The sequence below is a fragment of the Mercenaria mercenaria genome, unplaced genomic scaffold (genome assembly GCF_021730395.1).
Source record: "Mercenaria mercenaria strain notata unplaced genomic scaffold, MADL_Memer_1 contig_1933, whole genome shotgun sequence".
Taxonomy (NCBI): Eukaryota; Metazoa; Mollusca; class Bivalvia; order Venerida; family Veneridae; genus Mercenaria; species Mercenaria mercenaria.
In genome coordinates, this window is record NW_026459953.1 from 1 (window position 1) to 70371 (window position 70371).

At 35.2% G+C, this 70371-nt stretch overlaps 3 protein-coding genes across 3 annotated transcripts; all 3 read right to left on the minus strand.

The window, feature by feature from the left end:
- Nucleotides 1-214: 214 nt before the first annotated feature.
- On the minus strand, nucleotides 215-3860 carry LOC128552005 (calpain-5-like; the record flags this gene model as incomplete). Its single annotated transcript, XM_053532993.1, has 3 exons — nucleotides 3604-3860; nucleotides 602-748; nucleotides 215-355 (listed from the first exon to the last, which is right to left on the minus strand). Coding segments are annotated over exons 1-3 (483 nt in total), but the record flags the coding sequence as incomplete, so codon positions are not given.
- Nucleotides 3861-14897: 11037 nt separating this feature from the next.
- LOC128552003 (sodium- and chloride-dependent GABA transporter ine-like) lies at nucleotides 14898-36558 on the minus strand. Its single transcript, XM_053532990.1, has 9 exons — nucleotides 36553-36558; nucleotides 36193-36296; nucleotides 34095-34219; nucleotides 33539-33651; nucleotides 29510-29650; nucleotides 21940-22039; nucleotides 20054-20154; nucleotides 16039-16209; nucleotides 14898-15354 (listed from the first exon to the last, which is right to left on the minus strand). Exons 1-9 carry the CDS (start codon nucleotides 36556-36558, stop codon nucleotides 15142-15144), a joined length of 1074 nt encoding a protein of 357 aa, XP_053388965.1. The 3' UTR covers nucleotides 14898-15141.
- A 25299-nt stretch (nucleotides 36559-61857) lies between these two features.
- Nucleotides 61858-62111, minus strand: LOC128552004 (sodium- and chloride-dependent GABA transporter ine-like; the record flags this gene model as incomplete). The annotated part of the gene is given in 1 exon segment (XM_053532991.1): nucleotides 61858-62111. A coding segment is annotated over 1 exon segment (254 nt), but the record flags the coding sequence as incomplete, so codon positions are not given.
- Nucleotides 62112-70371: the final 8260 nt, after the last annotated feature.

Below are 70371 nucleotides of genomic sequence, written 5' to 3' on the forward strand. Positions count from 1 at the left end.
TTATTATTTCAAAATTGATATTTTTTCACTGCATTTACAGTATTTTATTATACATTTTGACAAAATTTGCTACATTATATGTCATATAAAACTTGACACATTTATTAAAAAGAAAATACACGTAATGATTTTGACAACAACAACAGGGGCTCTGGCTACACTTTACCTACATCACTCACCAGAAACTTTAAATTTCGAAGTTGTAGAAAGATACCTTTTTCATGTACTTTGGTCTCTGTGACACTGCAGCACATGAGGAGAGGAACCAGCAATCTCCCAGAATTCCCTGCTTTATATCATCTCTTGTCATCCCATCAATCATTAACTGAGGAGTTTGCCATTCTTCCATCAAATCCTGAAATTGACATAGTTTTGCCTCTGCATAGTGTTATGTTTCTATCACCGACACAAAAAATTGTAATTTTCTATTCTTTGCAGAGGCTCAATCAAAACATTTTAAAATATTTACAAGAATAGAATGTATACAACATAAAAAGTAATCTATATGCAATAGAAAAAACTACAAAGTCAGGGATTTATGTTATTTTCAATGTTTTTCTTTATAACTAAAAATCTTGTTTTCACAGTTAAATTCCTTTACCTTTGGCCTTTTCCAAATTATACTCTTCCCAGTGGAATGTTTATCTTCACTGTAGAACAATGCTTGACTATCAGCTGGAAAGTCAGGGTCACAAAATAGTTCATCCTGTCCTAGATTTTCAACTATTTCTTCTATCCTGGCTTGAGTCTATAAAATATACATATCTGATTGAACTTCAATTTTTTTATTATTGAAACAAACAAACAAAACAAAACAAACACAAATGTTGACACCTTATGAGAAAATGTCATATCTGTTCTTTATTCAATTTACATATAGCTTGTAAAGCAGTATTCAGTCACCTCATAAATAACTTATTGGTCACACAAAAGCTTTGAATCTCATGTTTTCTGTTGACAACATACATCTACTTTGCCTGATAATATATATGTAACCCCTAAAAAATTTAATAATATACATAGATACAATATAATATTCCATTAAAGGCGAATCAATTACAGTATGCAGGAAAACTGGGGCAGACTAGCTCAAAATTATGGGAAAATTCGACACAGGCTGCTTCACAATCCCTTTTAAAGTTATTAAGTATGCCACATGCTAGCCTTACTCATTTGGCCTATTGGGATGACTTATTTTATGATCTGATATTTTATAGTTGTCATCCCTCTAAGCCTTACTCGTACCTGTATTATACTATAGATTAGGAAAACGAAGACAGTAAAAAATCTAGAAAAGTCATACAATACTGGTCAGACTTACTCCAATAAAATAAACATTTATATTCATGCAGAAACTTCAAATGGGTTGAATATAACTCATAATTCTAAATAAGAGACTTAAATCTTCAGAAATATGATGCCAACAGCTACCCAGACATCAGTTTCAATACCCAGCATCCAGTCTAGGCCAATACTGTTGGAAACAGTACTGAACACTAGTCGGGATATCAGCCACGACGGGGAATCGAACCCGGACCACTGGCATTGTAGTGCAACCTGCTAACTACTGCGCCACTGACTCCCTTACAAGATGTCTTTGTAATCAAATAGGCCCAATACAGTCATTCAATCAGTTCCAGCATTCAATCAGTTCTGACACACTTTCTGAAATTCAGCTTGTTAAAGTGTGAGTATGTTCAGAAACTCTATTTTTCCTGTTGGGTCATGTAAAGTAAACATTTCCTCGCCAAATGAATGTAAGTTTACAAAACTTTTGTGAAATCTGGGCCAACAAGCACTTGCAGTTTCAAAATGAGGTTATGGATGCTGCGTTTTTTCGATGGCGGTTCTGAGGAGCTTGAAAGTTGGAGAGCGATTTCTTTTATTCTAGGAATATAAATACCAACAGTTTGGTATTGTTTTGTGTATTTATGTTCATTTTATTGATAACATTCGTCAATATGACTTGGCAGTTTCATTTAAGTGAGTAAAACAACATCTTTTAAAGGCCGCTCCCTGATCAATTCCGGTACACGTGCTATATAAGTTGGGGGCCGTATAGACGTTATCTTTACTTGTCACAAACGCTGTATTTGCTATTTTGTAGCATATGCTCTGCTGTTCAGTGGATATCTTTGGTCATTAAACTCGGTCCACATGTAAAGTATATATTATAATAATATTCTGATGAAAGTTATGTTGTGCTGTATTATATTGTCTTTTAAGAACATGTTGTCGATGAAGAGATTAAAACAGAATAGAATTTATTTTAATCATAGGTCATATAGACTCTATATGATTATCTCAATCACATTTTTAAGGTATGTTTACATAGCAACCACTTAAGGACCAGGTCCTGTCATTTACCAGCAAGGTTGTGTGTATATATCTTCAGCCTCTATGTTATTAGTGTAGCCTGGTTTTAATGACATCAGTTAACATGTGACACACAGTATAAATGCTCATTGCTTATTTCACACAGACCCTTTACTACATGAAATTATATTATGAATTGAGTGGCTGGTGGATTACACAGCTGGACTATCAAAAATGACAGTTAAAAATTATTTTGAGATGACCCCCAGATAACACAACTTTAGATCTTTAAACAGGCTGGTAACATTGTCCGATCGGGCTTATGTCATGAAAAGTAATATTTCTTGAAAACTAATGAAGTTATTTTTTTCAAACTTGGTCCATTTATTAAGCATAACAAATTATACAAATTAGAATAAGAATAACATGGTTACCTTCAGTTTTGGTAGAATTATTTCCCCTTTTCAAATTTTTATGACGCATAATCTTTGAAGTAAAAAAAATATGTTCTAATGCTAAGTTTAAAACAAAAATAAGGTTCAATGGCTTTCTAATGCTCTAAATTATTGTGCTAGTACATGAATGTTCACATTTTACTCTGCTTTCACTTACAACATCATAGAGAAATGTTAGTTTAAAAAAAATGCTTATACATCTGCACTAGAAACGAAGTATTAACCCTAAATATATAGAATAAAGGTATTGGCGCACAAGTTTGGAGCGACAGAAAGCCATTGAACCTTCTCTGTTTTAAACATTGCATTAAAACATAACTATTTTGGACTTCAAAAATTATGCATCATAAAAATCTGAAAAAGGGAAGTAATTCTAACAAAACTGAAGGCAACAAAGTTACTTCTATCTTGATAAGCATCATATGTTATGCTTAATAAATGGACCAAGTTTGAGAGAAATATCTTTATTATTTTTCAAGAAATATCACTTTTTTATGTCGTAAGCCCGATCGGGCAATGTTACCAGCCTGTTAAATAGATACGAGATCGGAACTGATTAACAGGTAACGGAACTAGTTGAATTGGATGTGTTATTTACGTATGGAATTATCATACTTTTGAATGATCATTTTTATTCAAGTTGGGCTTAAATTGTAGCTGAAATAACCACCTTTCATCCCATTTAAGAAAAAGAAGTGTTTCAATAGCAGGTGTAGAATTTGAAGCAAAAATCCATAACGTGTGTCGGAACTGATTGAATGACTGTAGGTGTAGCCTAATTCCGAGCTCTATGTTTAGAAATTAGATTTTAAAGGACACAGCTCAAAATTACCATAATTCCTAAGCTACCATCCTCATAATCAGCCTCTTTTATGTTAGCGTTTTTCTCTTCATCTGTCATTTTACGACTATGTGAAGAATCCATTGTAGAGATGCTCGAGCCTCCATTTATCAATGTTTCTGGTTTCACATTGAAATTAGATCGTTGGCCGCTTTTAGGCCTTGATGCACTGTGACTCGACCCCATCCTTTGGCGTTAAATCTTTGGAATATAAAATATGTTCTTTTTATTGTTTTTTTTTCAAAGATTTAATTTGAAGTTAGGAGAAATACTTGCAAAACTTGGAAATTTTACTTTTACAGGTGCCATGTTGTTTACAAATAAACTCCACGGCTACAGCTTTGCAATACAGCCGTTTTCATTGGATAATTTTTTCAGTATTTTGTAATGGAGTGTTTCATTCGCCAATTTGCGTTTGGCGGTGTCAGCATAATATTAAATCGGCATAAATAATTTATTGGTTGATTATCACTAAATCAAGTTGTTGTTTCGGTTGAATACCACTAAATCATTCTGTTATATCAGATTTTCAATGACATTACATAAACCAATGTCGATTATATGTTAAACACTGATCAAAGCCAATCTATGGTCATTGTACGGTCTTTGTTTGTCTATCAAAAGAAAAACTGTGCGAGGTGTATTTTTTTAAATGTTCAGTAGTTACTTAAGAAATAATGTATCTCAATTAGTGATTTGTCGTTGTTTCTAACACAACCCGATTCATTTTTCTATCAAACAAAGCAGGCTGAAAATTGTGTTTTATTGTTGTCAGACGCGTACTATTATAGCACTTGGGCTGCGCCCTCATGATAAAATTTCTTCGCATCTGAACTCCAAACAATGATTTAATTCAGCTACAAATCAGAAAATTAGATATATTATTTCTTAAAAAGAATCATTGTTTGGAGTTCAGATGCAAAGGAATTATGTAATAATATAGGCATCTGAACAACAAACAATAATTTTATTCAAGAGCAAATCACAGTTTAAACTGAGATATATTATTTCCACTCAGGATTCTAATATGTCATTAAGGATTATTATCTAAATTTTTAAAGATATTTTTTGTGCCGTTTTCTTTTCCAGCATGTCACTGTGATGTTTGATGCTATGACGTAATAATTGTGACAAACAAACTGTGTGTTCGTTGCATAATAACACACAGTTTCAATCTTCCCTTTGTAATTGTGAAAAACATCATGCCATGTTAGAATTTTCATTAAATTTACTTCAGTAGTTGCAATCATTGTTAAAGGTGGTTAATCAGATTTAACCCTTATCATGCTGGACAGACAGGACTGCCTTTGCGACCAGTCTGATCATAATCTGCACTGTTTGCCATTCAGTCAGTATCTTTTTGGTGTGCACCCCTTTTAACAGTTAATGGTACTGTCCAAATTGAAAGATGGACAAGTTCATTCCAGAAATTTAGTAAGGGTTATTCATTGGTATTGTTCAAAACTTTAAATATATGACTATTTCGCATATTTATATGGAGAGTGCTTGATATTTGTTAGACTTTCACTGGAGGTATTTCTAAAATTTGAATTTTCTATCCTGGTTGCCCAACCAAGATGTACCCAAGTATAAAATTGATAAATATACTTAGCCTATGGAATGCCATGAACATTACATTACCTAAATGATCTACTGTCAAATATTTGTCAAAAACTTGCAAAAACAGTTACATCTTTTTTCAAAATTCCTTTGAAATACAAGTTTGTAAATTTATGATTATCTCAAATTGCCTATCATGGTTGCACAACCAAGACAGATTTCCAATAAAAATATTGCCTTTTTGTTCAGATTGTTGAAACTTTATCCCATTATGTATATCCAATTCAAATGTTAAGCTACAAATCATATTGAAGTCAGAAGAAACAGTCATTTTTTTTAATACTTTAATGGTTAAAGGGGGTAATTACAAAATTTTATAAAATCGATAAAATATTATACATTTCCACTATGAAATGGGTCTTTTTGTTATGTAAATAAATCTCTAATAGACTATAGGAGAAGCAAAAATTGTCATAAAATGTTGCTTAAATGTGATTGACCACCTTTAATAAAAAAACTTAGTTAAAAAAAGATCTTATGAAAACTAGTCAAAGAGTTGTCATACATGTGCACTGCACTCCTTTTAATTGGTACCCTTCTTGATTTCAAATTTAACTGAAATGTCTCTTAATAAGTACCTTAAAAGTTTGGAGTTATGCTCAGGACAAAGAAAAACTAAGAACAGAAAGTGAGATAATTTGAAAAATATCTATAACATTGTTACAATTCTTGTGCACTGCATTTCCTCCCAATTTGCTATCTATCATTCAGGTTTTATTGAAATGTCTTCAGTGCTTTTCAGGGTTATAATTCAGACAAGGAAAAGTATGGACAAAGAGGGGGATAATTTGAAAACTATTCAACATAGATTTATAGTTGTGCACTGCTCTCCCATTCATTGATATTTATCATTATGTTTCAAAATTCATTTGAATCTCTTCAGTTCTTATGGAGTTATGCTTTGGTCATGCTTGGAAAGTCGATAGCCTAGTGGTAGTGTGTCCGCTTTGAGTGTGGGAGGTCATGGGTTTGATCCCCGGCTGCGTCATACCAAAAATGTGAAAAATGGTACCAGTAGTTCCCTCGTTTGGTGCTCAGCATTAAAAGGAAAACTGGCTTCTCTTCTCTCATACCCTCGTGGCGATGGATTCCATCAGGAATGAGGCGTCGAGAGAGATTAATATAAGTTGTAGAACTTGCTTCACACTCGACCTAATAAATTTGTATAAACTATAAGGTAAGTCTGATGGCAAGATGTGACAGACTGACAAAGCAACTACTATATGCTCATACTAAGGCAACAAAGAATTCATGAACAAAAAGCATAAACAGATGCAGTCGCTGCAACCTTGATCTCATGCACTCAAACTCAAAATAGATAGGGTTCATCTGCCGGTCACAACAGACCTGACTGCCAAGCTTACAGTTCGTGCACCAAAGCATTCTCCAGTTATCACTCGAAAACTGATTGTCTGCTCAAGATCATCTGCCAGTCAAGACAAATCTGCCTATCAAGTTTGAGGTTTCTGTCCAGCGTTATTCAGTTTTTGACTGGAAACCAACTTTCAACTCGAGGTCACCGTCACCTTGAACTCTGAGATCAAAAGGGGTCATCTGAAAGTCAAAACCAACCTACCTACCAAGTCTGAGGTTTCTGAACCGAAGTGTTTTCCTGTCATCAATTCTCAAAGGCTACAGACAGATGGATGATGTCATTACTATATGCCATAAACTCTAACATCTTTTGACTTCTGAGTGTGATCACGACCTTTGACCTAAGCATGTGACACATCATCTTGTTATGGGGAACACTTATGCAAAATAAAATTCTGAAAGTAACTGGCTGGCCACAAAATAGGCCATTTTAACCTCTGTCCTCCATGTGTGTCCATGAACTTTTGACTTTTAGGTTTGGGTATTAAAAGTGTTATATCATCTCATAATAGGGAACACTTGTGCCAAGTAACAACAAAACCCCTTGATGGATGCCAGAGTCATGGACTAGACAAGAACAAGATGGACTGACAGAATGACAGACTGATGGAATGGCGGACTTACAAATGAACAAGGCTAAAAATATATACTCCCAGAAACCGGTTTTCAACCAGCAGTGGACTAATAAACAACGTACAATAAAGCACAATCTATTATTTTTATTACAAAAAAGATTTAAGTGAGAACATGATATGCAAACTTTGATTAAAGGCAGAAATATTTTACACAACACAAAATGTAAATTTCTCATGAGTTACTCTTAACCAAAATAAAACAAGAGCTGTCTGATGACAGCGCGCTCGACTATTCTAAGCATTGATTGAAGAATGGGGTCAAAATATTTCCACGGATATTCAGACAAAAGAAATAAATAGATTAGACAAACAATGTTTCTGTATTTCTTTGATTTCGATAAGTCTTGCACTAAATGGCAATGTATGAGCCAATTTCAAAGTCCAAAAAGGGCCATAATTAAGTCAAAATAGTTATGTACTCTTGCCTACAGATGGAAATCATAATGATAAACAAGTGTTCAAAGTTTAAAAGCCATATGTCAAATAGTTTTGACAAAACATGGGCTTGTATAAAAAAAAAACGAACCAATTTCAAAGTCCAAAAAGGGCCATAATTCAGCCAAAATAGATGACAGTTATGTTCTCTTTCCTACAGATGGAGACTATTATACTAAACAAGTGATAAAAGTTTCAAAGCCATATGTCAAACACTTTACAAAAAATATGAACTGGTACGAAAAACTTAACCAAGATTTCTAAGTCAAAAGGGGCCATAATTCAGCCAAAATCCTTGATGGAGTTATGTACTCTTGCCTATAACTGGACATGGTGATGGTAAACAGGTGTTGAAAGTTTCAAAGCTTTATCTCAAAAGACTTTGTCAAAATATGAACTGGTACGGAATATTAACCCAGATTTCTAAGTCAAAAAGGGCCATAATTCAGCCAAAATCCTTGATGGAGTTATGTGCTCTTGCCTATAACTGGACATGGTGATGGTAAACAAGTGTTGAAAGTTTCAAAGCTTTATCTCAAAAGACTTTTTCTAAATATGAACTGGTACGAAAAACTTAACCAAGATTTCTAAGTCAAAAGGGGCCATAATTCAGCCAAAATCCCTGATGGAGTTATGTACTCTTGCCTATAACTGGCCATGGTGATGGTAAACAAGTGTTGAAAGTTTCAAAGCTTTATCTTAAAAGACTTTGTCAAAATATGAACTGGTACGAAAAACTTAACCATGATTTCTAAGTCAAAAGGGGCCATAATTCAGCCAAAATCCTTGATGGAGTTATGTGCTCTTGCCTATAACTGGCCATGATGATGGTAAACAAGTGTTGAAAGTTTCAAAGCTTTATCTCAAAAGACTTTGTCAAAATGTAGACTGGTACGAAAAACTTAACCAAGGTGTGACACCGACGCCGTGGTGAGTAGGATAGCTCTACTTATTCTTCGAATAGTCGAGCTAAAAATGAACTTCAAATTAACTATTAAAGAGATAAAACAGAAAATCACAGTTAAACATGGCACTGAATTCTTAACATAATCTCAAGAAAAACTATAGCTATCATTAAAAATGATTCAAACCCCAACTGAAAAGATAAAAGTTCAATATAGCTGACATATTTTAAATTTTAAGGTTGTCATATCTATATTTTATTTTTCATGATAGAGTAACAGTTCTTGCCATTTATCAGTGTACCAAATTAGATTTTCTTCTGTGGAATAAGTGTCTTAAATATTCAAAAATGTAAAAATTTAAGTATCATAATTAGAGACAAAATTATGGTAATGGATTTTAAATTATTGTCTTCAATATTATAATTTCAAATATAAAAACAGAGATAATTTTATAATAATTCAAGAAAGAGTTATGGTTCTTGAGCTCTTATTAATATACAGCATTGTATCATTTCCACCAATGGAATAAACATCATTCATTTTCATGTTTCAGAATATCAAGATTTCAAATTCTTATACAGGTAACAAGTGATACTACAAAATGATAACTCGATATTGTTTAAGTAAACATTTTGATGTGTATTATATAAAGTAGAGCTTAATTCCTTTTTATTTAATATATGAGCCGTGCCATGAGAAAACCAACATAGTGGGTGTGCGACCAGCATGGATGCAGACCAGCCTGCGCATCCGCGCAGTCTGGTCAGGATCCATGCTGTTTGCTAACAGTTTCTCCAATTCCAATAGGCTTTAAAAGCGAACAGCATGGAGCCTGACCAGACTGCGCAGATGCGCAGGCTGGTCTGGATCCATGCTGGTCGCAAAGCCACTATGTTGGTTTTCTCATGGCGCGGCTCATATCATTTCAAAAGGGTGGCACATACTTTGAAAAATTTCTACATATTTTACTAACTAGAACTGCTAAAATTGACAAACTTTTCCTAAAACATACAGAATTGCTTTAAAATTTCTTTCTACCGTAATTACTAACTTGTGCAAGCATTTTCTAAATTTTAAAAATAAACATTGACATAAACTACTAATTCACATGAAAAAAAAAAGTGAAAACAGCTAAATCTAAATTTACGTAATTTGTGAGGGAGTCTTAATTTGTGCAAACTTAGTGTTGAAATACAAGTGGTCATATTGTTCCTTTGGCACTTTTCCATATTTATCACTATAGCACCTTGCGTTACTATCTATGGTGAAAGGGCACAAAAAATTTACAGTAAAAAAATTGTCATATCTCAAAATCATATCAATTATACTGAGACTAGTGGACTAACCTTATAAAGGTATGTAAATTACGACATCTTAGTCATGGTTACTAACAGGCCTAACTTGGCAGGTGAAAATGATATAAAATAACACAGTACCGGGTATATAATCATTTATGGTAAAATATCAAGCGGGTTTTGATAAAAAGGAATGAATCAAATGGTTTGTGGTAAAAAGGAATAACTCAAAACGTTTTTGGTAAAATCATTCAAAACTGGATTATGTCAACATATCCCAAAAACAGTATGCTACTGTGTTTGTATACTTACAGAAATTCTCGTCATTTTGACCAGTAATGCTAAAAGTACATCATTAAAAAGATATTACATGTTTATAAACAACATTATTATAAGATTAGCATACCAGATAAAACGCTACCAAAAAAAACAACTAAATTCAATGAAATATATGTAACAGAAACGCTAATTTGTACACCAGGCAACAGTACTTTCATACCAGGTAACCATCTTTTTCCACAAACTCAAAACTAAATACTTAGGCTACTACTTAAATTCATAGAAAATAAATGTTTTTCAAAGTCAGGTGTGTATGAATCACTACCGTACTGAGATATGCAGAAATGATCTCTTTGACAAAGTCATGTGTGGGCCAACCACTATTTAAATATACAGAAAATGTCTCTTAAAGTCATCTGTGTGCAAAATCATTTTTGAGATGCTTAGAAAATCTCTATACAAAGTCAGATGTGAGTGAAAAACAAATGTGATACATAGAAAAACAAACAAAGTCAACTGTGAATGAATCATTAATGAGATGTTGGAAACATCTTTGTAAAAATGTCAACTGTGTGAGAAACATAAATGAGATGCATATAAAATCTCTTCTAAAAAGTCAGCTGTGTGAGAAGTACTGAGACATGTAGAAAATGTCTCTTAACAAAGTCAAATATGTTTGAATTACTATTGGGATGTGTAAAAAATGGTCAGCTGTGGATGAATCACTAACGAGATGTGTAAAAATATCTCTTTAACATCGTCAGCTGTGGATAAATCACTATTTAGATGCATAGAATATTTTGCTTAAAGTCAGCAGCAACTGATTATACAAAATGTATATTGAACTGCACAGAATATAACGTTTTAAACAAAATCATCTGAGTTAATCACTACCAAGACATACAAAAAATATTCCTTGAACCAAATCATCTGGGAGTGAATCACTACCTAGATATACAAAAAATATCTCTAAAACAAGATCTGCTGGGCATGAATCTCTATCAAGATATACAAAAAGCATCTCTTTAACAAAATCAGCTGCGAGTGAATCACTACTTACGGTAGATATACAAAAAATATCTCTCTAACAAAATCCGCTGCGGGTGAATCACTACTTAGATATACAAAAAATATCTCTTTAACAAAATCAGCTGGGCATAATCTCTATCAAGATATACAAAAAACATCTTTAACAAAATCAGCTGCTGGTGAATCTCTGCCGAGGTGTATAAAAAAAATTGTAACAAAGTTACATGCCCTGCAGTAACACAAAAAATGTACAGTTCATCAACAGTCTGCAAGTACCAGTACATAAAACTTGCCATATCAGAAAAGACCCTATTACATTAACATTACTAGTTCTATCACTGAAGGTTATTAGCCGGAGATGTCTTTATGGTACAGCAAAGATATATGCTTTGCATATTGTCATGTAGAGGTAAACAAGAGGGCCATAATGGCCCTATAACGCTCACTTGTTATCATTGCACTTCAGGACAGGAAGGTCAAAAAATCATAATCAAGATCAATCAAAAGAATCATGAGTAAATATAGCTGAAATTTTCTTAAAGGTACAGATATGTCAAAATACACCTAAAAATTGGAGGAACCATCCATGTTGTATCACAGAAAAGTGGTCTCGGTTTTTCCCTACGGCCAATAATAAAGAAGTTACTAAATAAGCTATTTATAGTAACATAAAATAAAGTAACCCCTGGGCTGGGTCAATTCGACCCTTGGGGGTCAAGATTTGAAAAAAAATTTGTAGAGGTCCACTAGGCAATGTTACATTTCAAATATATAAGCTCTTCTGGTTTATTTTTAGAAAATTTTGAAGATTTTTCTATGTACAATCAAGTAACCCCATGGGGTGGGGGTCATGACTTGAACAAACTTTGTAGAAGTCTACTAGGCAATGCTACATCGCAAATATCTAAGACCTAGGCCTTCTGGTTTATTTTTAGAAATTTTTGTTAAGATTTTCCTATGTAAAATCAAGTGACCCCTGGGGCGAGGTCAATTTTAACCCCGGGGGACATGATTTGAATAAATTTTGTAGAGGTCCACTAGGCAATGCTACAAGTGAAATATCTAAGCTCTAGGCCTTCTGGTTTATTTTTAGAAATTTTTTGAAGATTTTCCTATGTAAAATCAAGTGACCCCTGGGGAGGGGTCATTTTTGACCCCGGGGGTCATGATTTGAACAAATGTTGTAGAGGTGTACTAGGCAATGCTACAGGTGAAATATCTAAGCTCTAGGCCCTCTGGTTTATTTTTAGAAAATTTTTGAAAATTTTCCTATGTAAAATCAAGTGACCCCTGGGGCGGGGACAATTTTGACCCGGGGTCATGATTTGAACAACTTTAGTAGAGGTCCACTAGGCAATGCTACATGTCAAATATCTAAGCTCTAGGGCTTCTGGTTTTTGAGAAGAAGATTTTTTAAGATTTTCCTATGTAAAATCAAGTGACCCCTGGGGGTCAATTTTGACCCCGGGGTTATGATTTGAACAAATTTTGTAGAGGTCCACTAGGCAATGCTACATGTGACATATCTAAGCTCTAGGCCTTCTGGTTTATTTTTAGATTTTCCTATGTAAAATCAAGTGACCCCTGGGGAGGGGTCATGATTTGAACAAATGTTGTAGAGGTCTACTAGGCAATGCTACAGGTGAAATATCTAAGCTCTAGGCCCTCTGGTTTATTTTTAGAAAATTTTTGAAAATTTTCCTATGTAAAATCAAGTGACCCCTGGGGCGGGGACAATTTTGACCCCGGGGTCATGATTTGAACAACTTTAGTAAAGGTCCACTAGGCAATGCTACATGTCAAATATCTAAGCTCTAGGGCTTCTGGTTTTTGAGAAGAAGATTTTTTAAGATTTTCCTATGTAAAATCAAGTGACCCCTGGGGGTCAATTTTGACCCCGGGGGTCATGATTTGAACAAATTTTGTAGAGGTCCACTAGGCAATGCTACATGTGACATATCTAAGCTCTAGGCCTTCTGGTTTATTTTTAGATTTTCCTATGTAAAATCAAGTGACCTCTGGGGCGGGGTCAATTTTGACCCCCGGGTCATGATTTGAACAAACTTGGTAGAGGTCCACTAGGCAATGCTTCACACTAAATATCTAAGCTCTAGGTCTTCTGGTTTTTGAGAAGAAGATTTTTTGAAGATTTTCCTATGTAAAATCAAGTGACCCCTGGGGAGGGGTCAATTTTGACCCCGGGGGTCATGATTTTAACAAATTTTGTAGAGGTCCACTAGGCAATGCTACATGTGACATATCTAAGCTCTAGGCCTTCTGGTTTATTTTTAGATTTTCCTATGTAAAATCAAGTGACCCCTGGGGCGGGGTCAATTTTGACCCCGGGGTCATGATTTGAAAAAAATTGGTAGAGGTCCACAAGGCAATGCTTCACACCAAATATCTAAGCTCTAGGGCTTCTGGTTTTTGACGAGAAGATTTTTAAAGTTTTTCCTTTCGGCAACCAGAGTTCTGCATGGAATTCAATTCTTTGAATAATTTTGAAAGGGGACCACCCAAGGATCATTCCTGTGAAGTTTGGTGAAATTCTGCCCAGTGGTTTTCAAGAAGAAGATTTTTTTACAAATTGTTGATGCACGACGGACAACGCACATCAAGCGGTCACAATAGCTCACCTTGTCACTTCGTGACAGGTGAGCTAAAAACTGAAACTGCTGTATTTATTAAAATCTAGCCAGTTGTTTAGAAGATATTAAGTGAACATGAAATAAGTGAGATTTTTGACTTTGGACCTAGTGACCTGAGCTTGGCATGTCATCTTAAATATGTAAAAAGCGGATACTAAATTTATGAAAATCCTTCTAGCTGTTTTGAAGATATGGGATAGACACAAAACAAGTTATTTGGCCTCTAAGTGTGACAATGACACAGTGGTCTGGATCTTGGACTTGGCACATCGTTCTGATGAGGTAAACAATTAATGCTTGTTATATGAAAAATCCCTACAGCAGTTCAGAAGATATGGTGTCCTTTTGAATTGATGAGTACCATCAACATAGCTGTCTCTATTAGGAAATAAGGCATGAGAAAAATACATTGTTCATGTTGTCAACGTTCATCTGAATATGAAACTTATAAATGAAATGATAAAAGAAACAATCGGCAGTGAATATATAAAAACAAATCCTACATAATGGCACAAAATGTTGAAAAATGTTGAACAGTCATGCATGCAAACCACAAATATGAAATACAAACAAAAGTAAAAATTGTTTTAAAGTGTGCATGTAAGGAATGGATAACAAAAACAAAAACATCATACATAAATACAGAGAAACATAGATTTCTACTTTAAAAAAAGATTTTGTTCTCAATCAAAAAGCACAATTAAATCACTATATACAGGGAGCTTCCTACCCAATGTAATGCAAGCGCATTTTTGTATGGATGGCATAAAGAATGAGTAAGTGCTAAACTCAAAAAAAGATAAAATATATTAAAACTAGAGTGTTGTTGCACAATAAGGAATGTTCTGGACATCTTTGAAAGAAAAAAGATTGCATCATGTAATAGCTGTTATTATCAATTTCCAGGGTTTTTGTTTGAACAGTAAAGTTAAGGTGTGTTAACAAGATCATATGCTGTTTAAACATTTCATATATGCCTAATCCACAGCAAAACAAATATACTTAGGCCCTAAAAGGCATAGTTAAAATAAGTGAGAGTGGACATGAATGCTTATCAATATTATGTTCATTTAATTAATTTCTCTTTACACGTTTTATGCTACAACAGCTTTAACATCTGCAGAATCCCTTGGGTTTCTGCAGACATTATAACACAAAAAAAACCCACATGACATTGTGCTGTTTCTAAAATGTATCAAACAAATAAAAATCATCGTGATGTACTTTGTAAAACTCTGTGCTTCTATTTGATTTTCCCTGACATTTTTTATCATATTCAACTCTGGAAACAAAATACACAGCACAAAATTCACACCTGTTTATAACTTAGTGGTTGCACCTCGTCACAGAGACTGGGGTACAAGTTGTCTCGATTTGACTTTCCTTTAAAGATGATCTGCCCATTCTCCAAGTAACAATCATCTACAGGAAATTTTGTACCGCTGTTAATGTCTTTAAAACCAATATCTCCGTTCATTTCTTCTTTTTCCATGCCTTGTGGTTTTAATGAATTCTTGAATTTCTGAAAAGAAGGAAAATGTGATACATTGTAATAAAATAGTAAAACAGTTCCTATATTTTGTAAAATAATTACATCACTTTCTGCAAACCATTTAATATAACATAAAGTCATGTTTTAAGAAAAACCTTTTCCCTATCCAGAAAGGTACAAACTAAAGTCTGGTCATAAAATTATTGTATGATTTTACTAATATAGTATGTTTGTCATGGTTGATAATTGTAGTGGAACTTCTTTTGACACCATTACTTTAATTCCATTAACATTTGAATTGCTAATGTATTCCAGTAATGATAACCTATAAATATTGTTATTTTGACAAAATTTAATGCCACAAGGCCCAAATATTAACAAGTGTTACAATAGAATAAAATACAGAGAATACAAACAAGCTGTTTTAACAGAAGCAACAAATGAACAAGGGAACTCTGTGGCTGAGTGGTTAAGGTTGCTGACTTCAAATCACTCACTCCTCACCGATGTGGGTTCAAACCCAGCACAAGATGTGAAAACGCCATGCAGCTGATTTACGGCAAGGGTGATGGTTCTACCTAGGTGCCCGCCCATGATGAAATAATGCACAAAGGGGCACCTGGGGTCTTCCTCCACCATGAAAAGCAATTAAGTCACCATATGACCTATATATGTATCAGTGTGTATTAAACCCAACAAAACAAATGAACGCACCTGCCAGAGTGTCTTCCCTTGAGCTGTAACAACTGAATGAACCATTCCTGCAGGAATACAAATTATCGACATAGCTGCTATAAGCCAGCCAAGAGCAATCGCCCAACCCGGGTACTCGTAGTCTGCCACACTGAACGGTTTGTACTGCACTAAGCTGAATACCCATATTCCCTGAAAAGAACGAAAATGATATTCAGAAAACAGTAAGATACTCCCTGCAAGGAATAGAAATGCTACTCTGAATACATGTAACATATCCCTGCAAGCTAGGACAGATATAATTAACATATTCCCTGCAAGGAATAGAAATGCTATTCTGAATACTAAAAATTATTTTGCCTAAAAATAATTACATTTATTTTCTAACGAAATTCATGGCTATTTTGTTGCTAGGTGTGTAAACTAGAAACTATCATTGTTGTCAAGTAATCCAGTTTTGTGATTTATTGGTTACCTGTCTAAACATAATAGAGTAATGATGAACGCCTTAGCGTCTGGGAACCACTCAAGCGTTATATTAACTTCGTATCGCGTGCAATATTCACAGCTGAATTTAAGGTGTACTGGCTAGCGTTTCAGATCGATGCTAAACTGCCCACCCGCCACACCCCAATAATAATAAAAAATCTGTTTTTATGCTAAAATTAATTATATTATTGCATTTTAAATTCTGCTATGGCAATCTGACTGTTCTGTGAAGTACTTATGTTACAGATGACATGCTGCCATTTGGATGCTAACATCGGAAGTGAACAGAATGCAGGCACTTTACATAGATACGGAACTGAACAGATTCCTGGGTTACAAATAAATCGTGAAACAGACAAATCCAATTTGGTATTAACATTTTTCCAGATGGCTGATGATGAGAAACCTAGATGATAATTGATCAAGTTATGGATTGAGGACAAAAAGACTTTTTTAAATTATACAGATAGTGATTTTTTAAAATACACTTAAGATTTAAGTTAATCTTTTTTATCTTTATACTTATGTCACTCCTAATATATTAAGGGCCGAGAAAAATTCTGTCGACCGCGGGGGCGATCGGGCGTGCTTTCGAACGTTGTCATAGTACGGATGTTACTGTGTAAAAGGTATTGCTCTAGTGCTTTGGCAATATCTGACTAGCCTTGCTTAAATGTGTCATAGCCTTGCTTGTGTCATAGCCTTGCTCATTATAGTATAGTTGCCCTGCTTAGAATTACAGTACGTTGCCTTGCTCCGTTGGTCCGCTAAATATTTCTTCATTACTTCGGCAGCCAACCATCGAGTTATGGGGAATGTTTAATTTACTGTGGTGTACTGTTGCTCCGTTGGTCCGCTAAATAGTGTGGTGTACTGTAGCCTTGCTCGCTTTGCTTAGAATCACAGTACGTTGCCTTGCTCCGTTGGTCCGCTAAATATTGTGGTGTACTGTAGCCTTGCTCGCTTTGCTTAGAATCACAGTACGTTGCCTTGCTCCGTTGGTCCGCTAAATATTCCTCAATACTTTGACAGCCAACCGTCGAGTTATGGGGGTGTTTATTTACTTTGGTGTACTGTGGTATCCCTTGCGTTCGTGTGGTGCTGATTGTTGCTTCCACAGCAAACCGTGGAGTAATGATGTGGTGCTTTACGGGCGCGTCTGGTTTCCTCCCGGTCGACAGGGTTACTACAAACAATGGAGTGGCCAAACTTTGCCGAACTATTTATAATAACTTCTATTTATAAGTGTGAATTACATATTAAAGTTGTTGCTTGCAGTATCATATGCACTTATAATCAGTATAGCCTGTGAATGTCATAATACCTAAAATGTACAAATAAACATGTAGTAAACTGTGAATATTGCAGTTGTTTCTTGTGTAGAATTTCGGGTAGTAAAATAAATGTAACATATCCCTGCAAGGATAGATATAATTAACATATTCCCTACAAGGAATAGAAATGCTGGTCTGAATACATGTAACATATCCCTGCAAGGACAAATATAATCAACATATTCCCTGCAAGGAATAGAAATGCCGGTCAGAATACATGTAATGTATTCCTTGTAGGGATCAAAAATAATATTCAGAATACATAAAGCCAAAGATATCTGAAGTAATTTTAAGTGCTCCTGAATAGAACGCAAGACCATAAATTAAGAGGTAGCAAGTCTGGTTCAAGGGAGTGGCACATACCTTGACTACTTGACAGAAAACAATGTGTATGTAGTCATTCAGTTTGTACCTCTTGAGTCAAGAGAAGTTGAGAAGTTGTCAGTTACTTGTGGAGTAAAGTCAGTATTGGTGAAGAATCCATGAACACTTTTTCGGTTAACTGACCGCTGTTGCATAACTAAAATACTATAGAGAACAAGAGGGCCATGATGGCCCTATATCGCTCACCTGTTATAATTGCACTTGAGGACAAGAAGGTCCTCAGAAAAAATATCTAAGTCGAAAGGACAGGAACAACAAAGGGAAGAAATTTAACCAAAAAGAAAAAAAAAATCTTTCAAGGTATAGGTATGTCATATACACCTAAAATTGGAGGTACCATCCATGTTGTACCACAGAAAAGTGGTCTCGGTTTTTCCCTACGGCCAATAATAAAAAAGTTACTAAAAATAAGCTATTTATAGTAACGTAAAAGGGAAGTAATTAAAAAAAAATATTGTAAGTGAACAAAAGAAGGATCTGCCAAAATAAAGCTGTTGACATAAATGAAATTTCAGATCAGTATCTTCATTAGTTATGGAGATATACCCATTTTAATTTGAAATAAAGGGAGGTAATTTGACATAAAATCAGTCCACAGTTATCTACCCTGATTGTCTCAGTCCAACTAATAACAATAATGAAATTTCAAATAAGTCCTATAAGTACTTACTGATATAAATCCATTTTGATTACAATCAGGGGAGGTAATCAGATATAAAATAACTCTGGAACCTACGATTGGATCTAATTTGTCATTGAATCCAAGATTTATTGTTGTTGAAGATATTTTGGAAGTTTGTATCAAATTAAAACCATAAATGAAGTCTCTATATGGCTGCAAAAGCCAAAATAGCCAATTTTGGACCTTTAAGGGGCCATAACTCTGGAACCCATGATGGAATCTCGCCAGTTCAAGAAAGGAAGCAAGATCTTGTGGTGATACAAGTTGTGTGCAAGTTTGGTTAAAATCAAATCATAAATGAAGCTGCTATTGTGCAGACAAGGTCAAAATAGCTAATTTTGGCCCTTTCAGGGGCCATAACTCTGGAACCCATTATGGGATCTGGCCGGTTCAAAACAGGAACCGAGATCTTACGGTGACGCAAGTTTTGTGCAAGTTTGATTAAATTCAAATCATAAATGAAGCTGCTATTGTGCAGACAAGGTCAAAATAGCTAATTCTGGCCGTATCAGGGGCAACAACTCTGGAACCCATAATGGAATCTCGCCAGTTCAAGAAAGGAACCAAGATCTTATGGTGATACAAGTTGTGTGCAAGTTTGGTTAAAATAAAATCATAAATGTAATTGCTATAGTGCAGACAAGGTCAAAATAGGTAATTCTGGCCCTTTCAGGGGCCATAACTCTGAAACCCATAATGGAATCTGGCCAGTTTAAAAAAGGAACCAAGATCTTATGGTGATACAAGTTGTGTGCAAGTTTGGTTAAAATCAAATCATAAATAAAGCTGCTACTGTGCAGACAAGGTCAAAATAGCTAATTTTGGCCCTTTCAGGGGCCATAACTCTGTAACCCATAATGGGATCTGGCTGGTTCAAGAAAGGAACCGTGATCTTATGGTGATACAAGTTGTGTGTAAGTTTGGTTAAAATAAAATCATAAATGAAACCACTATCGTGCAGACAAGAAATTGTTGACGGACGGACGGACACACGACGGACGAAGGGTGATCACAAAAGCTCACCTTGTCACTATGTGACAGGTGAGCTAAAAACAAATGTAAGATAGATTTCTACTATCTCACAATCTGTTAAAATGAATATGTGGCATTCTTAAACACAATAAATGTACACAAAGCAAGAACTTACAAGGATAAGGAGTGGTGATATTCCATACCAACAGACAATGAAGAAAATTGATGGTGGTGAACCATTCATATGCTCAATATTCCTTGCTAATCGTTTAGCACCTAAAAGTAAAAAAAAATCATAAAATGAGCCGCGCCATGAGAAAACCAACATAATGGCTTTGCGACCAGCATGGATCCAGACCAGCCTGCGCATCCGCACAGTCTGGTCAGGATCCATGCTGTTCGCTAACAGTTTCTCTAATTGCAATAGACTTTGAAAGCGAACAGCATGGATCCTGGCCAGACTGCGCGGTTGTGCAGGCTAGTCTGGATCCATGCTGGTTGCAAAGCCACTATGTTGGTTTTCTCATGGCACGGCTCAAATATCTACAGTTGAAACTCGATCTCTCAAACTTGCTTATCTCAAAATTCCGGCTATCTCAAAGACATTTTCAAGTCCCGTCTCGAAAACACATGCACAAAATATCACTTTAATTTGAACTTCAGTTATCTTGAAGTAAAATGTTCGATCCCTTGCAATTTGATATACCGTGTTTCAACTGTATATATTCTTATCTTATAATACCGTATTTACCCTAATGTTTTCTCATAATCATTCCGACATAATTTTGTTTAAAGCCTATATATATAGAATTTTAATTTACTACACTTACGAATTAAACTTTATGAGGCGAGTTGAAGAAAATATACAAGGCATGACTGGGTATTGACAGTATCTATATCTTAAAACACTTAAAGAAAGACAGTATATTTTATGATGAAAATATTAAAATTTTCATGAGTTTGCACAGACAATAAAATGAGGTATACAAATATAGTTTTATTCAGTAACAATTTTTACAATGCGTCACAGTACATTAATATCCACTCTTGATGCATTTCTCATACTTCTGTTTATTTATAAAGTCCTAGTTAATGAATGAACTTACTCAACATACAAATTTTATGTCATTAATTTTAAACCATTTACCATAAATTTTATACTGAATCTGTTAGCTACTGGTAAAATTATAAATATTTGTGATAGATTAATTTTACGCTAATGTTCAATTGAACCCTGAGAAGAAGTTGTTTACAAATATTTTTCTTCTGTTTCTAGCTCTGACAGTCCCAAAAAGGAGCCAAGCAAAAACATTTCATGGCTGTTTCGTACAGACCAAGTTAATGAAAATCAATCAAAAGTTCATGAGAAGTTGTTTAAAGGTCTTTTATTTTTAGTTCTAAAAGTGGCCAAGCTGAACTATTCGAACAAATCTGACAGACATTCATACAAAGATGCTACAGACTAAGTTTGCCATAGATTCATGAAACTGTTCATGAGAAGAAGTTGTTCAAATGTTTCTTCTACTGTCAGCCATAGCAGGCCCTAAAAAGTATGGAGAGAACTAATCTGAACAAATCTATCTAGAATGTTAGAAATAAATGTGCTCACAATGACCAGCAATGGACATGGTGGTCTCAATAGCTCATCTTAAGCACTTTGTGTCCTGTTGAGCTTTAAAAAAAATCCACTGGACTTTCCATTATAATAAGCAGATTTTTAATTTTGAAAAGCATAAATGTAGTAAAGTAATAGCATAGAGTCATCTTATACCCAGTCTAGAATATAATAATAATATTAATAATAATAATAATGATAATAATATTTACTTTATTTATAGAGGAAGGCACAGTTGAGGGTTCTCCAATCTTCCCCTAGGTCCTCTTTCAAACATAATTTACAAGTAATTTACAGTACACAGAATACAGAATGAGATGTCAACAATCCACCCAAGATACAAAAATAAAGACAAATTAAATTTCATGATATATCTAAAACTGTAGAAGATAGATAATATCATAATAGCATGTGAATATGTCTGAGAGCAGACGTAATATATTTACCATAAAACCATGTAATTGCTATAACTTCAAAGAAAGCAAGGTACATCAAGGACATTGCGGCTGCATAGTAATCTATCAACTGGAAAAAGTAGATTCCTCCCTGCAATATAAACAGTGCACTCATAACACATGGCCATGAAGTTTTAATGCAATTTCAGTAGGAAAAGATGATTTTATAATGAACTGGAGTATGTAACAAGAGCGTGCTCAACTATTCTCAGTGCTTGATAGTATAATATAAGCAATGAGTAAAACTTTAACATTACAATAAGCATACTCTAAGTCGAAAAAGGGGCCATAATTCAGTCAAAATGCTTGATACAGTTACTGCCTCCTTTTTACAGACTGGGGTCATGATGGTAAACAAGTATGCAAAATATGAAAGCAATATCTCAATGGACTTTGAAAACATTTGGGGTGGTACGCAAACTTTAACATTTATTCTAAGTTGAAAAGGGGCCATAATTCAGTCAAAATGCTTGATAGAGTAGCCTCCTCCTTTTTACAGACTGGGGTCATGATGGTAAACAAGTATGCAAAATATGAAAGCAATATCTCAATGGACTTTGAAAATATTTGGGGTGGTACGCAAACTTTAACATTTATTCTAAGTTGAAAAGGGGCCATAATTCAGTCAAAATGCTTGATAGAGTTGCCTCCTCCTTTTTACAGACTGGGGTCATGACGGTTAACAAGTATGCAAAATATGAAAGCAATATCTCAATGGACTTTGAAAACATTTGGGGTGGTACGCAAACTTTAACATTTATTCTAAGTCGAAAAGGGGCCATAATTCAGGCAAAATGCTTGATAGAGTTGCCTCCTCCTTTTTACAGACTGGGGTCATGATGGTAAACAAGTATGCAATATATGAAAGCAATATCTAAATGGACTTGAAAATATTTGGGGTGGTACGCAAACTTTAACATTTATTCTAAGTCGAAAAGGGGCCATAATTCAGTCAAAATGCTTGATAGAGTTGCCTCCTCCTTTTTACAGACTGGGGTCATGATGGTAAACAAGTTTGTAAAATATGAAAGCAATATCTCAATGGACTTTGAAAATATTTGGGGTGGTACTCAAACTTTAACATTTATTCTAAGTCGAAAATGGGCCATAATTCAGTCAAAATGCTTGATAGAGTTGCCTCCTCCTTTTTACAGACTGGGGTCATGATGGTAAACAAGTATGCAAAATATGAAAGCAATATCTCAATGGACTTTGAAAATATTCGGGGTGGTACGCAAACTTTAACATTTATTCTAAATCGAAAAAGGGGCCATAATTCAGTCAAAATGCTTGATAGAGTAGCCTCCTCCTTTTTACAGACTGGGGTGATGATGGTAAATAAGTATGCAAAATATGAAAGCAATATCTCAATGGACTTTGAAAATATTTGGGGTGGTACGCAAACTTTAACATTTATTCTAAGTCGAAAATGGGCCATAATTCAGTCAAAATGCTTGATAGAGTTGCCTCCTCCTTTTTACAGACTGGGGTCATGATGGTTAACAAGTATGCAAAATATGAAAGCAATATCTCAATGGACTTTGAAAATATTTGGGGTGGTACGCAAACTTTAACAATTATTCTAAGTCGAAAAAGGGGCCATAATTCAGTCAAAATGCTTGATAGAGTTGCCTCCTCCTTTTTACAGACTGGGGTCATGATGGTAAACAAGTATGCAAAATATGAAAGCAATATCTCAATGGACTTTGAAAATATTTGGGGTGGTATGCAAACTTTAACATTTATTCTAAGTCGAAAAGGGGCCATAATTCAGTCAAAATGCTTGATAGAGTAGCCTCCTCCTTTTTACAGACTGGGATCATGATGGTTAACAAGTATGCAAAATATGAAAGCAATATCTCAATGGACTTTGAAAATATTTGGGGTGGTACGCAAACTTTAACATTTATTCTAAGTCGAAAAAGGGGCCATAATTCAGTCAAAATGCTTGATAGAGTTACTGCCTCCTTTTTACAGACTGGGGTCATGATGGTAAACAAGTATGCAAAATATGAAAGCAATATCTCAATGGACTTTGAAAATATTCGGGGTGGTACGCAAACTTTAACATTTATTCTAAGTTGAAAAGGGGCCATAATTCAGTCAAAATGCTTGATAGAGTTGCCTCCTCCTTTTTACAGACTGGGGTCATGATGGTAAACAAGTTTGTAAAATATGAAAGCAATATCTCAATGGACTTTGAAAATATTTGGGGTGGTACTCAAACTTTAACATTTATTCTAAGTCGAAATGGGCCATAATTCAGTCAAAATGCTTGATAGAGTTGCCTCCTCCTGTTTACAGACTGGGGTCATGATGGTAAACAAGTATGCAAAATATGAAAGCAATATCTCAATGGACTTTGAAAATATTTGGGGTGGTACGCAAACTTTAACATTTATTCTAAGTCGAAAATGGGCCATAATTCAGTCAAAATGCTTGATAGAGTTGCCTCCTCCTTTTTACAGACTGGGGTCATGATGGTTAACAAGTATGCAAAATATGAAAGCAATATCTCAATGGACTCTGAAAATATTTGGGGTGGTACGCAAACTTTAACAATTATTCTAAGTCGAAAAAGGGGCCATAATTCAGTCAAAATGCTTGATAGAGTAGCCTCCTCCTTTTTACAGACTGGGGTCATGATGGTAAACAAGTATGCAAAATATGAAAGCAATATCTCAATGGACTTTGAAAATATTTGGGGTGGTATGCAAACTTTAACATTTATTCTAAGTCGAAAAGGGGCCATAATTCAGTCAAAATGCTTGATAGAGTTGCCTCCTCCTTTTTACAGACTGGGGTCATGATGGTAAACAAGTATGTAAAATATGAAAGCAATATCTCAATGGACTTTGAAAATATTTGGGATGGTACTCAAACTTTAACATTTATTCTAAGTCGAAAAGGGGCCATAATTCAGTCAAAATGCTTGATAGAGTTGCCTCCTCCTTTTTACAGACTGGGGTCATGACGGTTAACAAGTATGCAAAATATGAAAGCAATATCTCAATGGACTTTGAAAACATTTGGGGTGGTACGCAAACTTTAACATTTATTCTAAGTCGAAAAGGGGCCATAATTCAGTCAAAATGCTTGATAGAGTTGCCTCCTCCTTTTTACAGACTGGGGTCATGATGGTAAACAAGTATGCAATATATGAAAGCAATATCTAAATGGACTTTGAAAATATTTGGGGTGGTACGCAAACTTTAACATTTATTCTAAGTCGAAAAGGGGCCATAATTCAGTCAAAATGCTTGATAGAGTTGCCTCCTCCTTTTTACAGACTGGGGTCATGATGGTAAACAAGTTTGTAAAATACGAAAGCAATATCTCAATGGACTTTGAAAATATTTGGGATGGTACTCAAACTTTAACATTTATTCTAAGTCGAAAATGGGCCATAATTCAGTCAAAATGCTTGATAGAGTTGCCTCCTCCTTTTTACAGACTGGGGTCATGATGGTAAACAAGTATGCAAAATATGAAAGCAATATCTCAATGGACTTTGAAAATATTTGGGGTGGTACGCAAACTTTAACATTTATTCTAAATCGAAAAAGGGGCCATAATTCAGTCAAAATGCTTGATAGAGTAGCCTCCTCCTTTTTACAGACTGGGGTGATGATGGTAAATAAGTATGCAAAATATGAAAGCAATATCTCAATGGACTTTGAAAATATTTGGGGTGGTACGCAAACTTTAACATTTATTCTAAGTCGAAAATGGGCCATAATTCAGTCAAAATGCTTGATAGAGTTGCCTCCTCCTTTTTACAGACTGGGGTCATGATGGTTAACAAGTATGCAAAATATGAAAGCAATATCTCAATGGACTCTGAAAATATTTGGGGTGGTACGCAAACTTTAACAATTATTCTAAGTCAAAAAAGGGGCCATAATTCAGTCAAAATGCTTGATAGAGTAGCCTCCTCCTTTTTACAGACTGGGGTCATGATGGTAAACAAGTATGCAAAATATGAAAGCAATATCTCAATGGACTTTGAAAATATTTGGGGTGGTATGCAAACTTTAACATTTATTCTAAGTCGAAAAGGGGCCATAATTCAGTAAAAATGCTTGATAGAGTTGCCTCCTCCTTTTTACAGACTGGGGTCATGATGGTAAACAAGTATGTAAAATATGAAAGCAATATCTCAATGGACTTTGAAAATATTTGGGATGGTACTCAAACTTTAACATTTATTCTAAGTCGAAAAGGGGCCATAATTCAGTCAAAATGCTTGATAGAGTAGCCTCCTCCTTTTTACAGACTGGGATCATGATGGTTAACAAGTATGCAAAATATGAAAGCAATATCTCAATGGACTTTGAAAATATTTGGGGTGGTACGCAAACTTTAACATTTATTCTAAGTCGAAAAAGGGGCCATAATTCAGTCAAAATGCTTGATAGAGTTGCCTCCTCCTTTTTACAGACTGGGGTCATGATGGTAAACAAGTATGCAAAATATGAAAGCAATATCTCAATGGACTTTGAAAATATTTGGGGTGGTACGCAAACTTTAACATTTGTGTGACGTTCACGCTCACGCCGGGGCGAGTAGGATAGCTCCCCTATTCTTCGAAAAGTCAAGCTAAAAATATTGAAGAAATTTTCACTTATGAGGTCTACTGGTAATGAAGTATATAGTTTCACTCATAAGATCTACTGCTGTAGCATGTATTTTCATTCATTAGATCTAATACAGTTGAATACCGTTACCTCGATATTCAAGGGACTGTAAATATTGCATCGACGTAACCGAAGTTCGACGTAACGATATCGACTATCTGGGACTACTTTGTACTTGTGTCGGACGTCTATTTTGTCATTATATCCAACGTTTTTTTCAGAGGGTTTGAAAGGGGAAAGAAATAATATAAAACGTAAATACAATTTTAATTGTATTGACAAATGAAACATCTTACATACATACATTCAACTTTTTAATTTTTCAAAATATACTTGTAAACATTAGCATTTTTATTCCTTCCTTAAACAAGTCTGAATGCAGCGGTAATGTTCCTAGTTGAGTAGTCATTTTGACTGTGCTTCGATAACGAAAATTTGCCAGTTAAATATGCATATTGTTACTAAATTCTAAATGGTAGATTTTTACTCCGTCAAACAGAAAAATATTTCATCCAAATTAGTTGTTATATTGGAAAACAGCTTGCCCGCATGCACACTGTTTTATAAGACTAATTATTGGGAATTAAATGCAAACTTCCTGACATTTAAATTGGATTAAAGATTAAATAACAAACACAACAAACACACAAACTAACTTGATTAGTTAATTAATACATCACCGGACAACAACAGGTTGATTTTCACACCTTACAAATAACATGGACATTTTTTGACAAGCTGTGATATCAACGAAACCAGGTGTAAAAACAGTACAGGTAAGTTGACGGGACTGAAAAATCTCATCGAGCTAAACAAAATATCGAGTTAATCATATCGAGGTAATGATAAATAATTACATTCAAATATATAGGGAAAAATCGGGACCGACTAAAACACATCGTGCTAACCGGAGTATCGAGCTAACCGATATCGAGGTAACGATATTCAACTGTACTCCAAAACAATAATTTTATTCAACGACAAATCACTGGATGAGATATATTATTTCTTAAGCAAAAAAGAAACATTTCCCGGCACTTAATAATAATTCTGAAAGGTTTAATAAATGATACTAGCATCTTCAATACAGATGCGGACAAATAACTACCTCTCGTAAACTAAACACAGTAAAACAGAGATAACTCAATGTCACTAGGGGAGAAGCAAAACGATAGAGTTATTCAGTATTTTGAGCAATTCAAACATTAAAAATATATAAAACAAGAGGACCATGATGGTCCTGAATCGCTCACCTCTTCCCACATGACCCAGTTGATAAACATTCAGACCAATTTTCATACAGATCCCATGAAAAATATGGCCTCTAGAGAGGTCACAACGTTTTTTCATTATCTGACCTACTGACCTACTTTTTGAAGGCACGTGACCCACTTTCGAACTTGACCTAGATATCATCAAGATGAACATTCTGACCAATTTTCATGAAGATCCATTCACAAATATGGCCTCTAGAGATGTCACAAGGTTTTTCTATTTTTAGACCTACTGACCTAGTTTTTGACCGCACATGACCCTGTTTCGAACTTGACCTAGATATCATCAAGATGAACATTCAGACCAACTTTCATACAGATCCCATGAAAAATATGGCCTTTAGAGAGGTCACAAGGTTTTTCTATTATTTGACCTACTGACCTATTTTTTGATGGCACGTGACCCACTTTCGAACTTGACCTAGATATCATCAAGATGAACATTCAGACCAACTTTCATACAGATCCCATGAAAATATGGCCTCTAGAGAGGTCACAAGGTTTTTCTATTATTTGACCTACTGACCTAGTTTTTGAAGGCACGTGACCCACTTTCGAACTTGATCTAGATATCATCAAGATGAACATTCTGACCAATTTTCATGAAGATCTCATGAAATATATGGCCTCTAGAGAGGTCACAAGGTTTTTCTATTTTTAGACCTACTGACCTAGTTTTTGACCGCACGTGACCCAGTTTCGAACTTGGCCTAGACATCATCAAGATGAACATTCAGACCAACTTTCATACAGATCCCATGAAAAATATGGCCTTTAGAGAGGTCACAAGGTTTTTCTATTATTTGACCTACTGACCTAGTTTTTGAAGGCACGTGACCCAGTTTCGAACTTGATCTAGATATCATCAAGATGAACGTTCTGACCAATTTTCATGAAGATCTTATGAAATATATGGCCTCTAGAGAGGTCACAAGGTTTTTCTATTTTTAGACCTACTGACCTAGTTTTTGATGGCACGTGACCCAGTTTCGAACTTGACCTAGATATCATCAAGATGAACATTCTGACCAATTTTCATGAAGATCTCATGAAATATATGGCCTCTAGAGAGGTCACAAGGTTTTTCTATTTTTAGACCTACTGACCTAGTTTTTGGCGGCACGTGACCCAGTTTCGAACTTGACCTAGATATCATCAAGATGAACATTCTGACCAACTTTCATAAAGATCCCACAAAAAATGTGACCTCTAGAGTGGTCACAAGCAAAAGTTTACGGACGGACGCACGGACGGACGGACGGACGCACGGACAACGGACGACGGACGCTGCGTGATCACAAAAGCTCACCTTGTCACTATGTGACAGGTGAGCTAAAAACAACCGGTTGCCCCTTGACTCCTTCAATTTGGCCACAGAGCTCCAGTAATTAATGCTAGAGTGAAAGATGCTTCACTTCAAAGTGTTTCACATTTACTTTCAGTTGATGTAATCAAGTTTTCTCCCATGGCCTGCACAATAAATTCAGGTCTCAGGTTATAGCTGATTTAAAAGATCTGCTTCAAACTTGAACATACAACTGGTTCTTCATGAGCACAATTTTCAAACTGACCAATGGCAAAGAAGCATCCTGAAAAAATGCTGCAATCAAGTGTCTCTGAAAGCTCAATAAAGAAAATATGGACACTAACCTGAGTAACATTTGGTAGCCCACAAAGGAAGGATATGATACACACAACTAATACTAGGATTTCTTTACGACGTAGAAACCGCTTCACCTGAGGAGCGAAATGGTCCTGGATGGTTGTCACGATAACTTCAACTGAGGCAAACTGTTGGGAAAAAACAAAGATATTGCATGAACAATTTTATTTCTTGTGCTCTGACTTACCATTAAATTCCCTCCTTTTTTGTTCTATACCTCAGAAAGACAGATATATTTGATACAAAGGTCATATCCTATTCTTTCATGGCCAAAAGATTTGGGTTCCTGGCTCCGAATCACTTGCCCCTCACTATAGTGGGTTCAAAATCACACCTGGGGTGTAGATCTCTTTAATGTAATGAAGTCATCCAGCGTTGGAAAAGTTGGCAGTTCTCTCCACATGCCCACCCATGTCTAAAATAATACTTGGGTGTTGCAACTGGTGTTTTCTTCTACCATCAACAGTTGAAAAGTTGCCATACGACCTACATGTCAGTGTGACTTAACTCTTACCCTGCTAAGTTTCTAAAACGGGCTACTCTATCTTTCAATTTAGACAATACCATTTATAGTTCATAGGGGTATACACTGAAGATTTACTGACTGAACAGCGAACAGTGCAAATCATGATCAGACTGCACAGATGTGCAGGCTGATCTTGATCTGCTCTGGCCGCAAAGGCAGATACAATTGCCGCTAGTATTCTAAGAGTAAAAGCCTAATAAAAGAACACTCCCTGCTTTCAGTCGTAATCAATTTAGTTCATTTCGGGAATGGTTTAACTTCTGAAATTATTAAGTCATGTACACTTGATAGATGGCCTGGTAGTCTAGTGGTAACACACCTGACTGTCAATCCAGAGGTTCGGGGTTCGGATCCCAGTCCAGGCACTTGAAATTTCTGAAATAATCTTGAGTGTCTTCCACCTAACTAAGAGGCCAGTGCTGGTTCTTCCCAGGAAAGAGACCTTGGCATGTGTCAGTGCTATACACTGAGCACATTAGAAAACCAGACTGTCTATTCACAAAGAGCTAGGTTAAGTTAGCCAGACAGGCCTATATCTAAAGGATTTCTCTCTCTCTGCTCTAGGGGCTTTCTCCTCTTCTGCCTCTCTGGTCAGATCCCTAATTGCCTGTACTAGTAGAGGATAAATTTGGTACCATGAGTGGCTGCCTCTGCACTACGTAAAATGCCTTTGAACATGTTTATTATGAAAAGGGCACCCTAAAAATCTGGTATAATACATGTAAGATATAAAAATGGTACTATTATCGGCTTTTAGATACAACTTCATTTTTCTTAGTCTGTATTTCTTATTAATCTTTACTGACCTAAATAAATTAATTTAATGAAAACCAGTAAACTACCCAACAAACCATCTTTAACCCTTACACTGCTAAATTTCTATAGCGAACTTGTCCATCTTTCAATTTGGACAGTACCATTAACTGTTAAAAGGGGGGCTTACCAAAAAAATACTGAATGAATGGCGAACAGTGCAGATCATGATCAGACTGCACGGATGTGCAGACTGATCATGATCTACACTGGTCGCAAAGGCAGAATCAATCGTATCCAGCATGATAAGAGTTAATATTCTTGATCCAGTGCACAACAAACAAACATTCTTTTTAAGCACAACCTTAATGCAAGTTTTACTTTTCTGAACTTAATATAAATCTCATTATTTCTAATTCAAGAGCAATGTTTTTTTGTTGTTTTTTTTGTTTAACGTCTAGACGACACTAAGTGCAATGTTTTTTTGTTGTTGTTTTTTTTTGGTTTAATATTACACCGACACTAAGTGCAGTATAGAGAATCTGATGATATCAACAAATTTTTTTACACTGATGACTGTGCATAACTACAGCGAAATGAAAATGTTATAAAATGCAACACGAGATTGACTTTATTAGGACAAAATGTTATGAATTTTATATATCAATATTTCACGCCACTGAAAATGGTTAGAATTGGGATGTATCTGTACAGGTATTTCATAATCACATGCCATTAAATAAATCAGTAATTAAACAAGAGGACAATGATGGTCCTGAATCGCTCACCTGTCCCCACATGACCCAGTTTTAAACCGGGTACGATTTTTTCTATTATTTGACATTGTGACCTAGTTTTTGAGCTCATGTGACCCAGTGTTGAATCTGACCTAGATATCATCAAGATAAAAATTCAAACCAATTTTCATGAAGATCCACTGAAAAATATGGCCTCTAGAGAGGTCACAAGATTTTTTATTATTTGACCTACTGACCAAGTTATTGACGGCACGTGACCCAGTTTCGAAACTGACCTAGATATCATCAAGGTGAACATTCTGACCAATTTTCATGAAGATCCATTCAAAAGTATGGCCTCTAGACAGGTCACAAGGTTTTTCTATTTTTAGACCTACTGACCTAGTTTTTGACTGCAGTTGACCCAGTTTCAAACCTGACCTAGATATCATCAAGATGAACATTCAGACCAATTTTCATATAGATCCCATGAAAAGTATGGCCTCTAGAGAGGTCACAAGGCTTTTTTGTTATTTGACCTACTGACCTAGTTATTAAAAACACGTGACCAAGTTTCGAACAAGACCTAGATATCATCAAGGTGAACACTCTGACTTAATTTCATGAAGATCCATTGAAAAGTATGGCCTCTAGAGAGGTCACAAGTTTTTTTTGTTATTTGACCTACTGACCTAGCTATTGAAGGCATGTGACCCAGTTTCGAACTTGTCCTAGATATCATCAAGGTGAACATTCTGACCAATTTTCATGAAGATCCATTCACAAGTATGGCCTCTAGAGAGGTCACAAGGTTTTTCTATTTTTAGACCTACTGACCTAGTTTTTTATCACAGTTGACCCAGTTTCGAACTTGACCTAGATATCATCAAGATGAACATTCTGACCAACTTTCATACAGATCCCATGAAAAATATGGCCTCTAGAGAGGTCACAAGGTTTTTTTATTATTTGACCTACTGACCTAGTTTTTGATGGCACGTGACCCAGTTTCGAACTTGACCTAGATATCATCAAGGTGAACACTCTGAATAACTTTCATGAAGATCCATTGAAAAGTATGGCCTCTAGAGAGGTCACAAGGTTTTTCTATTTTTAGACCTACTGACCTAGTTTTTGAATGCTGTTGACCCAGTTTCGAACTTGACCTAGATATCATCAAGATAAACATTCTGACCAACTTTCATAAAGATCCCATGAAAAATGTGACCTCTAGAGTGGTCACAAGCAAAAGTTTACACACGCACGGACGCACGGACGCATGACGGACGCTGCGTGATCACAAAAGCTCACATTGTCACTTTGTGACATGTGAGCTAAAAACTAACAAGATGGCCAAGATCGCCATAGGTTGTTCACCTGAGTAAGACACCATAACAGTGTAAACATGTTTTACCTAGTGATTTCATGGAGACAAATATTCTGACTAACTGTGGCTTGTAGAGTGTTAACAAGGCAAATATTGATGGCCGCTGTACGCCGGCTGGCGGCGGACAATGACCAGTCACAATAGCTCACACTGAGCTCAGGTGAGCTAAAAATGCATTTGTGAAACATACATGAAATGGCTCCCCTGATTCAGTAAATATATATCATTTCCGAAGTTAACTTAATGGCTGTTTAACACAAATGACTACAGTGGATTTTGGATATTTGAATAACCTATTTGTCAGGACGAAATATTCAAATAACAGGAGTATTCGAATATCAAAATGCTAAATTTTCAACATCTTTTATAGAACAGATAACACGTGATTGTGGCATGTTATCTGTTCTATAAAAAATGTTGAAAATTTAGCATTCTGATATTCGAATACTCCTGTTATTTGAATATTTTGTCCTGACAAAACTAATAGGTTATTCAAATATCTGAAATCCATTGTACTTACTAATATAGGTAACCACTACGGCAGGTTCAACTTTACTTTCATTGTGTGTCTAAAAAATTTTTGAAGCGAAAATATTCATTTATACAGTATTACCTGACTGTCTATTCCAAGACAAATCAACATGAAGAAGAAGAGGGCGGAGATCAGCTGAGATACTGGCATACTTGTAAACGCCTCCGGGTAGATCACAAACACTAACCCAGGACCTGTCGTAATACAGAAAGGTTAAGATGAAAGAAAATGACCGAATACTCAAGGGGATAAGGTGTTAAAAACATTTATCTCCTCCTGTCCATAGACAGATATAGACTTTGGCATTACAGTTATGAGATAATGTTTGTTTATTACAGTAAAGATAAACACATCAGAATTGTCTACCTCTTTTGACCCTTTTCCTTTTTTTATTCTAGTAGGTGTAGAAAGTATAAGAAATTTTATGAAAGAAAAAAACAATAAATGAATGTGACATTGACTTATCATAAAATTGACTATTACATATAATTAGAACTGTACAAATGTTGGATTTGTTAAGTACATTATTGATAACAATGCTGAATCTGTTATATTTATTAATGTTGATAACTACCGTTTTATATATCACATATTCAATGCATGCAAATATCTATATATCTGTCTGTCTGTTTCGTACCTTCTTTAATCACTTCCTCTACATCTTTATCCTGGTTATATGCGAGGTATCCTAGAATGGAAAATATTGCAAAGCCTGCCAGCAAGCATGTGACTGCATCCACTACACCGATAATTAACACATCTCTGAAATATAGAGTAAACAAGTGAAATAAAGTATTGCCATGCAATACAAAGTCCCCTAATTAGCTCAACTGCAGTAAAATCTAATGACTAGATATCTGTCAATGATGTTTAAATAATATTTTGCAATAGAAACAATAATATGTTATAACACACAAGGTTTAGATTAACATCTGCATATATAATCTGCAGTTATTTTTTGCTTATGACATCTATAAATAGAAAGAAGTATTTTTTTTAAATTGGTGTGAAAATAGAAGAACAACTGTAATGAAATACTTCTTCATATTAAAGGGAGTAATTTTAAAGAAAACACACCAACATTTTTTTAAAAATTGGGTCTGTAGTACACAATGTCATGAGCTTGTTATGTTGAATATTTATACAAAGGTACCAGTGTTTTAAATATCCATGCATGAATGAAAAAGCTATAGACAGGACAAGAAAAGTGACCTAAAATATTTTAAAGGCTGGACTGGAAAAAAAATCAATGTTGCCTTTCAACCTCAGTGTGACCTTGACCCTTGAGCAAGGGATCTGGATGTTGTGCATGACACATTGTCTCATTATGGGAAACTCTTGAGTCATATTAGAATCCTTTGACAGATGACAAAATTATGGAAGGTGCATAAAAAATATCTCTTCCTACTGACCTTTGATCTCCAAGTGTGACCTTGACCTTTAGCATGGGATCTGGGTCTTGTGCCATACATGTCTCATTATTGGGAACATTTTTGCCGTATCATATTAAAAATCCCTTGATGGATGGCAGAGTTATGGACTGGATATGAAAAAACCCTAATGACCTTTGACCACTGAGTGTGACCTTCATCTTTGGGCTACAGGTCTGGGTGTTGCATATGCGTTTTGAATGACACATCCCCTCATTATGGGATTCATTTGTGCCAAAAATATTAAAATCCATTTGCACTGAACAGGGAAAACAATGACCTTTGACCTCTAAGTGTGACCTTGATCTTTGAGCTATGGTTATGGGTTTGCATATGAATATAGTCTGATTAAAAGAAACATTTTTGCCAAGCAATATTGTAATGAATCAATGGATGGCAGAGTTCTTGACTGGATACAAAAAAGCCAGAATACAGAAACTCTGACTCCAAATGTGACCTTCACCTTTAAACTAGGGGTCTGAAAGTTGTGTATGACATATCATTTTAAAATGTTTTCAACAAAGAAAGAAGTATCTTTAAATGGGCACAACTCCATATTTATGTCAAAATATTTCGAAATTTAGAAAGTGCACTGCAAAAGTCAGAACATCAGTAAGAATCTTGTCTGCACTTAATGCATATTTCTGACTAAATCAAGGGTCATAACTCTGGTCTGACTGACAGAAATGTTTTATGACCCTAGGTCAAATACATCTGAAGATGATCGTAAAAGAAAAAAATGATGCTCTTTTATGCATATTTTTGATCATGGGGCATAACTCTGGTCTGGCTGAAAAAATCTCAAACAAAATCCAAGTCGCATAAATTCACATGTTAAGTCTTATTCCTAAAATGTTTCATAATCCTAGGTCAAATACTTTCAGAGATACATGAGACACAAACCGTTAGGCCCTTTTTCTGCATATTATTTTACCAAGAATAGTGCCATAATACTCTGGTCTGGCTATGTGAAATCCCAGTTAAAATATGTGGTGCACAACTTCATAATTTTATAATGCTGAATGACAATCCTGAGTCAAATACTTTTTGAGACAGGCACCACACGAATTCAGATGGATAGGCGAATGGACATACTTTTGACTAAGTAAATGGCTATAACTCTTGTCTTGCTGTGTGAAATCCAAATCAAAACTTCCCCATGTGCACAATTTCAAATGCTGAATGACAGGTTTGATGTCTCTGGACCAAATATTTTTTGAGAAATACATAACACTGATTTGGACGGATGGATTGACAACGGCAACTCTAAGTGCCCCCAAAACATTTCATCAATTTTACCCTTACTTCAATATTCTATTTTTCCTCTTGTTATAACTGGACATTGTGATGATCCCGCCAAAAGCAATACCAAGGGAGTTGAATGTCTGAGCTGCAGCATTCACCCATACCTGAAATATATTACCAAAAACTATAACACTACCATTTAAATTCCAAAATTAAAGCTCTTGAATAATCAGTAAAATTGAATATTAATCATACCAAAATCATTATCTGGTTGAAAAATCTGGGTGTTCATTTTAAAACGCTTGAAATTTAACTGCTTCTATTTCTAAATTGTATGTTAAGGGCATGAAATACATATGTAATGTTAAATGAACCATTACTGATATTTGTCAATTTCCATGGGATAACATAGACCTATACTGACATTTCGAAGGGTTCAACGCAATAAGGGCGTATCTACATATAATAATGATATGTATATATGCCCTTATTGCGTTGAACCCTCGAAATTTAATTTATTTTATTATTTTGTCAATTTCTTTGTGATAATACATGCCCCCTACCTGAATTCAGCATTCCCTGGCTGCTGCTAGTTCAAACTGGTAACTAGCCAGAGATTGCAGAAATCACACACTGAGGGTACGTAATTGCACAGCATTTGCAGAAAATGACAGCTTGTTCACTACCTTAAATACTGTGAAATCATTAATATTCATGGGGGACTAATTTTCGTGGATTTCGTGGTTGAGTCAATCCACAAAATTTAATCCCAACAACCAAGTAAAATTCCAATTAATGTTATGTTCAAAAGTTGAAATCCACGAATTCATACCCCCACGAAATTGCCGTCTTGACCAAAACCATGGAATTTCATGCCCACGAAATTAAATGATTTTACAGTACCTAACAAACCAAACCATAACTAAACCGATAGTGCCATGACTGTAGAAAAAGATCAAACGGTACAAACCAAGGGATAGACTAACATTAGCATCAAGCAAAAGTTTCCAGCGTGGTACGATAAAATACAAGATCCCGTTCACAGCTCCTGGAAGAGTGAGTCCTCTGACAAGCAACACTACTAACACTAGATAAGGAAATGTTGCTGTAAAATATACAACCTGAAAATATTCAAACATTCAGAATGGGAGTTAAGCAAAAACAGAAACATTGCCGTATACTGTGAAATCATTAATATTCGTGGGTGACTAATTTTCGTGGATTTCGTGGTTGAGTCAATCCACGAAATATATTCCCAACGAACAAGTAAAATTCCCATTCATTTTATGTTGAAAAATTGAAATCCACGAATTCATATCCCCACGAAATTGCCGTTTTGACCAAAACCACGAAATTTCATGCCCACGAAATTAAATGATTTCACAGTATATCAGCAAAAAATTGTTTCACAACAATGTGAGTAAAGCCACAAATGAAAATGTTGGAGTAATATGTACCACCTGAAAATCGATCAAATATCAAATGTAATAGTTAAGGTATCTGATCCACAAATAAATAACATTTCAATGCCTGGTGACCCCATGTTTCTTTTGGATCATTTGCAAGAGCTGTGCCTGCTGAACAAGATTTTGTAAATAAGATTATCGAAGTACTTTTCCCTTTGTTTTGCAATTAACCAGCCTGATAATATTAAATGGTTTTAAAATAATAATAATAATAATAATAAAGACTTTATTTTAAGAGGCAACGAATTCAGGTAAAAACCCCGATCTTCCAAACGAGCCTCTTCATAATATATACATTTTTTACAAAAAAAAAAAAAATATAAATAGCAATATGAAACAAGGGGGCCATAATGGCCCTATATCGCTCACCTGTTATCACTGCACTTCAGGACAGGAAGGTCAAAAAATCATAATCAAGATCAATCAAAAGAATCATGAGTAAATACAGTTGAAATTTTCTTAAAGGTACAGATATGTCAAAATACACCTAAAAATTGGAGGTACGATCCATGTTGTACCACAGAAAAGTGGTCTTGGTTTTTCCCTACGGCCAATAATAAAGAAGTTACTAAATAAGCTATTTATAGTAACATAAAATAAAGTAACCCCTGGGGCTAGGTCAATTTGACCCTGGGGGGGTCACGATTTGAATTTTTTTTGTAGAGGTCCACTAGGCAATGCTACATGTCAAATATCTTAGCTCTTCTGGTTTAGTTTTAGAAAATTTTGAAGATTTTTCTATGTACATCAAGTAACCCCATGGGGCGGGGTCCATTTGACCCCGGGGGTCATGATTTGAACAAATTTTGTAGAAGTCTACTAGGCAATGCTACAAGTCAAATATCTAAGATCTATGCCTTCTGGTTTATTTTTAGAATTTTTTTTAAGATTTTCCTATGTAAAATCAAGTGAACCCTGGGGCGGGGTCAATTTAAAACCCACGGGACATGATTGAAAAATTTTTGTAGAGGTTCACTAGGCAATGCTACAAGTGAAATATCTAAGCTCTAGGCCTTCTGATTTATTTTTAGAAAATTTTTGAAGATTTTCCTATGTAAAATCAAGTGACCCCTGGGGCGGGGTCAAATTTGACCCAGGGGGTCATGATTTAACAAATGTTGTAGAGGTCTACTAGGCAATGCTACATGTGAAATATCTAAGCTCTAGGCCTTCTGGTTTATTTTTAGAAAAATTTTGAAGACTTTCATATGTAAAATCAAGTGACCCCTGGGGCGGGGTCAATTTTGAACCCAGGGTCATGATTTGAACAACTTTAGTAGAGGTCCACTAGGCAATGCTACATGTCAAATATCTAAGCTCTAGGGCTTCTGGTTTTTTAGAAGAAGATTTTTTAATATTTTCCTATGTAAAATCAAGTGACCCCTGGGGCAGGATCAATTTTGACCCCGGGGATCATGATTTGAACAAATTTTGTAGAGGTCTACTAGGCAATGCTACATGTGAAATATCTAAGCTCTAGGCCTTCTGGTTTATTTTTAGAAATTTTTTGAAGATTTTCCTATGTAAAATCAAGTGACCCCTGGGGAGGGGTCAATTTTGACCCCGGGGTCATGATTTGAACAATTTTAGTAGAGGTCCACTAGGCAATGCTACATGTCAAATATCTAAGCTCTAGGGCTTCTGGTTTTTGAGAAGAAGATTTTTTAAAGTTTTCTTATGTAAAATCAAGTGGCCCCTGGGTCATGATTTGAACAAACTTGGTAGAGGTCCACTAGGCAATGCTTCACACCAAATATCTAAGCTCTAGGGCTTCTGGTTTTTGAGAAGAAGATTTTTTAAGTTTTTCCTTTCGGTTGCCATGGCAACAAGAGTTCTGCATGGAATTCAATTCTTTGAACAATTTTGAAAGGGGACCATCCAAGGATCATTCCTGTGAAGTTTGGTGTAATTCTGCCTAGTGGTTTTCAAGAAGATTTTTTTACAAATTGTTGACGGACGACGCACGACGGACGACGCACTATGCACGACGGACGACGGACATCAAGCGGTCACAATAGCTCACCTTATCACTTCGTGACAGGTGAGCTAAAATATCATGGTACACTACAAAGATCATTACATTGTTAACAAATTAATTACATTATATATACAGTATGTAGGAAGAAAGTGAAGATGTAATCTAAAAGTATAGACAATGTTTACACCTGTGACACTTTCCAGTATGCTAGATATTTTTGTTTGAAAGAATATAAGGTTTCTGCATTTCGAACTTCAACAGGTAATTCATTCCATATTTTAGGACCAGAATAGTCAAGACTTTTCCTATAAAATTCTGTGTTTGGTTTTGGCAAGTGCAAGTTCAGTTTTGGGTCAAGTGACCTTAGGTTTACTGTCTTTACTCCATGTATAAATGAAAACTTTGTGTTCAAGTATGCAGGTCATATATTATTCAGAGACTTGTAAACTAGTATTGCTTTTTTGTATCTGACTCTGTCAGGAAATTTCATCCAATTCAGAACTTTAAATAAAACTTCAGAAGGGGTGTCAAAATTTGCATCAAGTATAATTCTGGCTGCTCGTTTTTGAAATTTAATCACAGTGTCCATTTCTGCAACATTACAATTTCCCCAAATAGAGCAGCAGTAATCTAGATGCGGCAGAATGTAAGCATTGAAAAACATTTTGCGGACAGGTAAATCTAAGAAACATTTTATTCGCTTTAGAAGATATAACTTAGAGTTGCATTTTTTCATTACATTGTCTACTTGGTCTTTCCAGTTAAGATTTTTGTAAATGAAACATATATCACATTTAATGGCTTTGAAATTAATCAATTTGCATATTAAATAATTCTATAGATGGCTGTGTAGTTTTCCTTGCTGGACATTTAATTTTGTCCATATATGTTTTATTTCTATTAAATAATATGCATACTTATAATATCATTAAAATAAAACAATATGAATAACTGATGCCTTTAAAATGAAACAATTTACATGTTATATACATGTTATATGACTTTAAAATGTAACTATTAGCTTATTTATTAATGGCTTTTAAATGAAACAATTTACATATTGAATGGCTTTAAAATGAAACAATATGCATATTTAATGTCAAAAAATCTAGCAAATTTACATTTTAATGGCCATTAACGTTTAGCCTTACATTCTGAGAAATAAATTTCTAACAATACCACTTAAATCATTGAACAGAGTATAAAACATGTATATTACTCTACAAAACAGTTGTCAGTATACTGATTTATACCCGGAATTCTGGAAAGAGGACTACATAAAGGAGCCACCCTTTTGGACAGCTGTTCAACCCCTTTAAAAATACACCATTTTCAAAGAACTAGCTGCTACATGTCTTCGTTCTGATGGATCTACAATAATGTCCCAGTGCTGAAATTTCACATTAGGAGGAACAAAGCTTTCAGCAATTATTTAATTTTATTCCTTCACAAATGGCATTCATTTTTAAAGGGGGACAACTTTTTTGGAATATTTAAAGTGCCCATCATACGTGACAGTGCAGCAGAACATGTAATGGTAAGGTAGACAGGGTTCAAGCTAGCCCAGAAAAATTGGGAGAAGTGACTTCTCCCTCCTGTGAAAATAGGGAGAAGTTTTCTCAGAACAGGGAGAAGTGAGGCTGCAGGTCAAAACCCTTAGCCTGCTAAATTTCTAAAATGGACTGGTCTATCATTCCATTTGGGCAATACCATTTATTATTTGAAGGGGTGTTCACTGAAAATTTACTGACTGAAATGCAAACAGTGCAGACCAATTAAGATCAGCCTGCACAGGCTATTGAGAATCACTTGCTGCCAGCAGGCTGAAGGTTAATTACACTGTATAGAGATGGTACCTACCCAAATAAATCAAAGGGGGACAACTCTGAATTGATCAATAAACTGAAGCCAACATTAAACATTGATCAAAAGTGAAAGAAAAATCAGATAGGTCCTTTTTCAAACAACTTATCAGGCAGACAAAATATGACCTACATTTGTTTAAATCCCTTTGTATTCAATATACAATATGCACGCTTTTCTCATGACTTACACAGACAGTTATTTTGTAAGTTGTAGTGAGGCCCTGATAGAAAGTTTTGTAATGCATGAAGATTATATAGAATAATGCATACATTCCTTTGAAGAAAATTAACGACATTAAGAAACATTATTAAGTTTTGATCTTTTAGCCAAAGTTGCTTATTTATTGTTCTCAATGGTGATACATTGGTTTACACAACATTTATATATCAAAATGTAAAATGTATATATCCAACAATGAGAAATAACAAAAAAAGTTAAATTGGTAACACAAAAATTCATTGTCGTCAAATATAATAACAATGTTTTAAGGTAGTGGTTGTAATTACTACATGTTAACGTAGCCGACAGGTAATGACTCTGTGTAATGTATTTTAAGCAATTCACAATTTAAACATTCTCTGGAGGGAACTAGCACGATCCTTTGCTTTTCTTGAAAAACAAATAAATGCTGAAAAAGCATATGGAGATTACTCTATTTGATGATTTTCGTTACAGGTCAACTACCCTAAACAAACTAAAAGGTGTTTTTGTTGAAAACAAAGTAATCGGATAATTTCAGATATCAACATTAATTTAAAACTTATACTGTTTACACAACTTGAAAAAAAGGTTTTTGTTGGGGCCTCTCATTTACAAATATATCAACAATTATCACCTGAATTGAGTGCATTCATGAGTGGAAAATATTGATAGTAAAATGGTGTGGGGATTGTTTACAATATAAAATCTTTAATAACTTCTTTAAGGTACATTTTTGGTATGGTTTTGGTTAGCTTATAATAAAGAGCATGTCATTCTCTTTCACTCAGAATTTTTTCAAGCGTTTTAGACTCTTGGCTAGTCTTGGAATTTTTCTTTATTAAAAGACAAAAGGAAGTTCAGTATAGGCTCTTTCAAAATGTTGAAAGTAGAGTAAACTTACCTTATACGCTATTGAATTTATTTAGCTGTTGGAGCTTTTGATATAGACTATAATTGGGGAAGTCCTAAAATCTTTGAAAAACGGTCAATACAAGAGTTGTCCATTTTGCTTCAGATATTTTGAGAAAGTCATTTTTTAGATATCAAATATTTCTATTTTTGACATGGAGAAGAGGAAAACCATAAATATATTTAGAAAATTGGTGCACTTAGCTATCATTTCACTCTGAAAAAAACCTATAAAGATGAATTTGAATTTTTTAGGTACCATCTCTACACTGTATATTACCGTTTTGACAACACAAAGGAATAACATTTCAAAACAACACATATTTTATAAGTACAAAATACCAAGCATCAAATACAAACACACACAGTTAGCATGTAATCAAATGATATGCAGAAAAAACTGTATTTATGCAGTAGTTTGCAACATTTATACTAAATGACCATCAGTATAACAACAAGCATGTCTGGTGTGATTTGTTGTTTTGACTCATGTGTCATGATCCCTTGCATTATCAAATTTTGACAGTCTACTTAAAACACACTGCGATTTGCCAGATTCATCTTTCTTATACCAGTCAAAACTAGGCAATAGAAAATTAATTTTTAGATTCTCATCCCCACCCACCCCTGTCTGAAACCCCTGCCCCCAAATTTTTTATTGGTCAAAATCCGGATATCCAAAATTCTATGTCTGGATACTGATACACTTTCATAAACATTGCCCAGTTCTCCAGTTTAAAGAATATTTTTGACAAATTGTGATGATGCAAAGACAATTTAACAACAATTGACAGTATCTGATAATAAATTGTACAATGACAATACCTTTTATTGAAATAAATTAAGAGAAACATTCATGAAATATCGGCAGTTTGTCACAGCGAGCAGACATTCTGACCTCTTACTTTTGATTTCAAAAACTTTTACAAAAAGGTAAAGCCGATGTTTTTTTTTTTATCTAAAATTGATTGTGATTGATTTTTATTGATTGAAATTGAACATCTGTTGTCTTAATTTCAATTTAAATTGTGTATAACACAAATATTTACGTCTGGCAGCCGCAATTAAAATCATACATGATGAACAACTCTGGTTAAATTTAGAACCATAATTATTCAGAGCTTTTGTTAACTGGTAACATCAAACAGCTTAATTTGCGAGGGCTATCATCCTTTAATCAACTACCGTCCCTTGCGCCGACATACTTTCGTTCTTGTTTTTCGACCTAACTTTTGACAGTTTTTAGTTGTTTTGTTTTCACAGCTGATGCACACAATTTTTATTAGTGATGCACAAAATCAATTAAAGGCAATTTTGTTTCACCGCATTTGATTGGTGTTTTCAAAGTTTTCAACCAATAAAAATCATCATAACGATATTCGGTGATAGGTGGAGCATACTTTGTTGACAGGTGAAGTTCACAACCTGTAATGGGCTAAGTTTACGCTAACTGATTATGTAATGTTTTTACAAGCTGATTAGAAGCTGATAGTTGCGATATACACATGTATGATAACAGCCTCGGGCGCCAGATTTTAGGGCAACTTGTTTTTCGCTTTTCTGTACAAACAGAGCGAAGTCATCAAAAAAAAGCCACCACTTCGCTCATGTCGCCTAAAAGCGTGGACCCTGGTAGATTGTTGGTACATACAAATGTATGTGAATTGTTTAACAAATACTTCTGTATTTTGATGATTTACTCCTAAACCTTTACTCCTCTCAGCTAGTTCTCTAGCCTTGGGTGTGTTCATATTATAAAGTGCTTTCACTATGGGTTTACACTCAATGTGGTTTCGCAGGTTTTGCTGTATTCAGGCCTGGGATTCAATAAAAAAAAGAGGAGCCTGAAAATCTACTTTCCAAAAGCCTAAAAGGCGTTTTTCCAATAGAGTAATATAAGGAAATTCTGACAATCTGAAATTAGGACCAGTCCTGAAAATTCCCAGAAACGTGTGTGCAGAGTTTTCACATACCTTCCCAGTTAACCTTGGTCCTTTCCAGATACAAAAATACACCAGTATCCAGCACATCAACAGTATAAGAGAGAGGTCCCATTGTAAAACACCTGGTTCATCTATCCCTGATGATTTCTCCAACAGTTGCTGCCTGCAAAAGGATGTAAAGTTACTTCAAATAACTATTTTTTCTCTTGCCTGAAACATTAAGGCCTAAAAAAATTGTTTGTTTCTGGTATCCCGACCTATCCTAAATTTTTGGCCCGACCCTAAATAATTTGTTTTTTTACAAAAAAATAATTTTCGAAAAAGTCCCCCTTACTAAAAAAAAAATCCCCCTTCACCCCGCCTAACCTATTTTTCCTTGTCTGGCAATTTTAAAACCTGTTTTTTCCTGTGTGGAAATTTCAAAATCTGTTTTTCCTTGTCTGGAAATTCCAAAACCTATTTTTCCTTGCCTTGACAGTTAAAGATATTTAACTTCAAAATTGTTATTCTCCTTGCCTGAAAAAAAATGACATTTATGTCAAAACCTATTTTTTTCTGTAAACTTCAAAATTATCAGTCTCCTTGCTGTAAATAGAAAGGAAATATTAAACTACATTCAAAATTATTGTTTTCATTTACTTTTTTTTCTATTTCTGTGTCCTTGATTTGATAATACATCACTTCTTCTTTAGGTTAAAATAACTGGCACATATGAATTTTAGTGTTTAAAGAGACAAATCAACAACTTGTTATCATTCAATCATTTATTTTTTCTCAGTAGGAAGGCACTTGTGCATAAGTTCTCCCATTAAATTTTGCTTAAAGGATCGGGAATGGTGATAAATGGTTGATATGGAGGATATGGCTAGAAAGCAATGGCAAGATTTACTGATAGTAAGTGATGTGACAAGAGATATTTAGCAGTTTTCAGTTCAAAACTTGATTTTTGTTTTTTGTAGCACTTATTAAGATTAGACTATTTGTAGAGAAAAATATCACCGAGTCCACTCGTTACCTTGAAAAACCTGATCAGTAACGCATGATCTCGGATCAAATGAAGCAGTTTTGGTGATTTTGGGTAAGAAAATAATATTTTTCTGTTATTTGAAAATCATTGTCAGGGACGGCATATAGCGCAAGATGTGCTCCGAGTATTATGAAATACTCGTTGCTATTCATTTTCCAGCAGATCTAAGCACTTTTTTCAATTACTTTGGAAAACCATGCGAAAATAGCAGGTATTGCCATGACTCAGAAAAAGCATTAAATTACCACTTCCACGATATCACTGACACATTCCTGTAACATGTTTTATCATAAATGATGGATTATATTTCTTGGAAGACCAATATAAGGCGATTCATGACCGTGATGGTCAGTAACGCAGGAGACACAGGATCAGTGACTGCAAAATACAGTAACATAGGAGCCTCGGTGTTTCCTTCTGTGTTTATTTTCATCAATTTACAAGGGAAACATACCTTTATTCATTGTATTTATCTATCAAAACAGTGATAAGTAGTGGCAACACATAGAGATGGTACCTACCCAAATAAATCAAAGGGGGACAACTCTGAATTGATCAATAAACTGAAGCCAACATTAAACATTGATCAAAAGTGAAAGAAAAATCAGATAGGTCCTTTTTCAAACAACTTATCAGGCAGACAAAATATGACCTACATTTGTTTAAATCCCTTTGTATTCAATATACAATATGCACGCTTTTCTCATGACTTACACAGACAGTTATTTTGTAAGTTGTAGTGAGGCCCTGATAGAAAGTTTTGTAATGCATGAAGATTATATAGAATAATGCATACATTCCTTTGAAGAAAATTAACGACATTAAGAAACATTATTAAGTTTTGATCTTTTAGCCAAAGTTGCTTATTTATTGTTCTCAATGGTGATACATTGGTTTACACAACATTTATATATCAAAATGTAAAATGTATATATCCAACAATGAGAAATAACAAAAAAAGTTAAATTGGTAACACAAAAATTCATTGTCGTCAAATATAATAACAATGTTTTAAGGTAGTGGTTGTAATTACTACATGTTAACGTAGCCGACAGGTAATGACTCTGTGTAATATATTTTAAGCAATTCACAATTTAAACATTCTCTGGAGGGAACTAGCACGATCCTTTGTTTTTCTTGAAAAACAAATAAATGCTGAAAAAGCATATGGAGATTACTCTATTTGATGATTTTCGTTACAGGTCAACTACCCTAAACAAACTAAAAGGTGTTTTTGTTGAAAACAAAGTAATCGGATAATTTCAGATATCAACATTAATTTAAAACTTATACTGTTTACACAACTTGAAAAAAAGGTTTTTGTTGGGGCCTCTCATTTACAAATATATCAACAATTATCACCTGAATTGAGTGCATTCATGAGTGGAAAATATTGATAGTAAAATGGTGTAGGGGATTGTTTACAATATAAAATCTTTAATAACTTCTTTAAGGTACATTTTTGGTATGGTTTTGGTTAGCTTATAATAAAGAGCATGTCATTCTCTTTCACTCAGAATTTTTTCAAGCGTTTTAGACTCTTGGCTAGTCTTGGAATTTTTCTTTATTAAAAGACAAAAGGAAGTTCAGTATAGGCTCTTTCAAAATGTTGAAAGTAGAGTAAACTTACCTTATACGCTATTGAATTTATTTAGCTGTTGGAGCTTTTGATATAGACTATAATTGGGGAAGTCCTAAAATCTTTGAAAAACGGTCAATACAAGAGTTGTCCATTTTGCTTCAGATATTTTGAGAAAGTCATTTTTTAGATATCAAATATTTCTATTTTTGACATGGAGAAGAGGAAAACCATAAATATATTTAGAAAATTGGTGCACTTAGCTATCATTTCACTCTGAAAAAAACCTATAAAGATGAATTTGAATTTTTTAGGTACCATCTCTACAACACAAAGAATAACATGATCAAAAAGATGTTTAATGCTCCACTCTGATATGAGTCAAAAAATTGTCACCATATGTTGCTACCAAATTGAAGTATATTGAAATTTAATCGATGAACAAACAGGATGGCTCCAATTTATCCAGTACTGATTCTTAAGGTACGGTATACAATTATACTGGTTGTAATAAAAAAGCGTTCCTGTTTCACTCGGTGAATATATAAGGCCATAATGAATGTATTGCTGCTAATCCTCTTTTTTTTCTTTTTTAAAAACGAGGAGGTGGGCTGGGGCCTGTAGTGGGGGATGAGGATTTTAATTTTTTTTTCTGAAACCGGTTATAGACAATATCCTGTTTGAAAAGGCACAAAATGATGAGCTAAAATCAATGAACAAACTAGAGCTGCTTTTGAGAAAAACGCATGTCTCCCACAACTGCCTAATCATCTAAATAGTAAGTCAGTCTTTATATACTGTTTACTTAGAGCACATGCACATGAAGGACCCCAGAAGGACGCCTATACTACTAGAGCGCATGCGCATTTTGACACCAAAAGACCCCTATACTACTTTTGTAAGTAGAGCGTTTTTTGGTAATTCAAGGGCCATAATTCTGAAGTGCCTGGGCCTATTTGGCTAGTTATCGAACTTGGCCGAGGACTTATGGTCAGACACATTTTGTTTAAGTTTGGTGAAGATCGGATGAGAAAAGTTCGACTTGGAGTGTGGACAAGCTTTGTGACACACAGACAGACACACAGACAGGAGTAAATCAATATGTCTCCCACACCACTGTGTGGTGGGAGACATAAATATGCAATAGAATTTATGTAATTTTATTTTCTTAGAAAGGAGCTGCTTCAAACAAGAGCTGTCACTAATGGTGACAAATGCCCCCGCAGCGCCTTGACCTTTGACCAGGTAACCTTGACCTTTGACGTGGTGACCCCAAAGTCAATAGGGATCTTGTACTCAAGAAGTACTGTTAGCATGTGAAGTTTGATGGTCCTGGGTGCAGTGGTTCGTGAGTAAATTGTCTTCATGCAAAAAGTTAACATTGGCCCCTGTGACCTTGACCTTTGACCTGGTGACCCCAAAGTCAGTAGGGGACGTGTACTCAATAAGTACTATCAGCAGGTGAAGTGTGAAGGTCCTGGGTGTAGTGGTTTGTGAGTACAGTGCCTTCATGCAAAAAGTTAACATTGGCACCTGTGACCTTGACCTTTGACATGGTGACCCCAAAGTCAGTAGGGGTCGTGTACTCAAAAAGTACTATCAGCACGTGAAGTTTGAAAGTCCTGGGTGCAGTGGTTCGCAAGTAAAGTGCCTTCATGCAAAAAGTTAACGTTGTGACGAACAAACTGACGAACAAACGAACGAACTAACGAACGGACGAACAGTTGAAAACTAATATGCCTCCCTTTGAGGGCATAAAAATTGTACAAAGGTATATAAACATACAGCTTTGGAATATTTTCCCAACTTCAATAAAAACTAATTTCATTAACTATATAATATGAAGGGCTTAACAACGGATCAAATGATATATATATTTATACTATTAAAGTGAATTTACAGGCTCAGACAGCTTACAAACAATACAATACACACTTACACACTATCATGAATGGGATCAGTTGAAAGTATTGACTGTTACATAATAATGGCCTTGGCAAAAGAACATAAAATTTGAACGCTGATAAATTTCTAAAGACGCACTATTAAATAAATGTATTCTTTTGTTGTTTCTATAATAGTAATTATACATGATATGCATAAAACTGAGAAATACAATGATATTTAGTTACAAATTGTCTAAGTCACGAAGACCTAAATTACAAAATAACAGGTGGACAATTTACGTCCTCCCTGAATTAATATATTTTCACAACTTCATCTGCTAACTTATTTATGCAAATCATGTACCGGTATAATGACTATCATGGATATACAAAAGAATACAGTAGTTATTCTGTGGCATGTCTTTAATATGTTAAGACCATATATATCATGTTACATCATATCATTTCATTTCATGCTCTATGTTTGTTTCATGTTACGTCATATCATATAATATAATAATAAATATAATGTTATACCCTAAGAAAACTCCTATAACTATAAATTAGATATTCTTACAATTTCAAGCAAAAATATGATAAATAGGTCTGCCAGTAATTATATTTTGAGAGAAAGGAAATAGGTTGACAATTTTTACAGTATAATTCTACAATTTCAAAATATAAAGATTAAAGCAATACCTATTTTTTTTTGTAACAATTTTTTATTGTGGTGTTTGTTACGATGACATGTTTGCTACCTGATCCAGACAAAGTAGCTGACATTTTACCCTCACCTATAGAGGTTTTTATTTTCAGAGTTTTCTAGTATAAAGGATATATGAAATGCCTTTCAAGACTTCATAAATATATCATTCAACAAGAGCTGTCTCCATAGGATGACACATGCCCCCGATGGCACTTTAAATGAATAGTTATGGCCGATGTTAGAGTTTAGGACCTTTGACCTACGGAGCTGGGTCTTGCGCGCGACACGTCATCTTACTGTGCCACACATTCATGCGTAGTTATTTCAAAATCCATGCATGAATGACAAAGATATGGACCGGACATGCCCATCAATGCACTATCATGAAAAATGACCTTTAACGTCTAAGTGTGACCTTGACCTTTGAGCTATGGACCTGGGTCTTGCGCGCGACACATCGTCTTACTGTGGTACACATTCATGCCAAGTTATTTGAAAATCCATCGATCGATGACAAAGATATGGACCGGACACGCCCATCAATGCACTATCCTTTAATGTCTAAGTGTGACCTTGACCTTTGAGCTACGGACCTGGGTCTTGCGCAAGACACGTCGTCTTACTGTGGTACACATTCATGCCAAGTTATTTGAAAATCCATCCATCGATGACAAAGATATGGACTGGACACGAAAAATGCGGACAGACTGACAGACCGACGGTTCAAAAACTATATGCCTCCCTTCGGGGGCATAAAAACTGTCAGGCCGTAATTAAAAAATTGCTTGTTTGCTGCATTAATCACGTTATCAAAATTCACCTGTGAAAACTCTTTCCTCCAGCTACTGTCGGTGACAGTTTACTGTGTAAACATGTTTAGCACTCCTCAGCAATTATCAACCTCGTCATAATACTGATTTTTTTTTTTTTTGAAAAGCAGGAGAATTATGGTTTTGGTCGGGAGATGGGAGGCAAGGTGAAAAAATCGGGATTTTGACCCTCCCGCGTGGGAGATCACATGTATGGTTTGCAGTAATGCGACCTAAAATATTTTGTGTGGGTTGGTAGGGAATTTTTTTTTTCATATAATCATATAGGTAAAAAAAATTTTTTTCATCTGACTGGCCAGAAAAAAAGGTTGGGTCGCAGCTATTTTCACGGGTAGGTCGCGTTACTGCAAACAAAATTTTTTAATGATAGCCTCAAACGGCAAATATTTCAAAGATGCTTGTTCTATGGTCTAGTTTGTGGATCAAACCTAAGACTTCTAGTTCACAAGCCAGATGATCTAACAGATGGCGCTATACAGGTGGAATAGTAACAAGAGCTGCTGGAGGACAGCAACACTTGACTATTCAACAGCCTAGTCAATGAAAAAATTTAATTGAATGAACACTTAAAGTTGAAAAAGGGGCATAATTTTGAAAACATGCAAAACAAATTTATGGAACCAGTACAATGCATGTAAGATCATCACATTGGGTAAGTTTGTGAAATTTCAATCCATTCCCAAAAGTGGGTACCAAGATACCCGCTTAATAATTAACCAAAAGCTAAAAGCATTAAGCCAAAAACAGGGGAATAACTTTGTAAACACACAAAATAAAGTTATGTAATCTGTACACTGAAAGTCAGTTCAACATAGTAAATAAATGTGAGAAGTTTCAATCCATTCCCCCATGTGGTTTCTAAGATACAAGCTTACATACAAAAACTTGAAACAACCAAACATGGGATGCCAACGAAGACGCTGACGAATGGGCAAGTGCAATAAATCTTACTGTTCTTCAAAAAGTCAAGTTAGAAATTAATAGAAATTTTTTAACCAGCTGCCAATGAGAGCTCCCTACTTGAGTATAAATACCTATAGGACCGTGTTCTATTCTTGCTAACAATAATGAACCGTTCCGCTGGTAAATTGATAATATTGTGTGACAGGGTGATGTTTATGATGTAAAATTTTATATTATATATAATGTTTAAAATAAATATTCAAGATACATTTAACATTTAGACAATGAGATTTATGTAAAGGTAATTAGTTATAAAGCATTAACTTCAGGTTGATAGTAATTGATAAGTCTTTGAATGTGGGTTCCATACAGGTGTTACAAATTGATGCATATAATCTATGTCTACAATACTGGACCAACTATTGAGGATAGTTATGCCTGATTAAGGTTCAAAGAAAGTAACACCTACTTATCAAGTTCTTTGAGTCTGGGAGTTCTAGTAGCAGAAACCATATTGGGATGAGAATAAGTAATTATGATTGATATGGGAAGCTACATGTCTATTGGCTAATATTTGTAAACGGGTGTGTTAATACATAAAAATCTTAGGGGCTGAGGAATGAATGAAAGAAGGGAGTTGAAGTTAGTTAGAGGAAAGAGGTAGTGATAGAAGGAAGTAGTGTTAGAAGTTTGACGGAAGAATATTAGTAAATAAATGCAAAGTTACAAGTGATGGACATGGATATTGGAATTAAATATTGAAAATAAATATAGTAGAACACAGAAAGCGAGTTGTATGTGTTAATTCCCCAAAATGAGTAAGAACAGTCATAATATAAAAGACACGAATATGAGCCGGTTATACATGGTGGAGTTAATCCTAAGTAGAGATCCTTGGTGATAGTGAAGAAATATGTGGATTTTGAATTGGAAATATGGTTTGATCTAATTATAAAATGGCAAAGGACAGTAGTGAAATATATGATGTAAATTAAGTATAAGAAATTTTCTCCTAGTACAAGTTAAAATAGAAAATGCCGAGAGCAAAGATGGCAGTCAGTGCCCCACAATATCAAGATGGGGAAAATGTGAACTTTTTCTTGGAAAAATTTGAAAAGGTGGCACAAATAAATCAGTGGACTGAAGAGGAAAAATGTGTGCAATTCTGTTTGGTAATGCCTAAAAGTGCAGAACAGTGGTACTTGAATTTAACAGAAGGTGTAAAAAGGAACTTTGATGACCTTAAGGAGTCTTTTAAAAATCGTTTTGACAATGTCAGTAACCGTGCCAACTTGTATGCTAAATTCATGAATTTGAGTCAAGAAAACAACTCTGTTCAGCAGTATATCGAGAATGTGACCTCCTGTGGAAGACTTTTAAATAAAACTGAAGATGAAATAATGGACAGAATTATATATGGGATGAAGGCAGATATTAAGAAGCATGTTATCATGAAGGAGCCTAAAACTATGGGTAAATTAGTGAAATTTGCTAAAATGGCGGAAGACGTACAAGAGGTATACGATGCTAGAATACCTCTTAACCAAACACCTGAATCAAATGGGCCAACGGGGCAGGACTCAACGGGCAATCTATCTGGGCAACAAACCTACAGACAACAACAACCATGGCGGCACAACCCCTACAGAAGACAAGGATTTACTCAGAAACAGAAGAACAAGTGTATTCATTGTGGTAGGTGCAACCATTTGTCTTCTGATTGCTATTTTAGGAATGCCACTTGTCATATTTGCAAAAAGATAGGGCATACAGCAAGGGTACATCAGTTAGCTAGTAAATAGGGATACGAGCCTGTCCCACAAAATTTGGGGGATGGGCATAGTAGGGAAAATTTAAATAATGACACAAATATTGGGAAAGCCTATCAAAATCAAATTGGGAATGAGAAAAATTTAGTTGATGTAAGATTGGGAAAATTTTCAGTGGCTGCTATGTTAGATAGTGGCGCCTCAATTTCTTGTATTACTTTATCAATGTACAAACATGCTGGCCTTAGTAAAGAGTTCCAAATGTCGGATTCTGAAATTAAACATGCTGAAACTGTTGATGGTACGTCAATGTCCATTATTGGAAAAATTAGTGTCCCAATGACGATTTGCAGGCTTACATTAATGCAGACCTTCTATGTTTTCAAAAAGCTTAATCAGTCTGTGATTTTAGGTCGGGACTTCCTAAAAGACCAAAAGGCCTGGGTTGATTTTGGCAATGATATTTTACAGATTCAAGGGGGATTGGTGGAAACACAAATGTTTTCAAATCCGAGAAAAAGTAGTCTAGTGAGACTGATAAATAAAATCAGTATTCCTCCTCAATCATGTTGTATTGCTAAGGTCAAGGTCAAAAGTTCAAATGTAGAGGGATTAGCGTTGGTAGAGCCCATAAGAACATTGCCCAATAAAAACCAAGTCATAGGAGCAAGGGCCATAACTGAGGTCAAAAGAGGTAAAACTTGTGTACAAGTGTTAAACCCAACAAATGACTGGGTGCATTTAAGGCAGTATGAACCAATTGCTCGAATTGATAGGATTGACAAATTTGCTGTCATTGAAGATTTTAATAAAAATGAAAGTTCGGTAGAAAATGAAGGGGACCAAGAAAATGATGCTAATGATGAGCAGCAATATGTTGACATAGCCAAGTCCATTGGTATAGATTTGTCAGAGGCTTGTTTAAGTGAAGAGCAAAAATTCAAATTGCTCAAATTGATAGGTCAAAATAGGGATGTATTCGCCACGTGCACTGCAGAATTAGGGCATACTGATATTTATCCTCATAGAATTGAGACAGGTGATGCTGCGCCAGTAAGAAGGCCTCAATATAGGATGACTCCTGAGCAAAAATTAGAAATTGAAAGGCAAACTGAGGACCTTGAAAAACATAATATCATTAGTAAGTCTACCACTATGTGGCAAAGCCCTGTTGTTCTTGTAAAAAAAAAATCAGGGGATTACAGGTTTGCTATTGATTATCGCGGCGTTAACAAGCTGACACGTCCTATAAATTTTCCGATCACTCACTTTCAAGATGTAGTTGATTCCTTGGGTCAGTCAAATTCTGCAATGTATTCTGTTCTAGATATGGCTCAAGGGTACTTTCAAATACCATTAGACCCAGAAACAAAGCACAAAACAGGATTCAAAACCCATCAAGGGGTATGGGAATTTAATAGGTTACCTTTTGGCCTAATGAATAGTGCTTCCGCATTTAGTATGGTAATGACAGAGGTTCTTAGAGGTATAAGTTACAAATATGCCTTAGTCTATATCGATGACTGTCTCATTTTTAGTAAAGATTTTGAGGAGCATTTGCATCATTTGACTGAAGTGTTTGATAGGTTCAGAAAGGCAAATCTGAAGCTTAAGCCTAGTAAGTGTACATTTGCTGCTAAAGAGGTAAAGTTCTTAGGTCACTGCTTCACAAGTGAAGGTATTGGGGTTGATCCTGACAAAATTTCGGCAGTTACTAGTTACCCAGAACCTAAGGATCAGACATCTGTGCGTGCTTTCCTCGGATTAGCAAATTATTATCGTCGCTTTGTGAAAGGATTCGCGGATATTGCTAGGCCTTTGAACAACCTTTTAAAGAAGGATAATCCATTTTGTTGGGATGAGAGCTGTCAGGCAGCTTTTGACAAATTAAAACAGTTGCTGACTACAGCACCTATCTTAGCATTTCCAGACTTTAAAAGGGAATTCATGTTGTACACAGATGCGTCGACACAGGCAATAGGGTTTGTACTAGGACAGAAGGACGATCAGGGCAGAGAAAAGGTAATATCGTATGCGGGAAGAAGCTTGCGACCTGCTGAAAGGAACTGGGGTATTAGTGATCTAGAAGGATTGGCTTTAGTGGAAGGAATAAGATATTTCCATACTTATTTAGCAAACAGACATTTTACGGTGTATACTGATCATATTGCCTTGCAGACATTGAAAGACAATAAGTCGACAGGAAGACTCGGTAGATGGGCGGTCTTTTTACAGGGTTACCAGTATGACATAGTGTACAAGGCAGGAAAACAACACTCTAATGCAGACGCATTATCTCGGAGGGCCTATCCAATGGTCACTGAGACTAGTGAGTCTGATGCTGATGACCTACCCATTGATCCTCAGGTATGCACTATAAATAATGTTACATCTGAAAGTGATAATGTAATGTCAGAGTCCAGGGAATACACATTAATATTTTCACAACCTGAATGTCCTGTGGTAAACTCAGTATCTACACGTCAAGAAGAAGCCGAACAAGATACATTATCTGCGATGATGTGTGCCATAGATGCCTACGAAAAAGTAGATCCTGTTCAACAGATGGTCAAGATCAGTGACATGACCCCTGAAAAGTTACGCGAACTGCAGAAGAAGGATGCAGACTACATGGCAATGTTTGAATATAAGGAAAATGGGAGGGTACCAGATGATAGGAACCTAGCTAATAGACTAGTGGCTGAGGCGCAGTACTATGAGCTAGATAATGGTGTTCTCTATCACTTGTACCAGCCCAGAACAAAAGGACATAGATGGTCAGATGTGAAGAAACAACTGTCTGTACCTCATGTATTGCGGGATAGTGTATTGAAGTCGTATCATGATGCACTGACAGGTGGACACTACGGAATAGAAAAGACGTATGAGGCGATTCGACAGAAATTCTTTTGGCCATCCATGTACAAGGATATAAAAATCTACTGCCAATCATGTGAGCCATGTCAACAATCTAAGAGATACACGCACTTCCGAAAGGCACCATTACATCCTTTACCAGTAGGCGAGATGTTCTCAAGGATTCATATGGACATTTTAGGACCCTTACCAAAAACAGAGGAAGGATACAAATACATTCTTCTCATTATGGATTCCTTTTCTAAGTGGCCAGAAGCATTACCTTTGTACACCATGGAAGCAAGAGAGGTGGCATGGAAGTTATATGATGAGGTTATTTGCAGATACGGTTGTCCAAACTCCATACTAACTGATAGAGGAACAAATTTTATGTCAAATTTAATACAGGAACTTTGTAGCATTTTTGAAATAAGTAAAATAAATACAAGCAGTTACCATCCAGCTACAAACTCAACAGCTGAAAGAATGAACAGTGTAATTTTACAAAAGCTGCGCATTTTCTGTAACAAAAAGCAAACAAACTGGGCTCAACTGTTGCCAAGTATTATGATGAGTTATCGTGTGTCTCCTTCAATTGATGCAACCGGTTACTCCCCATTCTACATCATGTTTGGCCGAGAATGTCGACTTCCTCTAGACACTGCATTAATACCAACGTCAACAGCTGGTACCAGTCATGAACAGCACTTGCGCCGCATAATTGAAAATCAGAGAGTTTGCAGAGAAATGGTTAGGGAGAATATCCATAAGGCACAGGAGAAATACAAGCGCCAGTATGATAAATCCTCAAAAGCTCCAGAGTTTCAAGTATTTGACAATGTGTGGTTGTACAACCCAAAGACAGAAACAGGAATATCTCCTAAGTTAATGAAACGTTGGCATGGACCATTTTACATTTCAGAGAAAATGGGACCTGTCAACTTCAAACTTAGAGACCTCAAAACTCACAAAGCTTTAAAATCTGTTGTCCATTCAAATCGGTTAAAACCTTATTTCAATCCTGAACTGCGTCCCACAAATGTACCAGATCAGCTGTTAGGACAGACCATTGTGGAAATACCGTTTGAAGACGAGCAGGAAAATGAACAAAATGAGCAAAATGGACAGGAGTTAGCTGAACAAAGAGAACAGGTGACGGCACAGAAGGAAAGTGAGGATTTGGAACTGGTAAGAATTATAAGGGCTGCATATTATAAAGGAGCCCTTGTTTACAAGGCTAAGTACAGAAACAGTGACGGAGGGAACTGTAAAAGTGTCTGGGTTTACAGTGGTGACCTGCCAGAGGATGTGAGGAAAAACTTCCATACAAAGTACACATTCTCTGGTAAGGCCCGTAAATTCCGGCGGCCTTAGTTGTGAAGCTGGTGAAGGGAATTTTATACAGCAAATTATGCTTACCTAATTGTATTAGATAGTTTGTCGAATGATATTAAATGATATCGAGCAAATCTTAACCACAGCATTAACTTTACATATGGTGTTGAATGGTCTAAATTTGGTTTGATGGAATTTTGATGTTTGTGAATGCAAATTCCAAATTAAAATCTTGCAAGTACTTTGGTTTAACTTTCTGGGGGGTTGGGTTGCACAAGCATTTATTATTCTTACTTGAACCTGATTTGTTTATTTATGACTGTATAGTCAAGTTACATGCATAGTGATACCCATGTGATAATAAAAATTCTGTAGTTCAAAATGTATGTAATAATAAACATACAGAGCAAAAAGTCTGTCCGGAAAGACTTAAAAATATAAAATGATGGAGTTTAACATAAAATTGTGTCCTAGTAACACCAACAGTTTACATGTTCTTGAAGAATATTAGCTCCAAAGGAAGGGAATTAGAGGGAAACGTCTAGTTAAAGACTTTTAGTATCCAGGTTCTCTTTCAAAATTAGTAAGCTATAGATATATCCTTGGGAAAGTATAGATTTGTCATGGCGCAATTAATATATGCTCTTGCTGTGAAGTATTTATGAGTAAAATCCAAGATATGTACTCTGAGAAGTTTAATATGTAAGTTCACAAGGCATTCTTATGGTAGAAATCAGAAACACTGGTTGTACTGAGATTTAAATGAAACAAAAAGAAAATGAAACAGTGTAAAAGTACATTTGATGTGTTAAAATTTATGAGTAATGTGATTAGAGACAGTGACTTTAAATAGATACTCATGAAGAGGCCAAGTGGAACTTTTTGTACAGTGTGATGTGATCGTGAAATACGGACAAACAAACACTGAATACAGTGAATTCAGACAATCATTTATACAATGAATTCAGACAATCATTTTAAGTGTACACTGAAAATTTTGCTGTAAATATTTGATCACTTTTATATTCTTTGTAACTTGATACTGAGGATGATAAAAAAAATGTAATTAAGAATAACATTTTATCTTCATGATGATGATTATGATGAATAGTAGTATAAGGTAGACTGCTGACAAGTTAGTCTTTGTATAAAGTTTATGCCAATAAAAAAAAAAAAAAGGCATATTGTAGTTTCTTTCTTAAAATGTTTTCGAAAAGAAAGGAATTTGTTAAGCTAGCATTTATAAGTAAAATAAGAGTGCATTTTACAATTTCTTTCTTAAAATATTTTCGAATGGAAAGGAGTTTTGTGACTTAATTGCACATATAATTATTAGTCATAAATAGATATTAGATAATAAAATGATAGTGATCAATTTTCTCGAAACAATATCATTGTAATATCATCATGGTTGTTTTATATGTTGATTTGATGCATGCCACAATTTATGAAATGTTGTTTTACCATGTCCATCATACTTAAATGTCAAATGTAAGGAAATATTTGATGTCTTTAAGTTTTGTAATGATGTTTATGATGTAAAATTTTATATTGATCGAGGTAATTCTTTTTATATGAAGTTTGCAAGTCTTTACAATATTTCAATATTTACTGTGTTCAAAATGAATTAATTTGCGGAGCAAATTTTTAGAGAGTATGAGGATGTGTGACAGGGTGATGTTTATGATGTAAAATTTTATATTATATATAATGTTTAAAATAAATATTCAAGATACATTTAACATTTAGACAATGAGATTTATGTAAAGGTAATTAGTTATAAAGCATTAACTTCAGGTTGATAGTAATTGATAAGTCTTTGAATGTGGGTTCCATACAGGTGTTACAAATTGATGCATATAATCTATGTCTACAATACTGGACCAACTATTGAGGATAGTTATGCCTGATTAAGGTTCAAAGAAAGTAACACCTACTTATCAAGTTCTTTGAGTCTGGGAGTTCTAGTAGCAGAAACCATATTGGGATGAGAATAAGTAATTATGATTGATATGGGAAGCTACATGTCTATTGGCTAATATTTGTAAACGGGTGTGTTAATACATAAAAATCTTAGGGGCTGAGGAATGAATGAAAGAAGGGAGTTGAAGTTAGTTAGAGGAAAGAGGTAGTGATAGAAGGAAGTAGTGTTAGAAGTTTGACGGAAGAATATTAGTAAATAAATGCAAAGTTACAAGTGATGGACATGGATATTGGAATTAAATATTGAAAATAAATATAGTAGAACACAGAAAGCGAGTTGTATGTGTTAATTCCCCAAAATGAGTAAGAACAGTCTTAATATAAAAGACACGAATATGAGCCGGTTATAATATTCATGAATATTCTAAAGTAGCAATATCTCCCAAAACATAGTCAGCTTCGAGACTCAAATTAAGAATTGCCAAATAAAAATGACAAGAAAAATTTCAGCCTGGTGTATTTTATAGTTTTGTATATATCACAGATTCAAACATATTTTTTTTAGAACAATACATTTTCACACACAAAAAAAATTTAGGCCAATGTCAACTACCTACCTACCTATAAATCAAAATTTTGAGTCGTTAAATAAACAGCACTGGTTCAAGTCTGAAGGCAAATATACTATCAAGTTTCTGGACACTTTTAAACCCCTGAATTGCCTCTTAAAATGTACTTGAGCACAAAGAAGTACTTTTTAAAGTGTTGTTATATTCTGAACAAACACTTCATAATATTTGTATTAGTTGATTAAACCCCAACAAACAACTTCTTATTCTGATAACTGTCCACTTTTAGTGGCATTGCACCTTAAATTATGTTAATTTGTTATAAATATCTGGTGTCAACAGAATTAGAGTGTTTTGTTTACGACCTTGAAGAACATAAAAAAGGAATAATTCTATCCTGTCCATCATAAAAGGTCAAAAAACTTTTCAAATGTGGGTCATCATGTTTGACATGAGGATTATCTTAATATATCTTCATGACAAAGTCAGTCATATAATAGGAAGTCACTGAGTTAAGTATACATTGACAAACACCAAAAGTACATAAATGTATCAAGATTATTATGCTTAGAAGAAAAATATACTTGTATTTAAAAGTTTTAATCTAAAAGGAACACTCTTTTAAATTTGAATGGTGTCTCACACTGCCTTGGTAAACTCAGGAGATACAGCACACTGGTACCTGCTCCCCCACTCCCTTAAACTGATACCAGTACTCCAATACTGGTACTTCACAACTCACACTTGTAGTCCATTGCCAACATTGGTACTCCAGCATCAACAACAATTCTATTCTCTCTCTCTAACATTCACATTGTTACTCCACCACACACACCATCAACATTGGTACTTCCAAACTCACACCAAAATTAGAACTCCACCTCCCACACTGGCACTCCACAGCTACACAACCAACAAAGGTAATCCCCCTGCCACACCCAAATTGGTAATCCACTGCCACACCCTATTGCAGCCATGTTTTTGTGGAATCAGAATAATTTGAACAGTCTTTGTAGAGGATCACACAAGGACCATTTGTGTTAAATTATTTCAAAATTAGGCCAGCAGTTTAATGCAAGAAGAATTTCAAAGTTTCCACTATGTACATAGATGGGAAAAGTGACCACGCCCCCTGGCGGCCATGTTTTCTGAGGAATCGAAATAATTTGAACAATCTTGGTAGACAATCACACAAGGACCATTTGTGTGAACTTATTTCAAAATCAGACCAGCAGTTTTGTACATGGCCAGTGATGTTATAAATCAACATACTGATGCTCTAAAGGCATAACCCCCTTAATTGTATTCATTTTTGGACACAAAAATAATTTCCGAAAAGTCTCCCTTGATAAAAAAAAATTCCCCACCCCCCACCCCAAAAAAAATTTCCGACCTACCTACCCTAATTTTTTAGAGCATGTTACTGGAAACAAAAAAAAAATTTTTTAGGCCTAATTTGAGTGAGCAAAGATTGTGGCATTTATTCTCAGGTTAATTTTCAGTATGTCTGCAACTGTTTCATCAATAAAAAATCTAGAAGTGGTTTTAAATGTCAGATGATTTCTTTTTAAGGTCATTATTCAAGGTTGGACTGTTATAAATACAACATTACATCACTCATCTGTTTGCCAGCTCAACAAAGAAGGAAGTCAACCCTTGTATAGTCTGTGAAAAAAAGGGTTGATTTGCAAACCAATGAGAGAACATTATGTGTCAATTTGCAGAAGGACATCAGGTTCTTTACAGCTCAGACGAATAAAGTTGCCAGCTTAATTTTTATTGTCATTTTTATCGAGCATGTAAGAATAAGAATAAACAAGACCATTTTGTGGTTTATTGCCTGATTTAGCATGAAATGTCATTCAGATGCTTTAGATATTTCAGCACTCAGGCTAACAAACTTGTGGTTCAATTCCTGCACATCTGAATTCTGAATCATGGTAAATCAGATAATAAACCATGTAGGGTCTAAATAAAACTTACTCATAAAAATCCTCTGTGGGGGACAAACTATCATTTGACCTTAGTATCACTGTGGTGACGTTGGTAATGGGGTCAGTCACAGTTTTGTTATTCCCGTCAAAACAATCATCTGAATTCCAGTCATTGCTGCAGTCCGACCACGGAAGTTTTGACGTGAAAGAACTGAAGAGGTAGTAAAATGCCCACGTGATAATCACATTGTAATACGTGGTGAACAGGAATGATATCACAACTGTCGCGATGCCAGCACCTGTTACGAAAAGAAGAATAATAATGAAAAAAAAATTCAAATACTGTGAAATCATAAATATTCGTGGGGGACTAATTTTCGTGGATTTCGTGGTTGAGTCAATCCACGAAATTTAATCCCAACGAACAAGTAAACTTCCCATTCATTTTATGTTCAAAAGTTGAAATCCACGAATTTATATCCCCACGGTACTGCCGTTTTGACCAAAACCACGAAATTTCATGCCCACGAAATTAAATGATTTTACAGTAAAACACCCTTAAACAGGAGGAAATATTCACTCGTGATGTAGGCTATGGCCGTTTTTCTCAAATTCTAATTAAAAACTTCACAGAAACAAGAACGATGTCAATACTGTAGGCACAATGCTGAGAATTGTGACAGAAAATACTACCAGTAATTAAACCACAGGCTATGTGGTGGGTCTGGTTGAGTTTTCTGTAATAGAGAACCTGCCCCCTGAAAATGCTGAATATTTACATTAAATGCCCTATTCTTTTTCATTGAAAATTATGACATTCATTTCGTATGAACAGTAAAAGGAAAGGCACAAAGTTACGTCAATGCTGCTTAGTGATACGCGCAATTTCATGGATTTGCCGATCCTATTCTGTAGTTCATTTCACATGAACACCGAAAAAAAAAATTTCATTTCTTAAATAAATTAATCTTAATATACAGTCCAAGAAAAAGGCAACTTCAAAAAAGGAACTACCGGTAACTTTATGAAAAATCTGATATAAAAGTTGCAACAATACAGTCAAACTTCGTTCCCTTGAACTCAGATAAAATCGAAACACCGCATCCTTCGTTCTAACTCAATGTCACATCACGGTAATATCTCTTTATATTGTATATTATTTGATGGCTCAAACTTCAAAAAAACTCGAACAAATTTTGCCGGTCTCGTCAAGTTCGAGCAAACGAAATTCATCTGTATAACATTATGCATGTCCACTTCAGGTTGATGATTGTAAAGTCAAAAAAAAAGGAACAAAACCCTAGAAGAACTAAAGAAAAATTTAATTCTTGAAATATGCACATACCTACTTCATGCTGATGATGAATACCAAGTTTCATCTGAATTTGACAAAAACTGTAGGAGATGTTGAGTAAACAAGATACAGATGTACTGGTTAAGTTAAAAAAAGGGGCATAACTCAAAAAATAATTAGAAGAACTTATGTCCCTATATGCATATCCGCTTCATAGAGATGATATATCAAGTATCATTGAACTGGATGGAAACTATAGGAGTTTAGTGCACAGAAAAGTGTGATGGACAGACACACACTAGTTCAAACTTCTAGGCTAATGGAATAAAACATGCTGGGATAAAACTGCACTGATAAGACTACTACAGTTGAAATTTTGAGATAATCGAGTTCGAGACAACTATTTTCAACTGTATTATACAAATAAAAGCAGAGATTCTACTATGTAGAATGCCTTCTCAGCTGGCATAAGCTCTGTAAATCTTTATTTGAGCCGCGCCATGAGAAAACCAACATAGTGGCTTTGTGACCAGCATGGATCCAGACCAGCCTGCGTATCCGCGCAGTCTGGTCAGGATCCATGCTGTTCACTAACAGTATCTCTAATTGCAATAGGCTTTGAAAGCGAACAGCATGGATCCTGACCAGACTGCGTGGATGTGCAGGCTGGTCTGGATCCATGCTGGTCGCAAAGCCATTATGTTGATTTTCTCATGGCGCGGCTCATTTGTAATATAACTAAACAGTCAGGCCAAAAACTGGCTGATGATAGTTGAGGTTAACATGGGAGATGGTGTCATACTTTCAAGCCTTTTTTGTTTGTCAACAAAAACAATCTTTTAAGTTTGATATTTAATTTTCAAATTATGTTTTTAATCTGTGATATAAGAACCAAACTATGCAGATTTGTCGTATAAGTTAAGGCCTTACAAAATGTGGTTCAGCTAACCCAATCAGCATTACTTTTGTATTGGCTGATCTTTCTTTTTTGTCAAGACTCCATAAAGGATACAGAATCTGATGTATAAAATGTAGTAGAGATATACTACTGATAACAACAAACATTAATGAACAATGCCTAAATTAGAACAAGAATTGATCAGCACATAATGACCCTTATTTAAATGTAACATGAACCATGCCTTTTTATATTTGGCCTTAGATTAACACAAAAAGATTATTAAAATCAATACAAAAAAAAAACATTCATAAAAAATATTAAATCAGATACTGTTCTCTTTCATAACCTATTACATTGCACTTAAATACAGCCCCTTAATAAGCTTAAAATAATACTGGCATACATGATCTTTTACACGTGTAAAACCTAATGACAGAATGTTCTAATTAAAGTTAGAATTTAAGACCTCATACTGCAGAACAGTTCATTTATTTGTAACAATTAAGATACATGACTTTGTGAATACCTAACATAATATACACTGTGGGAAAAAGAATGTTACAACAACAAAAAAATCTGCTAGTAAAGATTTGAGCAATACACTTTTAAAGGGGCATGTCCTCAGAATTACATTATGATATGAAATTTCTTAAAACTGAAGCAACATCAAAATCATTTTTTTCCAATTATTGTAAATGAAAATATTTTCCCGTGTGTAACACCACACTGACAATAAGTAGTCATATAGCGACTTTTCAGCTTCTAATAGATGAGGTCTTCACGCATAAATAATCCAAAAACCTTATTAATATATTACTGAGGCATTGGAACTAAAAATACAAATTTCAAGTAGGCACTGTCTGTTTTAAATATATGTGTAAGTAACTGCATCAAAGTACACAGTATGAAAAAATATTAAGTACACAATATGAAAAAATATTTAAAATATCATTTTCTGAAGAAAAAGTTATTTGAGCTGACAAAAATGATCCTGGGTAAAATATTTGGAAAAAAAATGGAGTCAACTGGGCTAAAACTTCATTGTAGGTTTAGGTGACTATGTACACAGTATCTCATGCAAACCATGCACTTTTTTACCTCTAGGCATGAAAAAATCATGCATAATTACTGCAGTTGAAAAGAAAATTATTTAAAGATCAAATCATTTAAAGCCCTGGGGAAAGTGTGACATTTTTATGGTGAAATTTGTCAAGAAACAGATTTTTTTTTTTTTTTTTTTAAAAGTTAAAATGCACAGAATTTCACCAGTTGAAATATGTTGAGAAAGCTTAGTTGCTGGAGAGAGAACAATTTCTGCTACCTGTAATATATACGTCAAAGTATCGGAAAAATATCTAGAAATATGAGAAAATCAATCAGAACTGTTAGATGTATGACTGTGTTATCAATAGCTTACTTTTCCATTGCATTGAAATAAAAATAGACAGGATTAGGATTGACAAATGGTGTTCATTCAACAATTTCGCTCTCTAAACGGATTGTTTCCCATGTGTAAATAAGGCTTACGGTAAGTCTCTATATAAGTATATTACCACTTTCACTGAAGTCATTAGCCATTCAAGTGCACAAATCCGATATAAAACCTGCTCCTATTTATAGAATTAAATTACACCTTTAAACGATAAAAGTGATACTTTATGTTAATGTAGGTATCTACTTTTTACTCTACGGGCTACAGTTCACCTTGAGTAACAGATTACAAAAAAAAAGTTATAACAACATCAGTCCTCTTTTTAGCACGGCAGTTTCATGCTTGGGTTATTGAACAGACTTCAGCGAAAATCTGTGGTCAGGTTTTCAAAAATGTTTTTGCCCATCTGACGACAGTTTTACTGGAGTATCAATAATTAACAGAACACAGAACAGTACCCTATAGATGTTGTATTGTCATTTTCAATTGATTTTAAATTTTTCATATTCTTTCCTTCCCCCCCCCCCCCTCCCCCCACCACACACACACACTAAACAAGAGAGCCAAGATGGCCCTAGGTCGCTCACCTGATAAACACACCATAACAGTGTAAACATGTTTGACATAGTGATTTCATGGAAACAAATATTCTGACCAATTTTCATTAAGATTGGATCAAAAATGTGGTCTCTTAAGTGTAAACAAGAGGACCATGATGGTCCTGAATCGCTCACCTCTTCCCACATGACCCAGTTTTGAGTATGACGTCGTTTTTTCTATTATTTGACATAGTAACCTAGTTTTTGAGCTCATGTGACCCAGTTTTGAACTTGACCTAGATATTATCAAGATAAAAATTCTGACCAATTTTCATGAAGATCCATTGAAAAATATGGTCTCCAGAGAGGTCACAAGGTTTTTCTATTATTTGACCTACTGACCTAGTTTTCAAAGGTACGTGACCCTGTTTTGAATTTTATCCAGATATCATCATGAAGATCTCATGAAAAATATGGCCTCTAGAGAGGTCACAATGTTTTTCTATTTTTATACCTACTGGCCTAGATTTTGACTGCACTTGACCCAGTTTCGAAACTGACCTAGATATCATCAAGGTGAACATTCAGATCAATTTTCATGAAGATCCATTGAAAAATATGGCCTCTAGAGAGGTCAAAAGATTTTTCTAATTTTAGACCTACTGACCTAGTTTTTGTCCGCAGCTGACCCAGATTCAAACTCGAACTAGATATTATCAAGATGAACATTCAGACCAACTTTCATACAGATCCCATGAAAAGTATGGCCTCTAGAGAGGTCACAAGGTTTTTTTATTATTTGACCTACTGACCTAGTTTTTTAAGGCACGTGATCCAGTTTCAAAATTGAACTAGATATCACCAAGGTGAACATCCTGACCAATTTTCATGAAGATCCATTCAAGGGTATGGCCTCTAGAGAGGTCACAAAGTTTTTCTATTTTTAGACCTACTGACCTAGTTTTTGACCGCACATGACTCTGTTTCGAACTTGACCTAGATATCATCAAGATAAGCACTCAGACCAATTTTCATACAGATCCCATGAAAAATATGGCCTTTAGAGAGGTCACAAGGTTTTTCTATTATTTGACCTACTGACCTAGTTTTTGAGGACATGTGACCCAGTTTCGAACTTGACCTAGATATCATCAAGATGAACATTCAGACCAAATTTCATACAGATCCTATGAAAAATATGGCCTCTAGAGAGGTCACAAGGTTTTTCTATTTTTAGACCTACTGACCTAGTTTTTGACGGCACGTGACCCACTTTCGAACTTGACCTAGATATCATCAAGGTGAACATTCTGACCAATTTTCATAAAGATCTTATGAAATACATGGCCTCTAGAGAGGTCACAAGGTTTTTCTATTTTTAGACCTACTGACCTAGTTTTTGAAGGCACGTGACCCAGTTTTGAACTTGACCTAGATATCATCAAGATGAACATTCAGACCAACTTTCATACAGATCCCATGAAAAATATGGCCTTTAGAGAGGTCACAAGGTTTTTCTATTATTTGATTTACTGACCTAGTTTTTGACGGCACTTGACCCAGTTTCGAACTTGACCTAGATATCATCAAGATGACCATTCAGACCAACTTTTATACAGATCCAATGAAAAGTATGGCCTTTAGAGAGGTCACAAGGTTTTTCTATTATTTGACCTACTGACCTAGTTTTTGAAGGCACATGACCCAGTTTTGAACTTGACCTAGATATCATCAAGGTGAACGTTCTAACCAATTTTCATGAAGATCTTTTGAAATACATGGCCTCTAGAGAGGTCACAAGGTTTTTCTATTTTTAGACCTACTGACCTAGTTTTTGAAGGCACGTGACCCAGTTTCGAACTTGACCTAGATATCATCAAGATGAATATTCTGACCAACTTTCATAAAGATCCCATGAAAAATGTGACCTCTAGAGTGGTCACAAGCAAAAGTTTACAGACTGACGCACGCACGCACGCACGGACGGATGGACGACGGACGCTGCGCGATCACAAAAGCTCACCTTGTCACTTTGTGACAGGTGAGCTAACAAGCATTTTCTTCAATTTGACCTAGTGACCTAGTTTTTGAGCTAAGATGACCTATATTCGAATTTGACCTAGATTTGATCAAGGCAATCATTCTGACTAAATTTCATCAACCTCGATTAAAAAATACAGCCTCTATCGCATACAAAACGTTTTTCTTTGATTTGACCTAGTGACCTAGTTTTTGACCCCAGATGACCCATTTTCAATACTGTTCTAGATTTCATCAAGGTTATCATTCTGACAAAATTTCATGAAGATCAGTTGAAAAATACAGCCTCTATCGCATACACAAGGGTTTTCTTTGATTTGACCTAGTGACCTACTTTTTAACCCCAGATAACCCATTTTCAAACTCAGCCTAGATTTCATCAAGGTAATCATTCTGACCGAAATTCATGAAGATAAAATGAAAAATACAGCCTCTATTGCATACACAAGGTTTTTCCTTGATTTGACCTAGTGACCTAGTTTTTGATCCCGGGTGACCCATTTTCGAACTTGGCCTAGTTTTCATCAAGGTTATCATTCTGACAAAATTTCATGAAGTTCAGTTGAAAAATACAGCCTCTATCGCATACATAAGGGTTTTCTTTGATTTGACCAAGTGACCTACTTTTTAACCCCAGATAACCAATTTTCAAACTCGGCCTAGATTTCATCAAGGTAATCATTCTGACCAAAATTCATGAAGATAAAATGAACAAGAGGACCATGGTGGTCCTGAATCGCTCACCTCTTCCCACATGACCCAGTTGATAAACATTCAGACCAACTTTCATACAGATCCCATGAAAAATATGGCCTCTAGAGAGGTCACAACGTTTTTTTTTATTTGACCTACTGACCTACTTTTTGAAGGCACGTGACCCACTTTTGAACTTGACCTAGATATCATCAAGATGAATATTCTGACCAATTTTCATGAAGATCCATTCACAAATATGGCCTCTAGAGATGTCACAATGTTTTTCTATTTTTAGACCTACTGACCTAGTTTTTGACCGCACATGACCCTGTTTCGAACTTGACCTAGATATCATCAAGATGAACATTCAGACCAACTTTCATACAGATCCCATGAAAAATATGGCCTCTAGAGAGGTCACAAGGTTTTTCTATTATTTGACCTACTGACCTAGTTTTTGATGGCACGTGACCTACTTTCGAACTTGACCTAGATATCATCAAGATGAACATTCAGACCAATTTCATACAGATCCCATGAAAAATATAGCCTCTAGAGAGGTCACAAGGTTTTCCATTATTTGACCTACTGACCTAGTTTTTGAAGACACGTTACCCACTTTCGAACTTGACCTAGATATCATCAAGGTGAACATTCTGACCAATTTTCATGAAGATCTCATGAAATATATGGCCTCTAGAGAGGTCACAAGGTTTTTCTATTTTTAGACCTACTGACCTAGTTTTTGAAAGCACGTGACCCAGTTTCGAACTTGACCTAGATGTCATCAAGATGAACATTCTGACCAATTTTTGTAAAGATCCCACGAAAAATGTGACCTCTAGAGTGGTCACAAGCAAAAGTTTACAGACGGACGCACGGACGACGGACGCTGCGTGATCACAAAAGCTCACCTTGTCACTATGTGACAGGTGAGCTAAAAATACAGCCTCTATCGCATACACAAGGTTTTCCCTTGATTTGACCTAGTGACCTAGTTTTTGACCCCAGGTGACCCATTTTCGAACTTGGCCTAGACTTCATCAAGGTAATCACTCTGACAAAATTTCATGAAGATCAATGGAAAAATACAGCCTCTATCGCATACACAAGGTTTTTCCTTGATTTGACCTAGTGACCTAGTTTTTGACCCCAGATGACCCATTTTCAAACTCGGCCTAGATTACAACAAGGTAATCATTCTGACAAAATTTCATGAAGATCAATTGAAAAATACAGCCTCTATCGCATACACAAGGTTTTTCCTTGATTTGACCTAGTGACCTAGTTTTTGACCTGAGATGACCCATTTTTGAACTCAGCCTAGATTTTATCAAGGTAATCATTCTGACCAAAATTCATGAAGATCAGTTGAAAAATACAGCCTCTATCGCATACACAAGCTAAATGTTGACGGACGACAGACAGACGACAGACGACGGACATCGAGCGATAAGAAAAACTCACTTGAGCATTGCTCAGGTGAGCTAAAAAAAAAACAACCAAAAAACAGTTGCACATTTTCATTATGTCATGGGCGTTTTGGTTAAAAGCTGATTATTCCATGGAAACTGCTTTCAGTCTCGAGGTAATTATGACCTTGACCTTTTTCCTACACACCCTCAACATGATAGTGGTCATATACTAACCAAATGTG

What these genes read in the sequence shown, in the direction of transcription:
- LOC128552003 (XM_053532990.1), bottom strand. An exon ending in AGGAAAAATAGAATATTGAA is followed by an intron (nt 34,220 to 36,192) that starts GTAAGGGTAAAA and finishes TCTATATTTCAG; the next exon opens with AGATGTGTTAATTATCGGTG. An exon ending in TATCACCACTCCTTATCCTT is followed by an intron (nt 16,210 to 20,053) that starts GTAAGTTCTTGC and finishes CGTTCTTTTCAG; the next exon opens with GGAATATGGGTATTCAGCTT.